Source organism: Nicotiana tabacum, chromosome 22 (genome assembly GCF_000715075.1).
Source record: "Nicotiana tabacum cultivar K326 chromosome 22, ASM71507v2, whole genome shotgun sequence".
Classification (NCBI taxonomy): Eukaryota; Viridiplantae; Streptophyta; class Magnoliopsida; order Solanales; family Solanaceae; genus Nicotiana; species Nicotiana tabacum.
In genome coordinates, this window is record NC_134101.1 from 228,362,938 (window position 1) to 228,435,026 (window position 72,089).

At 37.0% G+C, this 72,089-nt stretch overlaps 2 protein-coding genes across 4 annotated transcripts; both read left to right on the forward strand.

Moving 5' to 3' along the window:
* Nucleotides 1–11,470: 11,470 nt before the first annotated feature.
* On the forward strand, nucleotides 11,471–16,329 carry LOC107807948 (protein FAR1-RELATED SEQUENCE 5-like). The gene is made up of 5 exons (XM_075244452.1): nucleotides 11,471–11,586; nucleotides 13,879–14,083; nucleotides 14,233–14,783; nucleotides 14,959–15,569; nucleotides 15,773–16,329. Exons 3-5 carry the CDS (start codon nucleotides 14,303–14,305, stop codon nucleotides 16,214–16,216), a joined length of 1,536 nt encoding a protein of 511 aa, XP_075100553.1. The 5' UTR covers nucleotides 11,471–11,586; nucleotides 13,879–14,083; nucleotides 14,233–14,302; the 3' UTR covers nucleotides 16,217–16,329.
* Nucleotides 16,330–25,044: 8,715 nt separating this feature from the next.
* On the forward strand, nucleotides 25,045–39,238 carry LOC107830832 (replication factor C subunit 3). 3 transcript variants are annotated; one of them, XM_016658494.2, is made up of 12 exons: nucleotides 25,045–25,169; nucleotides 25,972–26,103; nucleotides 26,193–26,303; nucleotides 26,424–26,456; nucleotides 31,964–32,132; nucleotides 32,801–32,982; nucleotides 33,940–34,076; nucleotides 34,225–34,323; nucleotides 34,847–34,916; nucleotides 34,992–35,066; nucleotides 35,904–35,949; nucleotides 38,948–39,238. In XM_016658494.2, the coding sequence occupies exons 2-12, from the start codon at nucleotides 26,020–26,022 to the stop codon at nucleotides 39,004–39,006; spliced, it is 1,065 nt and encodes a 354-aa protein (XP_016513980.2). In that variant the 5' UTR covers nucleotides 25,045–25,169; nucleotides 25,972–26,019; the 3' UTR covers nucleotides 39,007–39,238. The 3 variants fall into 3 exon arrangements, with proteins under 3 accessions (XP_016513980.2, XP_075100502.1, XP_016513981.2); XM_016658495.2 differs by lacking the exon at nucleotides 25,045–25,169 and adding an exon at nucleotides 25,182–25,320; XM_075244401.1 differs by lacking the exon at nucleotides 35,904–35,949 and having other exon boundaries at nucleotides 38,948–39,172.
* The last annotated feature ends 32,851 nt before the right edge of the window (nucleotides 39,239–72,089 follow it).

Here is a 72,089-nt window from a genome sequence, read left to right on the forward strand (position 1 = left end):
ATCTGGTTATGCCTAGTGATTCATTGAGCATTCCCGTTTATGTGTCTACACCAGTGGGTGATTCTATTATGGTAGATCGAGTCCATCGCTCTTGTGTAGTTGTGATTGGGGGTCTTGAGACTCGAGTAGATTTGTTGCTTCTGGACATGGTCGATTTCGATGTTATATTGGGGATGGACTGGTTATCACCTTACCACGTTATCTTGTACTGTCATGCCAAGATTGTGACCTTAGCTTTACCGGGTATGCCTCGTTTAGAGTGGAAAGGGACTCCTGGTCATTCTACCCGTAGTGTTATCTCTTATGTGAAGGTTCAGCGCATGGTCGCGAAGAGGTGTTTGGCCTATTTGGCGTATGTTCATGATTCCAGTGCTGAGGTTCTATCTATTGATTTTGTGCCCGTTGTTCGTGAGTTCCCTGAGGTATTCCCTTCAGACTTGCCTGGTATGTCACCCGATAGGGATATTGACTTTTGCATTGATTTGGCTCCTGGCACTCCGCCCATTTCTATCCCGCCGTATCGTATGGCCCCACCGAAGTTGAAGGAGTTGAAGGAGCAGTTGCAAGACTTGCTAGAGAAAGGTTTCATTAGACCCAGTGATTTGCCTTGGGGTGCACCGGTGTTGTTTGTTAAGAAGAAGGATGGGTTGATAAGAATGTGTATTGATTACCAACAGTTGAACAAGGTTACAATCAAGAATAAGTATCCATTGCCGAGGATTGATGATTTGTTTGATCAACTTCAGGGTGCCAAGGTATTCTCAAAGATTGATTTGAGATCTGGCTACCATCAGTTGAGGATTAGGGCATTCGATGTCCCTAAGACAGTTTTCCGCACTCAGTACGGGCATTATGAGTTCTTGGTTATGTCATTTGGGTTGACCAATGCCCCAACAGCTTTTATGGATTTGATGAACCAAGTGTTCAGGCCTTATTTGGACTCGTTCGTGATAGTCTTCATTGATGATATTTTGATATATTATTTTGATATATTCCCGCAGCCAGGAGGAGCACGAGCAACATTTCAGAGTGGTTCTTCAGACTCTGAGGGATAGTCAGTTATATGCTAAGTTCTTGAAGTGTTAGTTCTGGTTGAGTTCAATTGCATTCCTGGGTCATGTTGTATCAGCAGAGGGTATTCAGGTTATCCAAAGAAGATTGAGGCAGTCAAGAACTGGCCTAGCCCAGCATTAGCTACAGAAATTCGGAGTTTCTCGGGATTGGCAGGCTACTATCATCGGTTCGTGGAGGGGTTTTCATCCATTGCAGCCCCGATGACCAGGTTGACCCAAAAGGGTGCCCAATTCAGATGGTCGGATGAGTGTGAGGTGAGCTTTCGGAAGCTCAAGACAGCTTCGACTACGGCATCTTTGTTGGTTTTGCCCTCAGGTTCAGGGCCTTATACAGTTTATTATGATACATCTCGCATTGGGCCTGGCGCAGTGTTGATACAGGATGACAAGGTCATTGCCTATGCTTCGCGGCAGTTGAAGATTCATGAGAAGAACTATCCGGTTCATGATTTAGAGTTGGCAGCCATTGTTCACGCATTGAAGATTTGGAAGCATTATCTGTATGGCGTGACATGTGAGGTGTTCATGGATCATAAGAGTCTTCAGTATTTGTTAGAGAAAATTAAAAGGAGTTGAATTTGAGGCAGAGGAGGTGGTTGGAGTTGTTGAAGAATTATGATATCACTATCTTATATCATCCGGGAAAGGCCAATGTGGTGGCCGATGCTTTGAGTAGGAAGTCAGCCAGTATAGGCAGTCTTGCTTATATTCCGGTTGGTGAGAGACCGCTTGCTTTGGACGTTCAGTCTTTGGCCAATCAGTTTGTGAGGTTGGATGTTTCTGAGCCTAGTCGTGTGTTAGCTTGCACGGTCGCTCGTTCTTCTTTATTAGAGTATATCCGTGATCGGCAGTATGATGATCCCCATTTGTGTGTCTTTAGAGACACTATGCAGCGCGGACATACCAAGCAGGTTACCTTAGATGATTATGGAGTTTTGAGATTGTAGGGTCGAGTATGTGTGCCTAATGTGGATGGGCTTTGGGAGCTAATTTTAGAGGAGGCCCATAGCTCCCGGTACTCTATTCATCCGGGCACCGCAAAGATGTATCAGGATTTGTGGTAGCATTATTGGTGGCAGAGAATGAAGAAGGATATCGTTGCATATGTGGCTCGGTGTTTGAATTGTCAGCAGGTTAAGTATGAGCATTAGAGACCTGGTGGATTGTTTCAGAGGATTGAGCTTCCCGAGTGGAAGTGGGAGCGGATCACCATGGATTTCGTTGTTGGACTCCCGCAAACTCGGAGGAAGTTCGACGCAGTATGGGTCATTGTTGATAGGCTGATCAAGTCAGCGCATTTCATTCCTGTGGCAGTCTCCTATTCATCCGAGAGGTTAGCTGAGATCTATATCTGGGAGATTGTTCGTCTTCATGGTGTGGCTGTGTCTATCATTTCGGACCGAGGTACGCAGTTTACCTCACGTTTCTGGAGAGAAGTTCAATGAAAGTTGGGCACTCGGGTTGAGTTGAGCACATCATTTCATCCTCAAACGGACGGGCAATCTGAGGGGACTATTCAGATTTTGGAGGATATGCTCTGAGCTTGTGTCATCGACTATGGAGACTCGTGGGATCAGTTTTTGCCTTTAGCAGAGTTTGCCTACAACAACAGCTACCGGTCGAGTATCTAGATGGCTCCTTATGAGGCTTTATATTATAGGCGGTGTCGGTCTCTGATTGGATGGTTTGGGCCGGGAGAGGCTCGGTAGTTTGGTATGAATCTGGTTCAGGAGGCCTTGGACAAGGTCAGGATTATTCAGGATAGGCTTCGTACATCTCAGTCTAGGCAAAAGGGTTACGCAGACAGCAAGGTTCGTGATTTGGCATTCATGGTCGGTGAGCGGGTATTGCTTCGAGTGTCGCCTATGAAGGGCGTGATGAGATTTGGGAAGAAGGGCAAGTTTAGCCCTAGGTTCATTGGTCCGTTTGAGATTCTTGATCGAGTGGGAGAGGTGACTTATAGACTTGCATTGCCGCCGAGCTTATCAACCGTGTATCCAGTGTTTCATGTGTCCATGCTTCGGAAGTATCACGGCGATCCATCCCACGTGTTAGATTTCAGCATTTTCCAGTTGGACAAGGACTTGTCTTACGAAGAGGAGCCGGTAGTTATTCTAGACCGGCAGGTTCGTCAATTGAGATCGAAGAGTTTTCCTTTGTTCGTGTTCAGTGGAGAGGTCAGCCTCCTGAGGCATCGACCTGGGAGTCCGAGTCCGATATGCAGAGCCGTTATCTCCATCTTTTCCCCGACTCAGGTACTTCCTTCTTCTGTCCGTTCGAGGACGAACAGTTGTTTTAGAGGTGGAGAATGTGATGACCCAAAAGGTCATCACTTACTTTTAAATTAAATTCTATCTTTCCGAGGCCTTGAAAACCTCATTTAGAGTCACCTCGATTTGCGTGCGTAGTCCGGGCACATAACCGGGAAGCTTAAATATGAAAATCTGTGAAAAATGATAAAATTTGGCTATAAAGTGAGTTAATTTGACTTCGGTCAATGTTTTGGGTAAACAGACCCGGACCCGTAATTTGACGGTCCCGGAGGGTCCGTAGGAAAATATGGGACTTGGGCGTATGCCCGGAATCGAATTCCGAGGTCCCAAGCCCAAGAAATGAATTTTTTAAAGAAAATTATTTTCTGAAATTGTTTAAAGGAGTTTGAAATGAAATTTGATTAGAACATGATGGTATCGGGCATGTATTTTGGTTCCGGCGCCCGGTACAAGTCTTATATATGATTTAAGACGTTTTTGTGGAATTTGGTGAAAAACGGATGTCATTTGACGTGATTCGGACCTAAATTGCTAAAATTGATGTTTTAAGAAGTTTGAGAAAATTCTTTGATTTTGAGGTTTAATTCATTGTTAATGATGTTATTTTGGCAATTTGATCGCACGGATAAGTTCGTATAATGTTGTCGAGTTAGTACATATGTTTGGTTAGAAGCCCCGAGGGCTCAGATGTGTTTCAGAAGGATTTGGACTTAGGAAAAGTTTCAGGTTTTTGTTGTTTAGTGCCCAGGGATTTTACCCTTTGCGTTCGCGTGGTCCCACTCACGAATGCGTAAGGCAAATATCCTAGGTGCCCAATTTCTTCTTCGCGAACGCGAAACTCGAGATGCGAATGCCAAGCTGAGGGGGGAGACCCTTCGCGAACGCGTCCTTGCACTCGCGAATGCGTAAGGTCCTGGGGAGGGGTCACCAATTTGTTCATCGCGAAAGCGGCCACTGGCCCGCGAACGCGTAGGCTTGAGGAGCCAAAGCTCCGCGGATGCGAGCCTTATTCCGCGAATGCGAAGGTCTGTCAGACCTAACCCATAGCGAACGCGATGAGCCTATCGCGAATGCGATGGGTAAATTAGGCCAGTTATTTTGAAAGACCAAAACAGTAACCATTACAGAATTACACCAAAATTTCATAACTTCTTCATTTCAACTCCAAATTGGGCGATTTTTAAAAGGGAATTTCACCACCAATTCATAGGTATGTAATCTTATATTCATTTTCTTCAATTTCCATCAACACCCATTAGATTTCTAGGCTTAAACCATGTGATTAAGGATGGAAAATTAGGGATTTGGGTAGAGTTAGGGCTTTTTAATTATTTGTGATTTAGACCTCGTTTTGGGGTCAAATTCTGGAACTAACTATATATTCGGGCTCGTGGATGAATGAGTGATCGGGTTTTGGTCCGAACATCGTGTTTTGACCAAGCGGGCCCGGGGTCAATTTTTGGATTTTTGGGAAGAATGACTAGAAAGGTATGATTAAGTATTGGAATTGGATTGTTTAGAATTTATTGATGTTATTAAATCGATTATGTATAGATACAATTGATTTGGAGCTGAATTCGAAAGGAAAGGCGGTATTTGAGGATTGAGTTGGTCGTGGAAGTTTGAGGTAAGTGTTCGGTCTAACCTTAGCTTGAAGGATTAGGAGTTGAGTCCAATTTTCTATTTGCTTCTTGTTGAGTACGACGTATAGGCATGGTGACGAGTATCTATACGTTGGTGTCGAGCATGACCGTGAGTCTTAAATTGATAGTTGTTGTGTTCTTAAATGATACTATAGATGCTTTAGTAGGTAAATTCTTGACATTGAGCAAAGACTTAGTTTATTTTCGTGGAATCTACTTAAGATTGAGTAATGGTGATAACTGAGATGAGTAGGAGTTGAGTTAAGATTGGTTATAGCTGATTCTCCCTTGCCGGGACGTATATACTTGTACTGTTGAATTCCCTTGCCGGGATAGTGTAGTTTATTGTTGATCCCTTGCCAGGACGGTTATTATGATTATTGTTGACTGTATATTTGGAATGGGTTGCGTGCCGCAATATTTTTATTATATATGGATCGGATTGCACGCCACAACATTATTATATATGGATTGGGTTGCACGCTGCAACAATGTTATGTTGGATCGGGTTGCACGCCGCAACAAATATTATATTGGATCGGGTTGCACACCGCAACAGTTATATAGATAGATCGGGTTGCACACCACAACAACGTTAAATGATAAGGGATCGGGTTGCGTGCTGCAACAATAGTATTACTGTATTGTTGTAGATATTGTACTGTCCTTTCATATTTCTATTTAGTTTCTGCTAGATTTTATATGTTCCCCGAAGCATGTACCCCCTCCCATTTAAACTGCTTATTCCTGTTTATTTTTCATCGTATGTTATATAACTGCATAGGTTTATCTGGAATCTGGTCCTAGCCTCGTCACTACCTCGTCGGGGTTAGGCCAGACACTTACCAGCACATAGGGTCGGTTGTGTTAATGCTACACTCTGCACTCTGTATAGATGCCGGAGCATCATTGGGACAGTAGCTTGGGAGCCAGCCTTTAGTCCACCGAGATTCCGAGGTAGTCCTGCAGGCGTCCACAGGCCCGACGTCTCTTCTATCTGTTATTATGTTCTGTTATCACTTGTATCCGAGACAGACTATGTGTTTTTCTTTCAAACATTTGTATGTAGTAATCGTAGACAGTCCGTGAATGTTGTGACACCGGTTTCTGGGTAGAGACATATGTTGGGTTTTTTTTTGTATTTATATTGGTATTATATTCGTCTAAGTCTTTCGCTTAATTTTCATCTTCCGCTATTATTTAAATGTTTATCACCGGTTAATACAATTTGTTAAAAGAATTAAAATGAAAGAGTTAAAGATTTCTAAACTTCGTGGCTTGCCTAACTTCTACGAGTAGACACCATCACGACTCCCGAAGGTGGAAAATCCGGGTCGTGACATCCAAGTACCTCTACACACTCTGTTGTCCAACTTTGAGAAGGCCGACAAGTTGAAGCAGTCCTTCCTCCAGGTTTGAGCGTGCAAGATCTTTGAAGATGGAAGGACTATTTGGCTACAAGGCGGAAATTAGGGTTTGTTGTTGAGCAAAGACGACGGAGTTTGGGGCTGAGCAACTTGATTTTCTGTTAATATATTTCAATGTATTTTCAACGTATCACGCTGTATTTTCATGTATTTCATTGTATTCATTGTCTTTTTTTTATTTTAATTCAATGTATCTCGCTGTATTCCGTGTATTTCATTGTATTCACTGTCTTTTTTTTCATTGCATTTCAATGTATCCCGCTGTATTATATGTATTCATATGTTTTTTCAATTAATATAATTTATGTATTCAGATGTATTATATAATTTCTCTGAAGATTGCTATATTTTTGGGGTTTTTTCCAGTTGAGAATCTTTTTTATAACCGGAAATACAAATATTGTGTGTTATAATTGAGTTTGTTGAGTTATATTAGTAGTCTATTATGTTAATTGATACACTTTCCGTTTAAAAATAGTATAATCCCCTGTTTCACGTCGTGAATACAATCGAACACAGTAATCTGTCCAGCTACAATCCCATGTTTCACGCCATGAATACAGTCGAATACACTCGAATACAACAACTGATTAGCTGGACTTTCCTGATTCACGCCTATTTTTGCTACTGTATTCATGAATACAATAGCTTAAATACATCAAATACATCTTATAACCACAGAAAATGTATCTATAATCCGTAATATAGCAAATGGTATCTATAGATGGCTAATTACTACTAAAAGATAGTGCTTTATGAAAATTTTCCTTCTTTTTATAAAATAATATGAGTTTGGGCCTGGGCTCAGCACATGCCATTTTACACTAGTACTATATATGTATAAGGAATTTTTACATTCCTATGTCATATAGGAAACTATATTACCCTCAATGTTTAAGGTTTGATATAATTACATTTAGTATACCTAATTACTAATTATATACCATTAGTGGTTTTTAAGGGTATTAATTACACTCTTAATTTAATGGTACCGTATATTCCTTCTAATACCACTCCCCCACGTTTCTCTCTCCAATTCCCACACCTTCACCCACGTTTCCCTCCCACACCCATGATTTTTGTATCAAAATTCCATTATTTCTTCCACAGCCAAAGCACTGTCGGCACCTCTGCAATCTTGTCCCAATGTTTTTGTGCCCGGGGAAGATGAGCACAAGCCTGGTCGATTTGATGGTTATGATTTCGGGTTCCTTCAGTAATATAAGAGGAAAGGAAAAGAGAGCAACAATTTCACCATTGACAACCATTAAAAAGCTTTGAAACTTTGAATTCAAATTTGGGTTTTCAAAAATTATTATTTTTGGATTGGGTGTTGTTGTAAATAATTGGGAATATGGTTTGGAGTTTATATCTCAATTTTGAGGGGTTTTGGTGAAGATTAGACTTGGTTTTGGCTGAATTTCAGATTGAAAATCGAAGAAGAAGAAGACAAGACATACATTATATTGCAGCAATTGTAGATAAATTGTAGACTGTTATTTATTTATTTTTGAGCTTTTTTATTTTTCTGTTAAAAGTTTTGATGGGAGCTTGTTATTCCACTTCGTCTGTTTTGGAGCTAACTTGTGCAGAGGAGAAGATGTTTTTAAGTTATATATATTGCTATACCTTTAAATTCAAGAAAGTATGGTTGTATTGTATTTAAAGAGGCGTGAATTTGTAGAATAGGTTGAATGTGAGGAATGAGTCAAATAAGACTCACAATGGCTTGTTTTCTACATTTAATCTACAACAAAACTACATATCATTTGAAAAATTAATATGAAAATACAGAATTTCAATGTTTCTACAAATTATCTACAAATTTTCTACAAACTGTTCATAACAAAATTTATCTTTATTTTCATGCATGTTCGTCTGGAACACTAAAGTTACTTGATATGCCAACATCTCCCGTTGTAGAGGAATACAACTTATCTACAATTTTCTACAACTTTCACACATTATTTCCACCCAGTTAAATATAACTACAATAACATAAAATTTGAGCTTTGTGTTTTTGTTTTAAAAGTTTTGATGGGAGCTTGTTATTCCACTTCGTCTGTTTTGGAGCTAACTTGTGCAGAGGAGGAGAAGATGTTTTTTAAGTAATATATATATATTGCTATACCTTTAAATTCAAGAAAGTATGGTTGTATTGTATTTAAAGAGGCGTGAATTTGTAGAATAGGTTGAATGTGAGGAATGAGTCAAATAAGACTCACAATGGCTTGTTTTCTACATTTAATCTACAACAAAACTACATATCATTTGAAAAATTAATATGAAAATACAGAATTTCAGTGTTTCTACAAATTATCTACAAATTTTCTACAAACTGTTCATAACAAAATTTATCTTTATTTTCATGCATGTTCGTCTGGAACACTAAAGTTACTTGATATGCCAACATCTCCCGTTGTAGAGGAATACAACTTATCTACAATTTTCTACAACTTTCACACATTATTTCCACCCAGTTAAATATAACTACAATAACATAAAATTTGAGCTTTGTGTTTTTGTTTTAAAAGTTTTGATGGGAGCTTGTTATTCCACTTCGTCTGTTTTGGAGCTAACTTGTGCAGAGGAGGAGAAGATGTTTTTTAAGTAATATATATATATTGCTATACCTTTAAATTCAAGAAAGTATGGTTGTATTGTATTTAAAGAGGCGTGAATTTGTAGAATATGTTGAATGTGAGGAATGAGTCAAATAAGACTCACAATGGCTTGTTTTCTACATTTATTCTACAATAAACTGCATATCATTTGAAAAATTAATATGAAAATACAGAATTTTAATGTTTCTACAAATTATCTACAAATTTTCCACAAACTGTTCATAACAGAATTTATCTTTATTTTCATGCATGTTTGTCTGGAACACTAAAGTTACTTGATATGCCAACATCTCCCATTATAGAGGAATACAACTTATCTACAATTTTCTACAACTTTCACACATTATTTTCATCCAGTGAAATACAATTACAATAACATAAAACTTACATACAAATTTTATACAATATGTCTTTTTTTTGTATCTGATTTATACATAGTAAAAATAATTTTCATACAACTAATTATATATTATACAACTTATCTACAAATTATCTACAATTTTCGTACAATATTTCTACTAAGTTATATACAACTATAATATAATACCACTTAGATATAATTTTTATACAATGTTGTTCAACTTTCATACAATAGTTAAATGAATAAAAGAAAAATAAATAAACAACATAATACAATTTTTATAATTTCTGCAATATAATGTATGTAATGTCTTCTTCTTCTTCGAGTTTCAATCCGAAATTCAAGCAAAACCAAGTCTAATCTTCACCAAAACCTCTCAAAATTGAGATATAAACTCCAAACCATATTCTCAATTATTTGCAACAACACCCAATCCAAACAAATAATGCTTTTTGAAAACCCAAATTTGAATTCAAGATTCAAAGCTTTTTAATGGCTGTCAATGGTGGATTTGCTGCTCTCTTTTCCTTTGCTTTGTATTACTGAAATTTGGACATAATTGCATTTGATGTAGAAGAATTGTAGAAGATTTAGTCGTTTTTGATTTGTGAAATCAGAAAAAAGTTTGAAACACAGTGTATCGAAAAAGCAGAGACGCTAAATTTAAAACGAAACTGACGAAGAAGATTAATGTGCGTGATTTGCGTTGTGGAAGATCTGGAAGAATATTTAATCCCCTAATTTTAGCGCGCCTAAATAAGGAATCCTATAACTACAATGATTCCTTATTTAATGCATTGTCTATATTTTGTAGAAATACTATTAACATGAAGGGCAATATACAAATTATGAACATATTTGGTAATATAGTTTCTTATATCGTATAGCAACGAAAATTTCCCTATGTATAAAGACGTATACGCACTACAGCGAAAAAAAGTATTGACTATACGGGTGAAATCTGAAAAATACGGTTAAGCAAGGGCAGTACCGCGTATTGGGCTGCATATTTGTACAAATATCCCCAAAGTTCATTAGTTCCTATCTAATTTCAGCTTAATCATGATAAGTAACATTTCAAAAAGGAAAAAAAAGAATTCGGCTGAAAAAGATAATCAATAAACGTAATGCAGAATTTAGAATGCTCGAATAAAGAATTCATATCTCCTCGTCTCTAATTTTGGTACTTTTGAATTATTCATTTTTAAATTAAACTTTATTCATTCAAAAATCACACAAAATATGTCATCAATTTCATTTTTTTCTCGTATCAAAATGGTGCAACGATATATATGTTATAAAAGGTGTAAAAGCATCTATATTAGTAAATAAAAATTTTGATAATAAAATAAACGTATCATATTACTAACATATGTCTTAAATCCTATTAACTTAAAATTACTCTTACCGGTATAAACAAATGATTGTAATAGACGTTCACTATGAAACTAAAAAATTCAACCCTATGTATTGTGCAAGAGTAAGTAAGCTAATGTACATGGGATGACAAGATTATTATTTGACAATCGGGTGCATACTATTTTTTCTTATATAGTATTTATGTACCCATTAAACCCATAGTTTATCTTTCTATTTATATAAATTTCACAATAACTAACTAATTGTAACTTTATTCCATGCTTCTATATGTTTGGCCTTTTTGAAAAGATATGTATTAAAAAATTTGGAAAAAATAGATATTGAAGACTAATACAAGTGAACAAATGTGGATTACTATGCATTGAATTTAGGTTTTGTTTTTACATTTTTAGGATTAATTAGTTCATTATTTATTTTATTAAAAAACGAAAATCACAAAAATGACTCATTGTTACATTTTACCTTTTAATTTTTAGATTAGTGATTTTTCTCTTTTAATTTAGGATTAAATAATTTTATAATTATTGTAATTAGATAATTAGTTTAATTTTATAATTTAGATTAATTTAGTAATTTGATTTAGGTTTTTTTCTTAATTAAAAAAAAAAGAGAAAAGGAAATAAGAAAAAGAAATTGAAGGAAAGTTTTAATTGGATATTGGGCTAGTTCTTGTACCCAAATCAGGCCCAAATTTTCCTACCCAACCCAAAAACCAAACCGATCCGTTTTCCCCTCACACTAAATAAACCCTACACATAGAACAAAAGAAATCAGACTCTATCCCAAGAGAACAACGCTATTTTAGGTATGTCTAAATGTCTCTGCTATTTTAAATTGAAATTGTGAATGAGATTCAAGTTGCTATTGCTCTGAATAATTGTTCCATGGGTCTAGAAGTTGATTTCATACATGTTCAACAGCTTCTTATATTTTCATTTTCTATTTCATGGAAATTGAAACTCTAGCTTTCTCGTTCATAGTAGAATCGCAAGGCTATAAAACTCTGTTTATTTGTCATAAGTGAAAGTGTTCTGGAACCATTAGTGAATAACCATCAGTTTATGAAACGGTGGTTTAGTTATATGAAAACAATTGTTTAAGAATTGGTGTTTGTGTTTTATGAAACGTTTGGAGTAGTAATTAAAGCTTCATGTATATGTAGTGTTTAATTTTCAATATATATTAATTAAATTTTTCTTATTTTATTGTCAACTGCCCTGTACATATGGCGTTTGAATTTCCCCAATGATCCAAAACTTTGAAGTAATTAATTCATTAAATAGCCGTAGTCTACTTTAGGTGCTCCCGTGACGTGGTTGTGATACTTATTTTTTAGCTGTGTTTCCTAATTAGTGCTGCTGTCTCTTACTGTGTTGCTTTCATTCTAAGGTAAGGAGATTCATTCATGTTACAAACACTACTTCTCCTGCTTCTTTTATTTTTTCATTTTTTTATTAAGATATATGGATAAACTAATAATGTCAACAGTTGACATGTAATCTCCTCCTTTCTTTCACTTTAAGCTCTATTTTGTTTAGATCATTTGATCATTTGATTTTTTTTTCCTTTTCTAAATTTCCGGTGAAAAGAAGGGGCTCTACTTTTTCTGCTTTGTCAGTTGGATCTACTTTGGTTTCAGACCATTCAACTCACTAGCAATTTGGCATATGAAAGCTTAATGACCCGACATTAATTAAATAAACTAGAATTTGTGACAAGTGTATTCTAGTGTAAAGTTTATGATAAGAAATTTTTATTTATTAATATTAGATACTCGGTCCTATTTGACATTACAAAAATTATTACAGTACTTGAAAAATAACACTTTTTACTACGAAAATTTTCAACTTATTATAAATATTTATATCATTTTATAAAAAATGAGAATAACCGCACAGATTTTAAATATATAAAATTTATTCTAAAAATATTAAACAAGTAGAGTTTTGTGCAAAAAAAATAAATTGTGTAAAATTTAATCCTCAAAATCTTTAATCAAAAGAAAATCCTCAAAACTCCATTCTTTTAGTCTGAATATAAATATAATCCTTTTCAGAAAACTCCAAAGAAAAAGTTGCACGGTGGGTGGGATTAAGAAATATTGTTAATTAATGCCAAAAGATGAATTTCTTAAGGGATTTTTACCTATCTATACCATATATCAAATCTTATTACCAAAAATATTCATAATTTGTTATTTACCCATGTAGTCCACACTTTTACTACAAATTATATACCAATCCAAAAATAGGTAGATTTTGCCATTAAAAAAGCCCTAAAATGAAGGCACCAGATCTGATGTGATTCTGTCAAGGATTTTATTCGAATTTTGAAACTGAAGGAGATCTCTCTTCCTGATGAAGGCACCAGTTGCGTAATTCTCTCCTTCCTCAACAGAAAGAGATCTCTGTTGATATCAGCTACAACAAAAAACGCAATCAAATTGTACAATTACTGAAGAGAGACTATATCTGTTCTTCGTCTCAAATTGTACAAAATTGCTCTTCGTCGATATCAGTACTCAAATTGTAGAAACTATATCTGTTCTTCGTCTTTTTTCCTATCAACTACACGAAATCATGTCAAAAATCCCAATAATGCTGAAATCGAATGGTAATTGGGATAACTATGGCAGATTTAGAGATTTTGAAGTTGATGCCATTGTGGTAGATGATAATGCAAACTACGGAATTCTCAGTTCTACAATTGCAGAACAATTATCGATTGATACATCGGATAAAATTATAGAAATCAAATACATTGTGAACGAGAATTGTCCTCCAATGGAGATTAGGAATGATATGGGGGTTCGTGCTTACATGGAAACCAAAAAGGAGAATAAAAACTTAGGTTCGTATCCTTTATGTATAAGCGTAAGAGATTTTAATATGGAATTGACAATCAACAATGAAAGCACCAGTGCAGGTATGTTTGATTCGACATTGCAGAGAGTTATGGTGTTACTATGTTATCTACAATATTACTACAATTACCTACAATTAAACTACAAAGCTCACATAGTACTGAAAAGGATAAAGCAATGTTGCTTTCAAAATTATCTACATAGAAACTACATTTATGAATTTATTGTTTGCAGGTTCGTCTGGATCCCTAAACTTACTTGAATTTCCATCCTCACCAGCTATAGAGGAATATCAAAGTGAAATAATAACTGAATCTACGCAAACATATATTGAAGAAGGACAAGTTTATCAGGACAAGCAAACAGTAGCTGCTGCAATGAAGAATTATTCAGTGATGCACAAGTTCTAGTTCAAAGTAAAAATATCTAGTCATAGAAGGTATGTAGTTATTTGTGGATAATATATCAGCAAAATTAGTGTATGATTGAAGATAGGTGGGTTTTATAAATTGTAGTTAAATTGTAGTCAGTTTGTAGTTAATTGTAGTTTTTTCATAAATTTGTGTAAATATTGTATTTCTTTTGTAGCTACTAGCTTATATGTGTTGCTGAAAGCTGTAAATGGCATTTCAAGGCAACGTCAATTAATGATTCGGCAATGTTCAAGATAAGAAGTTTCAGCCGTCAACACACATGCTGCCTAATGGACGAAACATTCATACAGCGCAAACGTACTGCAGCAGTACTTGGTAGCATGGTCGTTCCAAAGTATTGTGATCCTAAGACTGTTTACACACCAAAGGACATACAAACTGACATGTTATCCGAACATGGATTGAACCTAAGCTACATGCAAGCATGGAGAGCAAAGGAAAAAGCTTTACAGTTTTTGAGAGGGAATCCGTGTGACTCCTACAACAAATTACCCAAATATTTTTATATTCTTGAGAAGAATTATCCTTGTTCTGTTGTTAAATTGAAGAAGGCAGCAGATGATTGCTTCTTATACGCATTTGTTGCTCTCTGTACATCAATAAATGGTTGGCAACATTGTAGGCCGGTAGTAGTGGTTGATGGGACATTCTTAAAGTCAGCCTACAAGGGGATTATGCTGACAGCAAGCACCATGGATGCAGCAGGTAAATAATGGAATGATTTTGTACTTATTTTGTAGACAGTCTTTAAAATGCAGTTAAATTGTAGTTATGTTGTAGTTATTTTGTAGTTATATAAAAGAATGTAGTTAACATGTCTATATTTCTCAATGTATATTGTAGTTGTTATTTAATCATATTTTATGTCTTAAAAATGTAGGTACTATTTTTCCCTTGGCATATGCTGTGGTTGATTCTGAAAACGACGCGTCTTGGAAGTGGTTCTTTGAGCAATTCAAGGAGGCATATGGTGAAAGGCCTTCAATGTGTGTTGTTTCAGATAGGCATGAGAGTATACTGAAGGCAACATCAGTTGTCTATCCGGGATTGGCACACTACTCTTGCATGTGGCATATATGGACAAATATAAGGTCAAAATTCAAGAAGGGACATCTACAATTACATGAATTGTACTTTGCTACAGCACGGTCATACACTATGGATGAATTTAATGAAAGGATGTTGAAGATTGAAGAGGTAGACCTGTGTGTAAAGTCTTACCTATATGATATTGGCTATCATAGATGGTCAAGAGTACATGCAACGGTGAATAGAACTTTTACTATGACGTCAAACATTGCCGAGTCGTTGAATGCTGTAACAAAAGATGCAAGAGAGCTTCCAATATTTGATCTATTTGAGTATATGAGGACTCTTCTTGAACGTTGGACAAAAGAAAAGTTATCGAAGGCAAAGGGTACTTTCACATACCTTGGTCACAAATACAACAAAGAATTGGAAGACAACAGTACATTATCTCAGAAACTAAGGGTAAGATATTTTTTTTTGTGCAGTAGAATCAAAAAAGTACTAGCTGCAGTTTTTCCAGATTGTAGTTAAACTGTAGTCAAATTGTTGGTAATAATAGTTTGTAGATGAGCTGTAATATATTTGTTGCTGATTTGTAGGTAAATTGTTGATAATCCATTTTAATGATTGATGTATTATTATTTCTGTTTGGTCTTCAATTGTAGGTGAGGGCTTCAACAGATCATATACATACTGTGTTAGATGGTGTGAAGCGGTACATTGTGTGTCTAGAAAACAAGAAATGTAGCTGTGGACAATTCCAACTTGATGAACTTCCATGTGCGCATGCTTTGGCAGCATTAAGGCATAGGAATGAAACATACGAAAACTATTGCTCTCCGTATTACACAAGGAAGAGCCTTCTGCTTACCTATGAAATGCCAATAAATCCTCTTCCCGATGAAGGCAAATGGGATGTGCCACAACATATTTTGGATGAGGTAGTAAAGCCACCGGCGGGAGATAAAAGGCAGCCAGGGAGACCTCACAAGGAAAGATATAAAACATTTGATGAAATAAAGTCAAAGAAATACAAGGTGTTATGTGGCAATTGTGGAGGTGAAGGGCATAACAAAAGAACTTGCAAGAATGCGCCGAAAAAGAAATGAATATCATGTAGTTAGAATAGTTATTCAAAATAAATGTTAGTGAGCTCAAATTATCGGATTTTCTTGTGTAATTGTTTAAGTTTTTGAAGATGAATACGAAGTATAAACATCAATTTGTGTATCTGCACTATTTATGTTTTTATGTATTCTGTCAAGCATCTAAAGTTGTCTTTTTTATATAGAATAGTTAAACTTTAATATTTACTGTATACAAAAAACTGATATTAATAAAGAATGCATTCAACGTAAATTGTATCCAGATTGTAGTGAATATGTAGTTTAACTGTGTTAGAACTGTAGTCCTGTTATTCATATGTAGAGGAGTTGTAGTTAAAATGTAGTTTGACGTAGTTTAAATGTAGATAAATTGAATTTTTTTTGATAAACCTTGTTGATAAAAGATGACTAAATTATTTATATGATTCCTGTATTTATTTTATCTTTCTGCTGTGTAACAAATGACAGTTATATACAGATATTACTTGGCACTTGAAGGTATTTATAAAAATAACTTGAAGATTAAAGTCAAATTGTAAGACAAAGCTGTTGCTGTAAAAATGTAATCAGAGTACTCGAGTATAATGTAATTAATAAAAAGTGTTGTAGAAAACCAAAACGACATATTTCCTACATTGTTTTCCAATTCAACTACCAAATTTCACAGACCAAACTAGGAACACAATAGTCTATTTCTTCTTTCATTGCACTCTAGTCCTCTCGTTTTTTGCCGGAGCACCCTTCCTCATTGCTAGCCTGCCAGTAACCTCACTCTCACTGATTGACCCATCTTCTTGCTTCTTTGTTGCATAGTCCCACAGTAGAGCTCCATAGCGTCTACGGTGTTGGTCAATATCAGAAAGATCTTCCTTTGGGATTGCCAAATCTCCAAGGCTAACATACTCCGCAAATGCAGCCACAAATACACCACAATCGCTGCATAAGATGAGAATTTTTCATTATATAACAAATGATTAAAATAAAAAAATTAAACATATAGAAAGGGAGATTATTTTTTTACACTGAGCCTTCCTTTTGTTGTGGAATATCAGCAACCATCCATTGTATGTCGAGAGGGTCCGTAACTGGTTTCTCAATGTATGCCTTTGTGCTCTTGAAGTTAATGTCTTTACGTTTACCATAGAAACCAGTGCATGACAAATACAGAGGGATAATGATTGAAAACTTGTCAACCAATGTCTCAACTGTTTTATGACGGTTTGCTCTCACCATGGAATCATAAACATAAAGTTGTCTGTCCTTTATGTCAAAAACTAGCAACAACCAATGAAAGTTCTCTACAAGGTTCACAGGTATGAGCACATAGTCAACAAGATCCCAGGCAACATTAGCAAGAATTCTGTACCCAAGAATATATTCTCCAACATCATCCTCGGGTTTAACAACCGAATACCTTTGTTCCGGTGGAGAACTTATGAACTTATCATAGATTCTTTCAATCTTTGTCTTGAACAAGCAATCCGTGGTTGTGAACCTAGTATTATTGTTGGGGCCATATTTGCCTCTTTTTCGGAGATAATACATAATAACATCAATGTGCTGCCAAAATATAATAAACATATACAATAAGGTACGGTGTAACCACACTTGTCTACAAGACAACTACAGATTAACTACAATTTGAATTTATTAAAAACTCTAACAAATTGCTGCAAATTAGCTACACTATAACTACAGAAATATAACAGTTAGTCCAAGTACCTCACAAAATGTAATTTAATTGTAGTTTGTATGAACCATAGTGAACAAGTACTATATGTACAATTGACCCATCAGACTACAAAACAACTACACATTAACTATATTTATGCACTGTCTACATTTATTCACTATACAGAGGAACAAATGAAACATACCACCTAACTTAAGGTCCCAATAATCAGCAAGTTCAACCTACAGTTAATATTAATAGGCACAATCACAAGCTCTACAATATTACTACAAGGTAACTACAGTTGTGGTACACAGAGATTCCAAGTCAGTCAAAAGTACCAAAATTCCAGTTTGTACATACAATCATCATCACATATGATACATAAGGTCCATAAAAAGCAAAATTTCACAGCTGAGACATAAATATAGTAACATATATATGTTGTCTACAATATTACTACAATTACACATCATAGCTGAAAAATAAACTACAATTACACTACACAGCTGAAGACAAAACAGATATTGTGAATGATTATGTTCTTTATACTTACTGTGTTATTGATGACTTGTCCGGGGTGAGCAAGGTCATAAAACCAGTCCTTCTTATCAATCTTTTCACAACCAAAATCCAACCAAGGCTTGATTTGGTTATCCTTCTTGGAAAAGTAATATTTCCTCCTGTAATAACAAAAAAAAAGATGATCAAATACAAAAAATTGACAAAATGAATTACAATTTTAAAGTATAAAAATGGTGAACAGACAGTGTAAAATGAAGTATTCATATCTCCTAGATACTTTATCACTACGAATGTATAACCAGTTGGTGAACCTTTCTGTCAATTCAGGATCTACATTTTCACCTATGACACTTGTGAAGGGGTGCTTGAGGTAAATTTTTTTAGGTCCAACAGATGTGCTACCTCCAGAACTATACAAAGATGTGAAAGGTGATCGTGTATGTTTTCCCGGTTGCCTGGTTCTACCGGGATGAACAGGGGTTGATTCATCTCGTATGGTCTCGCCATACATGACCAACTGTGATAAGTTTTCTGGCAGCTCAAAGTCATCCAATGTCAAACCTTTGTTTTCAATGCCTTCAGGAACAACTTTTTTATCAATGCCTTCAGGAACAACTTCAGTCACAGTCACACCGTGAATTGGCGACTGTGGAACTTCACCTTCTGTAGATAAGTGTAGATCTATGTAGATATGAACAGTATTATGGAGTTATAGAGAATATAGAGAATATATTACCTGCTTGTTGTGCCTCAGCTACTTCATCAATTACTGGTTCTTCCTCGATATTTCCTTGTAGATGTTCTGCTGAAACTTCAGCTTGAATGAATAATTGGGAATGAGAAATGTAGATATATGTAGGAATATGTAGTTAAGGTGTAAATTATTAAAATTTTGCATAAAAACCTTATTGTAATGAAGGAATGGTTCTGTACCTACTTTATATGCCTCAGCTGCTTCTTGGAAGTCAGGATATAAGTCAACTTGTGGTTGAAAATGTTCTGGAGAAATTGTAGTTGCAACACATAGTAAAAAAATTATTAGTATAATTAAATAATGCTGTCTTGAAATTTGTAGATATGTATGTAGGAATTTTGTAGATACCTGTATTGCTTGTGCTTCCATGCAGTTGATCACCATCATTGAACTGGAATTGCTGGTTGTTCTCTCCTTGATGTTGGTAATAATTTTTTGTTGAACTACCAGCAAACTACAATTTTGGGGAATATTTGAGACTATTTTATTCATATGTCTTAATTAGTCTTAGTACAAAATTATATGTAAATTCTTACCTTTGACTCGTCCAAATCAAACCTCTTGTTTATCACATTCATAACACCCTTCAAAGATTAATCTATGAACTCTCGAAGGCTTGAGAGTTCCTCAAAAACAGCCTTCCTATAGGCATCTAACTTTCCATCAACCTAAAAATTAAATATATAATTAGTTGGTAATCTTATTCTAACTGCTACAGTTACACTACAATTCAACAAACTATAATTGTTATAGATTTATACCACAAATTAACTACAATGTATAACATACTATAATTGTTATGTAATGAAGTCAAAATGTAGCAGATTATGTCAATATGTTGTAGTTATTCATAATACCTGCACAATCCCCTTTTCCAACTTCATGAGCTTGCTACTGACAGATTCAATGTCCTCTTGACAATCTGTATATTTGGGTTCAAATGATGGAGAAGCAGCAGTTGAAACATGTGATGGTTGAGCACCATGTTCATCTTCATATTGAATCTTGTCTGGCAGATTAAGCACTCCAAGCTCTTCTCCAGATTCAATCATGTTTGTGAACTGAATGATGAAAATAACAGTTAATTCAAGTGACAAAAAAATGTAGATTCAATGTAGTTATTATGAATGTAATTGTAGCATCATACAAAAGTGGAAAAAAATACCTTGATCCACTCAGGCTTGATCATCTTCTCTTCAATTGCAGTTAACCAAATCTGCCCCTTTGTAGCTGACCATCTTAAAATGCGAGGTATAGATTCAGAACATCTCGTAGCAAGCTCGGTGCTGACGGACGAGCAACACTCATATAGCCACACTTGCAAGGCTAATGAGCATCCCCGTATCAGATAAGAATGTACATGGGGATTAAGACGATGTCGGACAGATTCAATAACCTGCTTGGAGGATTTGATACCCCATGGGTATGACTCAAAATTACCAGACCCTATTAGAAAGAACATAAACTTGTCTATGAAAGTCACATGGTCTTTATCAGAAGGACAAACAAAAAATTCCAACATATAAAGAATGCACAACTTCACCACATCCACATCGTTTGCCCATGCTTTATTAGTCACTACATTTTTCAAATGCCATTTCTCAACCCTTTCTTTGTTCGAAAAATATGTATTCATTAAAGGGCTAACATAGGTGGAAGTGTAACCATAGTCTGAAAACTTATTCACACAATTAAGACCAGTTATCAACCCAAATTCTCTCAAGGAAAAATTCAATTTTTCACCCTTAAATAGTACTGAAAAATATGAGTCAGTAGACTTTGTCAATTCATACTTCATCAGAAGATGAAGTGATTGGTTTTGCATACAGATTGTGGGGAGACCTAATAAGTAACCAAAACAAGTTTTTTTGAAAACCCTTAAAGCATTCGGAGAGAGTAAAGCTTGTATCTGACTAGGTATGCTAGGATCACACAAACTGTGGAATCTAAGCACACCATAATCAACATTTTGTTATGCAAAGTAAGGTCCATTCTGTAGAAAATATAAAATTAATGAACATTAGTAGTTTGCATAAAAAGGAAACAGTAATCTACATATAACTACATGACAAATACAAAATATAACTAGAAGAAGAATAGCCTACCCACACCTATAACTACAAAACAATAACAGAAGAACAATGCACGTGTAAATATTATCTACGGGATGTAACAATTACTTCAAGTATGTCACATAAATGTAGATTAACTGTAGTTAGAATGAAGTTAAATATATGAGCTATACATGCTACAATAAAAAATAACATATCTACAATTTAACCATCAGACTACACATCAACTACAAACTAACTACATTTATACACTGTCTAAGAGTCACAGTTCCAATTAAACTACAAAATTGAGACAAAGAATCTACAAAACAGTTACTTCAAGTATCTCACATAAATGTAGATTAACTGTAGTTAGAATGAAGTTAAATATATGAGTTATACAAGCTACAATAAAAATATCATATCTACAATTTAACCATCAGACTACACATCAACTACAAACTAACTACATTTATACACTGTCTAAGAGTCACAATTCCAATTAAACTACAAAATTGAGACAAAGAATCTACAAAATTAGGACAACACCACATTTTACCAAAATACACTTGAACAATCAAAGAAGAACAATGCACGTGTAAACATTATCTACAGAATGTAACAGTTACTTCAAGTAACTCACAACATGTAGATTAATTGTATTTAGAATGAAGTTAAATGTAGCAGCAATACAGGTTGCAATGAAAAATACCATCTCTACAATTTAACGATCAGACTACAAATCAACTACAAACTAACTACAGTTACTGTCTAATAATCACAGTTCCATTAAACCTACAAAATTGCGAAAAATAATCTACAAAATTAGGACAATACCACATTTGGCCAAAAAACACTTGAACACTAAATTAACACTTGAACAACAGATTTTTACAACCAAAATCAAACTACAAAACAGTGAGGAAACATAAATAGTGTTTACCTTTATTGAAATTTTTTCCTTAACCAATTTTGGTACTTTTTTTGAGGGTTTCTTCTTCTTTGGTTTTGATGAAGAAGGAGAGACCTTGTGTTTTTTCACAGATGGAACTTTGGGAGAATCATCTACAAAATCGTCATCTACACTCAACTCTTTCCCCTTGCGTTTCAGTTGATTCTCGACTAGTTTATCAACTCCACCAACATCAACATCGTGCAAATGCTTGCTTCTCATTTCCGCACGAATTTGTCTAGGAGATGAAATACCAGTAGTTTGTTCACTTGCATGCGTCGATTGTGGGTTTTTTGGTGGTGATTTTGGTGTTAAAACACCCAAATCAAAGGTTGGAATATCAGCTAATATAGCTTTTGATGATTTTTTTGGGGAGTGTTGGTTTTTTTCATGATTTAGGAGTTGAAGACAAAGATGGAAGTGAATTCAAATTGTGGGGGATACTATCAACTGAAGGTAATTAAGTGGAGGAGAAAGTGATGGTAATTATGGGTGAGAAGAGATTGTACGAGAATGGAGGAAAAACTGAAGGTAAATCGTGGGGGTGAGGTGGGGGGAATTAACTGAAGGTAAATCGTAGGGGGTATGGGGGGTGGGAGGAGAGAGAGGCGGGTAAACCAAATAACGTGAAAATACAGTCATAAAATCATGCCTAAAATAAATGAAGGAATAATTATACCCTTAATTTGAATTATGGTATATAAAAGGTAATTTGGTATGCTTAAATGTAATTAACACAATCCTTAAACAATGAAGGTAATACTGTTTGATATATGGTATAGATAGGTAAAAATCCCTTAGAAAAACGACATGAGCACAAACCTTGGTATTTGGTACCTATTACTTGCCTACGCCGATGTATTAATATTTTTCAAACATCATAAGTTCATCGAATTTTAATAAACATTAAACTCATAATTACAAAATAAGTGATTTTTTGACCCTTTTTTATGGTCCAAAATAAGTGATTTTTGTAGATTTCAAGAATGAATTAATTATTTTTTACCTAAATTGCCCTTGAAGTAAATAGCGTTGGAGTATGTGTCAGGAGTGTTTATGTGAGATACTAAAGGCTAGTATGGTCAATTTCATTGCTAATTAATGTTAAAAGGTGAATTCCTTAATCTGTATGAAAATAGCCAAAAAATAACTTATTTTAGACTGGATGAATTAACAAATTAATGGTGAGAATATAAATATGAATATTAAATTCATTAAATATAAATGCAGGATCCACAGTGGCTAGTAGGCTGTTAGTCAGGGGCCACTTTCTCCTCATTACGGTTGGCAACTTACATATTACATATTAAAGGGAAGCAAATCTCATTTTGAATGTCCAAATTACCCTTTCAATATTTTTAAATAATTATTGCAGCAGTCAAAGAAATTCAACATAAAGTTTGTTGTGGGAGTAGGTGATCTGTCCCTACTCTCGAGATCCATACTAAAGAATAGCGGAGTCGGGACTTTGTATATAAATTTTTATATTAGGAATCACATTGTGCTGAAGTTGTGGTTGCCGCCATCCACCAAAGTCAGATATTTTTGGTAGCTATAAACAGCGATAACAAAATGGTTTTAAAAAAATAGTTAACCATCCATATTATTCACTAGAAAAAGGGTTGGATTATGAACTTTTTAAAAACATATCAAATATGGATAAGAACGATATTATCCATTTAGAAAATGGACGACCAATGAGTTTTACTTTTATATTTATAAAGTCGACTAGGAATTCTTCCAAATGTGATCATATTCAAGAAGTTATAAATACTATGATTACCCATATTATTCGCCAGTTAACCCGTTTTTTATTTGTATTAAATATGGGTCGGTCGGATAATTTATTAGTGTTTCACTACCGTTTTCGACCTGAGCCATATCCGACCTGACCCACCCGGTTGCCACTCCTAGGTACAAATAAAAAAAATTCACTATCGGGATAGTTTATTTTGAAGTATAAAAAATTAATTTCACTATATTTTTTCCTTATCACTTATAGATCATTTGGTTTCAATATAATATTTTGCATGACTAGCCTAACTTTAGACCGTTATGTTTGATTACTCATATTGTTAGATTGCAAGCCAAGTTTGCAGCTGCATGACAAAACTAACAACAATAACAATAACAACACAGCAAAATCTCATAAGTAGAGTCTGCGAGGGCGAATGTAGCGCATTGTCGACGAGTTCAATTGAACCCATAATTTTTGATGCGGAGTAAAATTTATATGTAAAAATTTATTAAAATTATAAAAATAGTAGATATGAACCCATAACTTTAAAAATATAACGAGTTCAATGCTAAAAACTTTAAAAGTTGAACCCATTGAATTTAAATCCTGAATTCGCCCCTGAGAGTCTGGGGCGGGTAGAGTGTACGTAAATCTTATTCCTATCCCGAGGGGGTTGAGAGACTATTTCCGGTAGACCCTCGACTCAAAAAGACAAAAAGAGAGACAATAAAGAATCAAATGAAACTCTCCGGTAACAACATAAGTCATTGATCAATATGCTTATTTTTCTAATAATTTTACCAATTTATACCTCGATCCACTAATATTCATATCCTACAGAAAAACAGTCATTTCATTCGGCACAATACTCAAACATACATCATATTAATTAATAAATGGTGTTTTTATTGTAAATCATTATAAAATCAATTATACAATATGCTACGTTAAGTTGTGGACGGTCTTGAGTGCTTAAAGTTGATTAAATGTCACATAATTTTTAAAAATTGGATACATTTTACATAGGGGTGCTCAAAGTGGATATCTAATGCCATTTTTGCTGCTTTATAGCTGGATGGGCCCAATAGCCCAACCCTAGTAAGTAGCCCATCTAGCACAACATCCAAGTTAGGGCGAAAACGACATCGTTCGCATTTGGCGGGGAATTGATCTTTCACACATTCCGCTACACTTGCCTCTTTTTAGTCTGCTCATTCACTGACAGCCTTCCCAAGCACCCCAAGGCAAATTGGTTGCGAATCAGGTCAAAATTTCTTCACTTTTCTTTGTTTCCGAATCTTGAAAGTCACAAAAAATCTGATGAATTCATTGGAAAAAATTGTTGTTGAAGATTTCTAGAGTTGGATTTGCGAACCATTGTAAACCCTCAACTTTAAATTAAATTGAAGAAGCAGGTTGTAAGCATTTCTTTGGTCGAAAATGTACCTAAGGCCTGTGTTATTTCGTGCTTATTTTTCTTCGAAGAAGTAATTTTGCATACAACTTGATTGCCTATATGCATGGCCATTGTGCATAGAGCATTTCTCGTTTTTTTTAGCGGAAGTATTTACTATGAAATGCTTGGCTTTATACTACTTTACTCCTCACCTGAGCCTTTCTTTGCCTCTGATAATAGCTACTTACTTCATGATCTTTCTATTTGCTCTTTATTTTATGCTATTTTAAATTTTTTGAGTTTTTTGACAGTGAAATTCTGCATACTACTTTATTTAGTGGTTTCAATCAGACTTATATAGTTGGTCTAGCTTTTTATTCCATAATGTCTTAACTTCTTTTTTAATTATTTTATAAAGATGTGGATGGTTTCTTTCTCTGTGCTATGAAGAACTCTGTGAATGGAATGTTCCCCTTTTCGTCATTAACAAGATAATTTGTAAAAACTCGGTAGTTTTGCTTGGGGATTGTTTAATATGTAATTGGAAAAATAAACTTCAAAAATTACAGTGCTTTCCATTTTTGTCTAGCATAAGAATTATAAAAATAAAAATTGTTTAACAAAAAAAAAAAAGAATTATAAAAATTTGTCGCCTAATATCTACTCTCAGGCTCCTGTTTTCCACATTCTCTTAGAGTAGTTTGGCTCAAATTTGAAGATGTTGTGGGTCGACAAATACCGCCCCAAAACCCTAGACAAAGTTATTGTCCACGAGGATGTTGCTCAAAATCTTCAAAAGCTGGTAAAACTTCTTTTTATTTGTAGTATACACCTTTGTGAATTCTCGAATTATTCACTATTTGTGACCCTTTTCTTTATGCTTACTATTAGGTGTCAGCGGGAGATTGTCCTCATCTTCTCTTTTATGGCCCTTCCGGATCAGGGAAGAAAACTCTGATTATGGCACTTCTGAGGCAGATTTTTGGTCCAAGTGCCGATAAGGTAACTCCGTCTCTTTTCAATTGATTTCTTTTTATGTGTTTTCTTCGCTAAAATATGAAATTTGCTGCTTAATTGATCTCTAAAGTAATATGATTTCCATTGGTTGGACAACTGATGCAGGTTAAGGTTGAGAACAAGATTTGGAAAGTTGATGTAAGCTTTTCCTTGAATTTCTTTTTTCAGGGTGCAAGTATGTTAATGTGAATTCGGTGTATAGCTGTATTATTCTTAGTTCTGTACATATATCAAAATATTTAGATCAGTAGGTTCCTATTTTTTTCAAGGCAAGGCGCTGTTCAAGTCAACAATATAAGGAAAAACATTAAGAAGAAATCTTGGTACTTGAAGTGTCTAGAGAATATTTCAATGCCTTTTTTATTTAAAAGTAAGACATGGAAAAAACAACTGAAGAATCCAACAATTGACAAAGTTACTTAATAATTACAACTCAATCTGGTGCCTTAACGAGTAGTCAGGAAGTTTGTCTCATGCATTACAAGCACTACCGTAATCAGAGCATAACGATAATACAAACTAAAGTAGAAAAATGAATCCCATCGTCCTCCCAATCCAACTTGGCAAATATCTTGCAAGCTTCCAACACTGGTTGTCGAGGTGTTTGCTTTTGAGGGAAATAAAGTTGGAAGATCTATTCCATCCAATAATTGTTCTTCATATTGCATAAACATGGAATATTTAGATGACACAATGGATAGCCCATTGAGTTAGCGTTCCGGTCTATTTCTTTATGTTTTTTAGTGGCTGCTTCTTTTTCAATCCTGCTTAGAAATGCTTTTCTTGAGTCGGGGGTCTATCGAAAACAACCTCTTACCTCCACATGGCCCCAGTTCACGAACCTGACTCTGATACCAATTGTTACAGGGCCAATTTTAGCACAATTGACACTGCACGACAGTAGCCAAATTCTCAGCCACTCAACCTTACTTTTTCGCACACAGTTTGACACTTAGAATTATTTCTGACTTGTAAGACGTAGCAGCACACAGTAGTACGGGTAAAATCCAACCTTATTCAATTCTCGCAGAAATGTACAAAAGCATCTTGTTGGAAGGCTCACATATGCTACTTGCCTTAGCCAACGAAATACAACATATAAAAGGGGGCTGCCAATGGCAGATTACAAAGGGGCAGTTACACTGGGGCAGTTATACAATGTGCCTTGCACATGACTAGCCTAAAAACAAGAATAACTACTTAGTTATATTTTGAATTCAAACTTTCCCACGAAATTGAATCCATCTTCAGCATTTTGGCCAACTGCAACATATGTATTGCACATGGCTAAACTTCCACAACACATGCGCATCACACTTCTTCAGTCACATGACTTGCACACTTATTCTACAGCTTTTGCCCACACTTTGTCTTCCTGCCTTGCCTCGTCTTTGGACCATGCCTCGCCCATAAGCTCATGACAATGTCTTGTCACAACCTTTGTCGTCCCACTGATCCGTACGCATGCCTTAGCCAAGTGCTATGCGCCTTCGTTTGCCATAGCCGTCGCCCACAATCAAGGATGCCTTGCCAACACCAAAGACACCTTGCCTAGCTGACTTGCCTAAGTCCATGCACTAACTTAGACACATTTCCAGCTCCGCACATTGATTGCCAACACCCGCACAAACCTATGCCAAGGGGCAACGTACAACCCCTTGACATAGATTCTGCCCGACATCCGTCATGTCTCAATATTAGGGGCTAACAAACCACCCCCACTAGTTGAACTCGATGCCTTCGTGGAAGCTGATTTCAAGTAGTCCTCTATTCGCTGTTCATATTGCCACAATGAAGCACCCTTTTCTCAAGTCGCATCTGCCTCGGGCTTTCCTTTCCACAGAATCAGAAATTCTGTCCGCCCGTTTTTCTTATGCATCCCAAGAACCTGGTGGTCAAGAATCTTCTCAATTTCTTCCTCAAGCTGAGTGCGCATTTTAGGAGGAGCTCTCTTTGTTCTGTCAAAGGAGCAGCTTTCTTTGAACAGCATATCAAACGTACCACTGCTTTCTTTGAGTTATCTAAGGCCTTATGTTGAAGATCCGGACAGGCACAAAACAAAGAGAGCTCCTCCTGAGGTGCGCACTCAGCTTGAGGAAGAAATTGAGAAGATTCTTGACCATCAGGTTCTTAGGATGCATAAGAAAAACAAGCAGACATAATTTCTGATTCTGTGGAAAGGAAAGCCCGAGGCAGATGCGACTTGGGAAAAGGGTGCTTCATTGTGGCAATATGAACAACAAATAGAGGACTACTTGAAATCAGCCTCCACGAGGGCATCGAGTTCAACTAGTGGGGGTGGTTTGTTAGCCCCTAATATTGAGACATGACGGATGTCGGGCAGAATCTATGTCAAAGGCTTGTACATTGCCCCTTGGCATAGGTTTGTGCGGGTGTTGGCAAGCAATGTGCGGAGCTGAAGGTGCGTCTAAGTTAGTGCATGGACTTAGACAAGTCAGCTAGACAAGGTGCCTTGGGTGATGACATGGCAACCTTGATTGTGGGCAACGGCTATAGCAAATGAAGGCGCATGACACTTGACTAAGGCATGCGTGCGGATCAGTGGGACGTCTAAGTTTGTGACAAGACATGGTCATGAGCTTATGGGCGAGGCATGTTCCAAAGACAAGGCAAGGCAGTGTGGGCAAAAGTTGTAGAACAAGTGTGCAAGTCATGTGCTGTTGAAGTTTAGCCATGTGCAATGCACATGTTGTAGTTGGCCAAAATGCTAAAGAGGGATTCAATTTCGTGGGAAAGTTTGAAATCAAAATATAACTATGTAGTTATGCTTGTTTTTAGCCTGGTCATGTGAAAGACACATTGTATAATTGCCCTTTTGTAATGTGCCATATGCAGCCCCTTTTATATGTTGTAATTTCGTTGGTTCAAAGGCAAGTAGCATGTGTGACCCTTCTAACTGAGTTTCTTTGTAAATTCTGCGAGAATTGAATAAAGGTTGGGTTTTACCCATACTACTGTGTGTTGCTACGTTTTGCTAAGTTTGAAATAATCAAGTTCTAAACTGTGTGCGAAAAAAGTAAGGCTGAGTGGTTGAGAGTTTGGCTTCTGCCGTGCAGTGTCAATTGTGCTAAAATTGGCCTTGTAACAACGCTACCCTCCCAGGCCCCACTTGTGGAGTACACTAGATATGTTGTTTTTTAGTGGCCATACATATACTTTAGTCTAGCTATACTCGTAAAAAAAAGATACTTTAGTCTAGCTAAAAGAGGCAAGAGGAAAGTGGGATTTAAGAATGACCTTAATCTTTTTTTTATAAGATAAGTAAATATTATTAAGGCAAGGACCAAGATGGTACTGCAAAATACAAAACTACATTAGTACAGAGGTCATCATATAGCAATTAAGCACACTCATCTCAATGAATCTAAAAAGTATAAAACATCCCCTTACACCAATGCAACAGATTTTCTAAACAATTATACTTTACAACTGCTATCTGTTTCTTGTCTTTATCAGAACACCTCCTATTCCTTTCTAACCATATACTCCATAAGATGTATAGAGGAGCTGTTCTCCAAATTTTCTTTCTGTTTCCTCCAATCTTCTGTGCTTTCCAGCTTGACAAACTCTGCACATCTCTAGGCATCACCCAGTGCACTCCAAATAATCATAACACAACAGACCTTGCCCGGCAAAAACACAGTGGTATGTGATTTCTTGATACTACTTCCTTCTCACATAGATAGCACCTGCTACACATTATAAATCCTCTCCTCTGGAGCAGATCTTGAGTTAGACAGGCATTTTTAGTAGCAACCCACCCAAAACATGCCACTTTTGATGGTGCTTTAGTCTTCCATATCATCTTCCAAGGCCATGCCTCCTTCCAATTATTCAAATATTCTTGAAACATATTATAGCAGCTACTTTCTGTAAAAATTCCTTCATTGTCCGTCAGCCACACCAGTGAGTCATTCTTTGAACTCTCCAGTTTGAAGGCTTCTAAAACAGCCAACAGCTGACTGATTTCATCTATTTCCCTTAATCGTTCCTGCTATGATGTGAGCACCAGCCCTACCAGCCCTGTTCTCATCTATCTCTTTCTCTTCTTGCATTTCTAGAGTTCAATATTTTCTGCCCTCGTGTTTGACTTGTAGTTGTCATTCCTACATTGTTCAGAAAGTGGAGGGCGCTGAACAGAAAATAAGTTGTCTTTAATGAGCAACAACTTTAGTTTTTGCATTATTTGTGTTTTTGCATTTTTTTTGGTGAAGTTGAAGAAGAAGGAATAGGGAATTTTTGAAGCGTTTTGAGAGCCTTGTCTGAAGAGTGAAAAGTTCTATTTTGATCCTCTTATACTTTTGGTGCACAGCGGCCGTACCTACTTATAGATAGTTGGTTAGAGTTTTGGGAGATTTAATGTACAGTGCAGCTGAACTTCTTTTGTGAAGTTATCATGATCTTGATGTACTTTTAATAAATTCTTTTGATTTGTAAAAGAAAAGAAAGAGGGTCAGTAGCTTGGATAGAAAATCCCATTCCTTTGCTGTAGTTTTTTGTGGCAAGAATTTATGATTGATATTGTGTCAGCTTGAATGATGCACATGTAGTTGTAGAGATTCCTTTTTAATGTGTTTTTGCTTTAAATATAAAATACATGACTCATCATCAGACATTGATGCTAGAGGGAAAGGATGTATTCACACAATTTGTATGGATGAAAAAAGTATAATTGGTTTTATATTTTTTTTTTAACAAAACTTAGGGTGCAATCAATAGAGATCTACTTTTGGTAAAAGCGACAACAACCAGTGACTTCCATGGTTAGGGATCAATTGCAACTGATATCCTTCTTTCTTTCTATATTCTTTAATTCTTTTAGAAGTTTTAGTTTTACTTTACCCATGTGTGTGTATTTTTTTCTCTTTGTTTTAGTAACATAGTATGTGGATTTCAAGTTTAAAGAATATAAAGGATAGGCAACATGTGAATGCACAAGTTCCATAAATTTTAACTTCAGGAGAAGTATTGCTAGTTAAATTGAAATAAACAGAAGTGTCAAAATCATGATAATCCTTTTGATTCCTCATAATGCTTTTTCCATTTAAAGAGGCAGAAAATTTAGGCAACCACAAAATAAAATGAAATGTGTTACTATCAGTTACGAAAGCTACTTTGATCCAGTTGATGTCTGGAACTGATTAATTCAAGTATTTATTCATAAAAATTCTTATAAAAAGGTACTTATTCATAAACTTACTTTGATACATTCTTTACATATTAACAACATTTAATTATTTATTGCATTTGAGAAAACATATTGGACTGTGATGACCTTAAATGGAGTGACATGGATAGTCAGGAACTGAGAATACATATAGCCGACCCCAACTTGCTTGGGATTGAGGGTGTTGTTGCGTTTGAGAAAACAGATCCCTCTTTTTGTGCAAGTATGCCTCTAATCTATTTGTCAACACTGAGAAATTTGATATTCAAGAGCAGATGGAAATGGATCTTTGAGGTGAGAGACATTTTGCTAGAGAGGAAAACATTAGTTAGAAAAGGAAATAACGAGGAGCATTACTTCTTGCATTGGCGGGGATTCACCCATACCCGTTTTCTGGGAATTGAAAACAAGCATGGTGATTCGCCGATGTTAATTTGATTTATGCTTTTCTTCTCAGGCTGGTCCGAGGACAATTGATGTGGAGCTCACAACATTATCAAGCACCAACCATGTGGAATTGAGTCCAAGTGATGCTGGATTTCAGGATAGATACGTTGTTCAAGAGATAATCAAAGAAATGGCCAAGAATAGACCAATTGACACTAAAGGAAAGAAGGGGTTTAAAGGTGATTCAACAACTTTATCTTTTGATTCTAATCCAGGGAGAAGTTGTAGAAGTTCTGAGTTCTGACTCACCTTTTGTGTTTTATTTTCATCTGTGTTCTCGTGCTTTTATTTTACAAACTCCTAATACTTTTCATTTGTATTTACATAATATTGGCATGTGATTAGCCTAAATGGAGTAGCACGGTCAGCTAGCATTCATATAGCCTACCCAACTTGTTTGGGATTGAGGCGTGTTTTTTTGTTCACGTGGTTTTATATGGAGTAGGGTCCTAAGACCTTACCATGTCAAGGATGCAATGAAAAAGGCTGACAGCACTAATGTCTGCTGCATTTTTAGACTAAACAGAGGCCAACACGGGAAAGGAAAGAGTAATGGGAAAAGGTTTAAGATATGTAATGATTTTCTTATTTGCCTAAGTAACGAATTATTTGCCCAGTTTGGGTTCATGCCGGGCCGCTCCACTACGGAAGCTATCCACCTTATAGGAGGTTTATTGACTTGGAGAAAGCATATGATAAGGTTCCTAGGGAGGTGCTCTGGAGATGTCTTTTCTCTAGTTTGAGTTGTTTACCAGCAGCATTATGTAGATAAGCCGTATTACTTGTAATTTGTGGATTACTTATATAAGCTATCTAGCTGATAATATTTCATTTTGGTAAATGTTAGTATTAGTGCTAAATGAAGTTGACAAGCTCTCAAGAGAAGCACAACATTCACTTCGAAGAACAATGGAGAAGTACAGTGCGTCGTGCCGCCTAATTCTATGCTCTAACAGTTCTTCAAAGGTTACAGAAGCAGTCCGCTCACGATGCCTTAATGTGAGAATAAATGCGCCAATGGAGGAAGAGGTCAGTGAAATTCAGTTGTCCCACAGTTGATATGACTACTATGTCTTCTTCTCTTTTCCCTTTTTTTCCTGCATTCTTACTACAAAGTGAGGAGTGGAAGTGTGTTCTGTATAACAATTGCCTGCATCTTCTAGGCTCAGGCTTGCTTTAGACTAGTGTGTTTGTCTGGTCTTTCCTCCAGGACCCATTTAATGGTGGAGAGTTTTTCAGTAATGACATACATTGACTCACCAAAATGGGTTCCAAGTGAAGTGGCCTGCTGCACTTGTTTAGACGAGGTGGACTATAAATGCCCATATTCAGTTGTGTTGGTTAATTGTGTGACACAGAAAGTGCTCTTTTTGAGGAAAGGGTGTTTGTTCATCGTTGAAATAGTTTGAGCAGTCTTTACTCTTATATACCAATTTGTGCCTTAGATAATAGATGTAAGCTCATTAAGGAGAACATTTACCTAGTCAACACATTAAACAGTTGTAGGATACAAGTGTAGCATACTTGTAAAACTTATCGTCACATGAGTTTGTTTAATTTTTCCTACAATTTGAACTCTTTCGTTATATTTGGATAAAGTTTAAGAACAATTGATCATTTTCTTGATCCTACTTCAGTTTTTGTTTAATCATGGATAGGCACCGCATGATTCAGTGATATTCCACTAACATGTTGTAGTGTCCAGGAAAAGATGTGTCTAAGATTAATATTTGACTTTAGAAATCACCTCAACTGAAGGGCTATACAACATGTGGTTTTGAGGACCCTGTAACTCTAGTTGACCTAATGCGTAATTTACGTTGGTGTGTGTCCGTCAGGAAGTTCTCTGAGTCTTGTAAATCATTTAAACTTTCTAAATCGGAGTACATATACAGCCTGGTTAGTCATGTAGCAAATGTTGTTGACATGTTCTTTGATTATTTGGTGCATTCCTGAAATTCTCTTACAATATCTCTTGTTCGGCAGATTGTTAATGTTTTGGATTTTATTGCCAAAAAGGAAGGACTTCAACTTCCACAAGGATTTGCTGCTCGCATTGCGGAAAAGTCCAATAGGAATCTGAGGAGGGCAGTCTTGACCTTTGAGACTTGTCGTGTTCAACAGTTGAGCTCGTAACACCTTGGCTGGACTGATTTGTCTTAGCTTCTTGCTAGCTTGAGCTGCTAAATCCAAGCTTTTCACATATTATTTGAACTATTTGCACCAGAGTTTCCTTATGCATGTGTTGACCCCTTGTACTATTTGCCTAAGGTATCCCTTCACAAACAACCAAGCTATACCTCCAATGGACTGGGAGCAATATCTTTCAGAAATTGCATCAGACATAATGAAAGAGCAGAGCCCTAAAAGGTACAGCTGCAGTCCATCTAAATAGGGTATTCAATGTTCAGCAAGTGATTTCAGAAGCTTATGCTTTATGATGACAAAGATGATTGTTTTCTTTTTCAGCTCTGAAGTATTATATCAATGTGCTCTGGATAACTGTGTTTTAATTGTCTAACTTTGGAACTAGAGGTTGACACTAGAGATACAAGGCAACTGAAGGTTTAACTTTGAGAAAAGGGAAACTGTATAGTGGAGGAGTCTAGGCTTTTGAGTGCAAAGAGAAGAGTATGTTATTGCTAAGAAAATAGACCTTAGGCCTAACTCAAACTCAAAAGGTAGCTCATGAGGTGAACGATTGCTTAAGACTATATAAGGAGACAACAATTAATTCTCTCAACGAACGTGGGACACTTAAAACCCCTGGTACACTAGGGCTGAACGTCTAGAGCATGGACAACATAACTTGTCTCCTTTTTGTACTAATGACAGCACCTCAAAACTATAATACATTTGCCTCTTTATCTAAACTGCAATGCATTTGTTTCAGGTTGTTTGAGGTTAGGGGAAAGTTATATGAGCTACTAACAAATTGTATTCCACCTGAAATTATTTTGAAGGTAAGGTCTTTCCCCCTCTCTTATAAGGTGTTAGAAATTCTTTGTTTTTTTTATTGATTCTACCTTTGACTGCAGAGGCTGCTTTTCGAACTATTGAAGAAATTGGATTCAGAGTTGAAGCATGAGGTGTCCCACTGGGCTGCTTATTACGTAAGTTGTTGAGCAGGAACTTATAGCACGTTGGATATTTAAGGGAATCAAAGGAACTTATAGATGTCTTGACTACCCCAACCATGGCCTTACGGGTTTGGATTGGATGACCAAATTCCTTCGCGTAGTACTAGAATCAACCTTTAGTAATTTATTCTCGCACTTGTAAGTTGGATTCAGGTCCATGTGTGAACTTAGAGGGTGTTTGGATTGGCTTTTAAAAAATAGTTTATAAGTTAAAAGCCAAAAATCATAAGTTGGTAATACCCAAGTTTTTGCTTTTGGCTTATTTTTGTACTTTTCATGCCTAAAAGTAAGTGCTTTTAAGCACTTTTTATCATTGCCAAACACCACAAAAACTAAAGATGTGCTTAAAATTCAATAAGCACTTAAAATAAGCCAATCCTAACACCCTCTTAGAATTGGTTAAACATGCTGGAAGGTAAGGGTGTTTGTGGTTTGATTTGAGTTGGTTTTTACCTAAAAGAAGACCAACATCACTACTATGATATGCAGAAGAAAATTGCTTAATATCCAGGTAGGCGCAAATATTGAAGCAATCCGTAACTAGAAAGGATTAATTGTTTCTTTAAGCGATAGTAACTAAAGAGTCAGCTGTGTTTCCTTATGTTGTTGTGTGTGTGTGTGTGTGGGTGGGTGGGGTGGGGGGGGCGAACAGATGCTTTATATGCAATGTCATGTGATTCATTAGGTTATATTGCTCTTCTGCTTTATAGATTCTTCTGGAATTTTTCCTGTGCATGGATGAATTATGCAGATTAATAAAAAGAAAATTAAAACATTCCATAATTTAGAAAATTTCTCACTGTCTTTCAGGAGCATAGGATGCGCCTGGGACAGAAGGCTATATTTCATCTTGAAGGTATTGTATAACCTTTCAATCAAAAGTACTTTGAGCATAATGTGAAAATGGCTTAGACTGGCTGTGTTGAAGTGGAAACTTGTTACCTCTAGAAAAAACAGAAAATCTAAAGCATTTTCCATTCAGAGCAGTGTAAACATGTCACCTCTAGATAAGGAAAACTTTCCTTCACTTTCTGTTTTGCTTGCCAAATAGGAAAAAGGGACATTATGAGAGGCTTTTGCTTCCATCCTATTCTCTTCTATTGAACCATCCCAATATGCGAGCATTTCTCTCTAGTTTTCATCTTGAATTGAACTATATTGGAAGTTTAACATTGCTGAATCTTTTCCAAGTATTATGATGTAGATAGCCTATTAGAATTCCTCAGTCTATTAAATCTCTAGTTTTCATCTCGAATCAAACTATATAGGATAAATGAGGTCCTTACATACATGAATGTCAGGTGTTTTAGGTGTATCTCATAGGTCACAACTGAATGTTAGGCACTAGAAATCAATTTTAAGAAAAAAGGTTGATATGATGTGGAAAAATTAATTAGATATGTCTAGATATAGCTGCCTGGGGCTTTCTATTTGTAAGAAAGCAGCATGATGTTTGAGTTAAGCACATGTCACGGTTTCGAACCTTGCCATAGTCAAAGCCTGGGTATTAAGTGGAGTAGGGTAGAGGGGGTGCCCATTATCCACAGAGTATCAAACTGTGTGCCACAGACCCTGAGGGATTTATCAGTTACAAAAAATATATTAGATGAATAAATAAATAATAGGGCTAGATATAGCTTAACGTCGGACCTCTGAAATAGAATATACATTGACTTGAGAAAAGGATACATGAAGGACTTGTAGAAATAAAATAAACCCGAGTTAAATTGAGAGAATAAGCACTTCTATGAGATGCACACTTACTTTCAGGTTTCTTTATTAGATGCAAGCTTCGTGATAAGCTAATGTCAAGGACATGTAATCACTACTCAGAACAACAAAACAACAACGACCCAGTATAATCCCACAAGTGGGGTCTGGGGAGGGTAATATGTACGCAGACCTTACCCCTACCCCGAAGGGTAGAGAGGCTGTAATCACTACTCAGAATGTAACATAAATTACCTGATCTGCCTTTAATTTTCACTGTACATGGATTTCCCGTGTACCAACCTGTTCTTTTGTTGTAGAAAAGACATCAAAAAGTTGAGTACTTGATTGGCTCACCCATTATATTGTTAGAAGTAACATTTCAGCATTCTGACGTTCCGGCCGATTACCACCTTTCTGCCTGAGTGCTTTATCTCTTCTCCTCAAATATTAGATTCTCAAGATTCTGTTTATGGTTTGCTCAGAAATGTCTTATTAATACAACAAGACATGGATACCTGGGATTTGTCAATAACAGACAATACTAGAAGCTATGGTAGTAGGAAGGAATTTTTTAGCTTTCTGCTTGTTGGATTGACTCGACAACATTGTCCATATAGTTGAATACATAATTTCATCAGCTGCGTGTGTAATATACTTAAATCCCTGTCTAGCATCATAGCGAGCATATCGACAAAGGGTTAGGATATAGACATAATTCATTATTGGGTAAAGATCACTTTAGCCCGCGGCCGAAACTATTTACATCTGGTAGCCGCAAAAGTGTATAAAATAATTTTTTGTATATAACATACAAATATATATATATATATATATATATATATATATATATATATATATATATATATTGTTTTGAGAGCGTCATTTTTCCTTCATTATTTATAAGTGACTATGAGTGCATGATAGTGTGTGAAGAGTGTTGATGGACAACTTGAATAGAATGATTGAAGCTAAGGAGTAATACTTCAATTGTTATGGGGTGCCTGTGTCACGGGCTTAACTCAAGTAAGCTACGTGCGGACAACTGGACAGCCTATATGCTGCTCCAAGCTTCAGTCCTAACCTAGAAACAAGCACAAACTCGTGCTCAAGCTAAGGCAAACACACACACACACAAGTGCTGGAAAAACAGTGAAGTAAAAGGCACCAACGCCAATATTCTGGATTTACTTGATACAAAGGGAAATTACAAAGTGTATGAGATGCCTTTGACAAAGGGCTTATACATGTATATATTCTAATCAGCCACTACTTGGCTTGCATAAGCTTTAACCATATGAAACGGGGCATTTGAAATCACATGTATAAGCCCTTTGTCAAAGGCATCTCATACACTTTGTAATTTCCCTTTGTATCAAGTAAATCCAGAAAATTGGCGTTGGTGCCTTTTACTTCACTGTTTTTCCACCACTTGTGTGTGTGTGTTTGCCTTAGCTTGAGTACGAGTTTGTGCTTCTTTCTTGGTTAGGACTGAAGCTTGGAGCAGCATATAGGCTGTCCAGTTGTCCGCACGTAGCTTACTTGAGTTAAGCCCGTGACAGCCTGTTTCGTAGGAAATAAGTTTTTGAACAGTAGGAAATAAGAACATTAGCTTTTTTTGTTTTCCTAATTAGTCTTCCTACTTTTAGTCTGATATCTTGGTAACTTGGAGCTGAGAAACTTGAGGGATTTAACGCAAATTGACTACTGATGAGAATTGGCTCAATATGAATTGGAAATATATTTACTTTACACCATTAAACAACCCAATTAAGAGCCATCAAAATCAATTAGATTCTATCATCTTCCCACCCATGGTGACGGGATGATCCCACCCCAGGTGATACTGCAAAATACTATCAATAAACGATGGTAGTGCTTTCATTACAATCTGGAAAATAATCAATGGAAGCAAGAGGATTGCTTAACTCTATTCATCAGCATTTATCTTCAGGTCTATGACTGTATACTCTCTGTTGTTTGGCGGAGACAAACATACCTAATTCGATAAGCGTCATTGATGTTTATAGTTATGCTACATTGCATACATACTGTGGGTAACCGCGAATTCTTGGTGTCATGTATAGATGTTATTTCATATTAGGAGCTCATTTTCGTACGTTCATCTTTGATTTGTTTTGCAGCATTTGTGGCCAAATTCATGAGCATCTACAAGAGTTTTCTCATTTCAACATTTGGCTAGAATAGGTGTGAAGTACTATGGAACTATTCGGCAGGAGGAAGAACTTTTTTTGTTCCATTGTACCAATCTCCTATGTGTTTTAATTTTCTTGGGGCGTGTAGTCGTGATTAGGTATTATTGTACCTGAATTATATGCCAATTTGATCAAGTATCTTATTTCTCTTTACCTTGATATTCTATCAGAAGAGGGCTTCACAGCTTCTACCTTTGAAGTTGGAAGTGTAAGGCAAAAGGGTGTCCATCATGTCTTGGTCGGTACAACAGAAAATGGACGTGCTAATGCATATATAGTGAAGGTTGGCCTGAAGCTTGGTCGGCCTTGGTCCTTCCATATTTTGCTTCTCAAGTAGTGTCAAAAACTCTTTTAAGCCATTTTTACATGCTCAATTATTCATTGCGTCTGCATTCATTTTGCTTAATTTCGGTTCTCTTATTTCTCTTTACCTCTTTTAAGCCATTTTTACATCCTCCCTATTCCACCCTCCATTTTAAATACAATACTATTTCCACAAGCTGAAGCCCATCTAACTCAGTTCTCGTGTTCGATTCAAATCCAATCTCCTTGCTTGCTTCACGACCAGAGGAAAATTTAAGAGGTAAAATCTGAAAGAGGAAATGAGCACCAAAAAGGATTAAACTTCGTGGTTTACTTGATAAACGCCATTATTTGGTCGCATATTCCTCATAAAAAGGTCTAAACATCATGCTGCAATGGAAACATATCCTCAATACGCTATCCATGCTAGTAGCAATTGCTTTATCCAGTAAAAGCCAGATATATAAATCGTGAATAAGAAAATCATTTTTTTTTGGAAAAGAATAGAGGATTGCAGTTGCCTCTATTGCAATTTGAATCATATGGAGAAATTTCTCGAATATGCTAGCTTAGTACTTATATGCCTTAGTTTTTTTTTTTGTGTGCGCGCGCACGCATAGAGCACTATAATTAATTATTACTATAAAGATTAGAAGATTACTCAAACGGTAAGCACCCTTCACCTCCAACTCCAAGCTTAGTACCTTAGTTTTTTTTTGTGTGTGTGCGCGCGCATAGAGCACTATAATTAATTATTACTATAGAGATTAGAGGATTACTCAAACGGTAAGCACCCTTCACCTCCAACTCCAAGCTTAGTACTTATATGGGATAATTTTTGTTAAAGGGTTAGAACTAATTCGGTTTTCTATCTTAATTAGTACTCCCTCCGTTTCAATTTATGTGAACCCATTTGACTGGGCACAAAGTTTAAGAAAAGAGAGAAGACTTTTGAACTTGTGGTGTAAAATGAAGCACATATATTTTGTGTGGCTATAAATCATTGCATAAAAGTAAATTGTTTCCAAATAGGGAAAGAGGTCATTCTTTTTGGCACGGACTAAAAAGGAAATAGGTTTACATAAATTGAAACGGAGGGAGTACTATAAAGACTAGAAGATTACTCAAACGGTAAGCATCCTTCACCTCTAACTCCTGCAGGTTCAATCATCAAGGGAGCAAATTGGGAAGCTCTTATGCAGGTTAAAAAATAAAAAATATTACCACAAGAATGGAAGCATAAACGTACCACAAACTCAAGCTATATATGCATCATTATCTTCTCTATGCAATCTTTTTCCGTTGTAATTGTGTCATAAAATTCGATTGTAATCTTTTTTCTATTAGTTATTACATTTTACACAATCTACTTTCGGATTTGTTATGTACACCTTGTTCATAGTTATCCAGATACTACAACAAAAAAATAATATATGTAGTCTCAAAATTGTACGTCATACTTATGAAAGTTATTTGGAAAACAATGTAATTATGACAATAAATTTGCGTCAAGAAAATAAAATCAAGATCGAAAAATATTGCAACGATCGTAGTATTTTATTTCAAATAATATGAGTGTACAATCTCTATGAATCCTCTGATTCTTCTTTCCAATTGTAAATAAATTCAAGGGCCTTTGAGTTTGATCTTAAATATGCAGTTGTTGCCACGAACGGTGATCTTGTTCTGGAGCTTGAGCTTGATTGCTTGAACTTGACTTTGATTTGTTCTTCGTTCTTGAGCTTGAACTTGATTGCTTGAAGCTTGAAACTTGTGGAGGATTTTGCAGCGTTTGATCCACGGGCTCTTTCTTGCTTCTTGTTATAATTTCTGTTGTCTTTTCTAAGTTATGCAGGCCCCTATTTATAGTTGTGGAAGGGAGGAGTTGTGAAAAGAATAAACTCTTTTCGACCAATCGAATTGAAGTGTGACAAGGCCGCATTTGATTGGCCAGAACATGTCACTTGCACACATGGCGCGGTTTCATTGGCCTTTAAATGTGACTCGGCATGCCTTGTCATTTTGACACGTGTCATGATCCTATTGGATCTTCAGTTTGAATGCTCTCCAAGGCATTTTTATATGCTTAGTCCCATTTGAAAAAGATACCTTTCTTCATAAGGCGACTGAAAGGTTGGCACCTCCCAAATAGGTTTGAGATGAATCTCCTAAGGTACGCTAACTTTCCTTGCAGACTTTTCAATCCGTGAATATCCCGAGACTCAGGCATTTCCAAATTGGCATCTAATTTGGCTTTCAATTTTGATCCCTCTATGTCGGACAATGAAACCAAGGAACTTTCCAGAAGTAACTCCAAAGGCACATTTCAATGGATTCATCCTAAGTTGGTACCTCCGGAGCAACACGAATGCCATTCTCAAGTCTTTCAAGTGGTCGCTCTTCTCTCTTGATTTTACCACCAAGTCGTCAACATAACATTCGACATTCTTGTGGAGAAAATCATCAAAAATATTCTGCATATCCCTTTGGTAAGTAGCACAAACGTTCTTCAAGCCAAAAGGCATTACCTTGTAGCAATAAATGCCCTTGGGGGTACAGAATGCAGTAAGCTCTTCATCTTATGGCGCCATGCGAATTTGGTTATAGCCCGATGAACCGTCCATAAATGACATTGCCTCGTACCCAATAGTAGCATTGATCATCAGCTCTATAATAGGAAGGGGAAATTCATATTTTTAAGCACACATTGTTGAGATCCCTGAAGTCAACACACACTCGAATTTGGTCATTTTTCTTCCTTACAGGGACAATACTTGAAACCCATGTTGGGTATTTAACTTCACCAATAAAGGTAGCTTCGATGAGTTTGTTAACTTCGGTTTCAATCAAGGGAACCAAGTCCGGCCTAAAGCGCATTTGGGCTTATTTAATAGGGCAAGCACCGTTCTTGATGGCAAAGTGATGGACTGCTACTTTCGGGTCCAAGCCAGGCATCTCTTTGTAGCTCCAAGCAAAGACATCCCTGTACTCCTTGAGTAACTCAATATAAGTTCTTTCTTCATCAACTTCTAATAATGCACTTAGGTAGGTGGGTCTTGATTCCTCATCGGTGCTAAGGTTAACTTCTTTTAAGGCATCAACTATAGTCTTCACTCCTTCTTCAAGTTCAGGTGGAGCGTCTTCCGCATCTTCATTTTCTTGAGAGTCTCCATCGTTGAAGGATATGTGATAACATGGTGAAACATCGTCCAATTTCTCGTCATCCTCCATTAGAGATAAAACATCATGCTCGTTTTGTGTAGTAACATGATACGAAGAACCCACACTTTCTTCGTCTTCATCACGTTCTTTAGTGTAGACCATAGTGTATGGCTTCACCTTCAGTACTTCATCACACGAAACCATGACTTTTATTTGCCGCTTCATTCTAGAAGGAACCAAACTTTGGAAATCTTTAGAGATCTTTTGAATTTTGGGCGAAGCGGGTGTTCTTGTATTTCGATAATTTCTCTGGAACTTATTCCCCTTCTTTAATGGACCCAATATCTTCAATACGGAAGTTCACACAGTTGATTTTCCAAGTCGATCAAAGACATAAGGCCTGTTAGAAGCGGCAAATTCGTCTTCTATAGTGATATAATTGCTACTCGCCCTTCTTATTGAGGTGCGCATTGATGATGTTTTCTTGTATCCCAAACCTTCACGTGGTTGTCTCGTTGCAGCTTCTGCTGGGAGTTTCCCTAACTTTGACGGCTCATTGGGATTGTATCCAGCTTTTGCAAATAGCTTGTAAGCATTAGGGTCAAAACCTGTTAGTTTATATGAGTCCACCAAACTATAGAGTACCTGGTCCTCTATGAGTTTTAACTGAGAATGCTAATGAAACAGAAAGTAAATAAGACACAAGATTTTTACGTGGAAAATCCCAACTCAAGGGGACAAAAAACTATGACCTACACTTGTAGGTTTTCAACTTCACTAACTTGTAAACACCTATTACAAGCCACTTTGTAATGACTCCACTACAAAGACTTCAACTCAACTAACTTGTGATATTCTTACCACAAGCTACTTTGTAACTCTCTAGTTACAAAAGGCTTTAACTTATGACTAACTCTAGTCACAACACAAACTCAGAGAGTTTATGGTTCTTACAAGAGGGTTCCTAATCAACGCTTCTAGCAAAGCAATTTATGAATTACAATAAGAACAATCACAAAGTTACAACTCAACTAAGGACAACAAAATACTAGATTTAGGAAATGGTCCGTAGTAGCGTTTAACTTTGTTCTTCAAGCTCTTGAGAATGAAGTTTACTATTTTGCAGAAGGCTTGAAAGCGTGAATCTAATTCTCAAGTGATGTTTTGATATAATCTCCTTGTTGATCCACCTTGATGACATCACTTGAATGATGTAAGCACTTTGGTTGGTCAAGGGATAAGCGGCCACATGAAACAGTGCAGTGCAGGCAGAAATATTCCAGGCAGTCACATCGCTTCCAACTGTGTCCAATTGACTTCGTACTGCTATGAGGGAACCACAAGGGTATCAGGTCCTTGTTTGGTTCTCTATCTCCTAACGCTATAGTAGTTCACATTTAGCTAGAATCTATTAAATTGCAATGTAGCCCAAGTTTGCCAGGTTCCCTATCTGGTCCTTGACAGTAAGTTTGTTAGATCATCAAAACATAAGGCAAAGACATTGAAAATCCATCAATTTCCCCCTTTTTGATGATGACAAACTTACACATTGATAACATGTATTTAGAGCAGAAATATCCAGATTAAGTAACAAGAGCTCACAAGTTCCCCTTGACTTTATGCCTTCCCCCTGAATCAGATCCTTGATTCAAATTATACTCTCAAACTTTATCATCTAACTTATTCCCCTTTTTGGCATCATTAAAAATACACAAGCAGTTAAATAACATAAAGAAGTCTAGCCGAGCTAACTCATGTCACATATGTACACACAACAAGATATAGAAGAGAATCATAAAATAAAAGCAATGAGACAATAAGAGAGGATAGATTTTATATAGATAAAAATATATGCCTTTGCTTAAAAAGCAAATGCAAAATTGGACTGTTAAAGACGTGAGCAGTACTGTTACATCCCAACCACATCAAAAAAAGAAACAAAACATATGCCATAAAAAAAAATTAAAAGAACATTCTAAAAACTGGTCACTGAAGGGGTACTTAGGGGGCACTAGGAGTAGAGGGCTTGGAGGCTGCAACAAGAGTTTGGAGAACTAGGTCTATTCAGGCATTGACTGACTTTTGGTCATTGAGCAGTTCTGCTTTCAGGTTCTCCACTTGCGCCCTGAGATCAACATTCTCTTTAGTCAAACGAGCTACTTCATCATTTGATGCTGGAACCCCTTGGGCTTGCTGACATTCCAGGATAGCATTCCTAGCCTTAAACCAACGAATCTCCTCAGTTGCACTATTTTGAGCATTAATGAGCTGTGAGATGGTCGATGTACTGCCTACCCCCATTCTTTTCTATGCACTCGCATTCTTCCAATGTTGTTTGTGAGAAAGTCTGCTTCTTAGTTCCTACCTTGTCTTGCCCCAGTAGCACCTCGAAGAACTTAAACACTTGCGTAAGCAGATTCCTGTATGGAAGGCCATAATTACCATCCTTGAAGGTTGCTACTTTTTGCATGCGTTCGATCATAATAGCAGGCAGGCTGGCAGGAGTAAAGCTATCCAGTTGCTCCCTCAAAAATAGGTCAGACTTAGAAGTCATGGACCTCCTCTCAACACGAGGCAATAGAACTTTGTTTACCAATTCGAAGAGCAGTTGATAAATAGGGAGTAATGCCTTCTTGTGGATTTGGTCCCCCTTTTGGTTCACATTGTCCTTTACCACAACATTCCGGAAATTAGACTGACACGCATCCTTCACACTAGACATACCAACTGTAGGGACTTTAAGAATGTCCCCAAGCAAACCTACGTCGAACACGATATCTACTCCATTCACCAAAGCACAAACATGGTCTGTCTCAACGGGAAAGATGATAGCAAAGAAACTTTAAACCTCATCCTCATACACCTTAGGTGCATCTATTTGGAATAGATGCCCCATCGTTGAAACTCAACCATCTCAAGAACTTGTCGCATACCAGCCGTCTCAGATATTGCTGGGTCAAACGTATGACCCAGCAGAACCTTTTGGTGCCTTAGGTGTTCTAAAACAGAACTGCCTTCACTCCTGAGCATTTTCACAAAACTAGGTCCCTGAACAGTTTCAGCCTTTCATTTGCCAGACTTCCCACCACTTGATTGCTCTTTTCCCTTAGACTTGACTAACACATCCTCATCAGAAATTGAGGACTCACTCACAACATCCTTTAATTTGAAACTGGTGGTCAAAACTCTCTCTACTGAAGCAGGCTGCTTCTTTTTCTGAAACCGTCTCACCAAGGAACCAGATTTCTCTGGTGTTTCCTCTTCCACTTCTACCACAAGGACATATTTATCACATACTGGCATATTATCTTTCACCAACCTCCTCATTTACTTTTTATTGCTTTTTCTATTTTTCTGAAAGGCAGAGTCGTAAGCCACCTTAGGTTGCAACCTGGTCGTAGGTCGCTTGGTGGAAGACTCAGGAGTGGACACCACTCTTCGCTTGACTATGAACGCATCAAGAACCAAGTTGTCTAAATCCTCCTCATCGCTGGACCTCATCTCAAGTGGTTGAATGTCCAAAGGCGCAACAGTAAATCCAGGAGCAGAACTGTCCTGGGAATGAGAACCCTGACCTGGGTCCTCCGGAGAGGGGTCAGGTTCCTCATGTGAGGGTCCAGTAGTTTCTGCTAGTGCAGAGCCCTCAACAGTCACTATGGCTCCTTCTTCCCCCATACCATGTACCTCGTTTCTCTGAGAAATTATCTCATGCAGGAGACTATCAGCAGACACCACAAAGATGGTTACAACATTTTCTTCCTCAATCAGCACCGCTGCCACCACGGAATCTGCAGCAACAATGGCAGAATCCTATGCGACCTTAGGGCTTTGACCTTGTTCTCCACTTGTTCTTTGATTAGTGGGAACCTCAGAAGATGGACATGACGGATCAACAATTTTAGGGGTTTCTGAAATAGAGAAAGACGAGGAATCTAGGTGAGGTGTGATTTCAGCGGGGAGAGTAAGAGTGGTTATAGAAGACTCAGTAGGGACAGAGGATTCCATAGGTTTTTCAATATCAGGGATGACTGAGGCAGGGAGGTCGGAGTTTGTATCAGCCATTGAAAAGATGGAGTGAAGGTACTTTGAGAAGTTCTAATGGAGGACTTATGGTTTGTAGAGAACGGAAGAGGGTTTTATTAAGAACGAATAATTATGAAGAGAGAGATAGGGGCCTGTTTTGAAATAGCGATTGTGCGTGGAGAAGTGCAATGTTTCAGAGGGAGATGGAACGATTTGAAGTGAAGAGACGTGACAACATGGTCTGAAAAGGTGGATGACATGGCAGTTGAGTTTTGTACCCTTTTAAGACGTGTATTAAAGAATGCACAGAACTACTAACCTTTGGTACAAGAACCAGGTCCTTGACCTATTATTTGAAAGTATTAATCCTCTTTTATCGTCCATGCACTACATCTATAGCTTCTATACTCATCTAAAAGATTCTATGATCAGTGCTAGTTTACATTAGTGGAGATTTACAAACATGGCAAGCCTATGGTCATTCAATATACACTATTTATGATTATCGTAAACAAAGTTGATTGATGAATATTTTTGTATGTAAAAGTTGATCTTTTGCAGGATGATAAACACATGACCAAGAGGGGGAAATTAATTCTAGAAAATTTATTAAAATAGCAAGTGATATCAAATTTTTTGTAAAAAAATAAAATAAAAATTATTAAAAAAAAAGAGAAAAAAAATCTTCTACTAACAACTGGCTTGATTTGTTTTCTTGAAAAGAAGAATGATTCAGAAATTTCCTCGAGGACGAAGAAAATGCTAAGTGTGGGGGAGTTTGATAAGATAAAAATACTATGCATAATATGAATTGTTATTGAATCCTTAATACTAATATTGTTATTCTCTTATAGGTAATATCAAAATATAAATAAAGGAATAAATAAGAAGGAAGAAGGAAGTTGAAAGTGGAAAAGGAAGAAGCTAGCATCAGCAAAAGTCACGTGTACACTTGGTGTACACCATTCTCTTATCAAAATTTATTTCAACATTGACAAGTTGGCAAGATGAAAGACAAAGTTTACTGAAACTTTGTGATACACGACAAAAGCAATGAAAATATCTATAAATACCGTCATTTTACAAAGCTGCGGGACACAATTCTCGGGGAGGAAAAATCGAGACAAAAAATTGAAATATTCTTTTTCTTTCTTCTACTTCTTCCGTTATCCGGTGTAGGAAATTATTCTAATTCCTATTTTTAATTAAATAGGGGAATTATTCTTTTGAATATTTCTTTCTATTTTCTTAGTTAATGGACAAGAATATTTTCGTTATCAGTACTAACTCCATTATGAAGTAACTTTTCTTGTGTTGGGAGAATGACAGATCTTAATATTTTTATATAATAATAGCTATTATTCCTCAATTTCACATGCTTGAGTCGAAGCTTTTTATTTAAATTTTATATGCTTTATAGTTGGGTGTTATTTAAATTGTCAACATCTATCTATTTCGTACTACATTTTAACTTCGTACTAATTCTGTAATCGAAAGAGGCGGAAGAAGTAATTTAGTTAAATTTGGTATTGATAAATGTTAAATTTATTTAGTGACATCTAGCTCTTATATGTTAAAATTGATTCTACAACTATTTATAATCGAAAGAGGTGAATATTGTAATAGTCAGTTATAACAAGTAGGGTAACCGAAAAGAACTTACTAAAAAAGAGCATGTTTCAGTTTAAGTATATATTTCTGACTCTTTAATATTACTGTTTTGACGCTTAATTTGTATAACCGAGAAGAGTGCAATTAATTGTTTAACTTAAGTAATAATATATAAATGTAATCGTGAGAGGCATTTATAACATTTACGAGAAATAGAAATTGCAGAATAAATATATCTACTATTTAATAAAAGTATTAAGTGAAATCGGGATCCCAACACCTTTTTATTATATTTGTGAAAAACAAAATATTTTCTACCGATTGTATTCATGCATTTTTAGTTAGTTAATTTACAACTCAACTCTTTCTGATTTTCTCAAATAGTAATTAAAATAAGAAACGTCTGTAGAATAGATAAACCAATCTCTGTGGGTTCGACATCTTTCTATACTATAATTTGACAGAGTACGAGTTTAATTTATACACATGCCAGACACTCATCATGCACCGGTAAAAAGTTTGTTGCAACATATTCTCCGTCATATCATTATTAGGGCATTCCTTCACCATGGTTCTATATCTCTCCCAAATCTCATGCAATGGTTCGGTGGGCTCGTGCTTGAAAGCTAAGATCTCATCCCACAAAGATGCCATATGTCCCGGTGAGAAAAACTTTGCAATGAACTTGTCCGCCAACTCATCCCAAGTCGTGATGGAATGGTTGGGAAGTCGCTCAAGCCAATCTAAAGCATTCCCTCTAAGTGAGAATGAGAAGAGTCTCAACCGGAGTGCATCCTCGGACACGTTAGTTTACTTGCTCCCTCAACAGGTATCCACGAATCCCTTGAGATGTTTGTAAGCATTTTGAGTGGCAGCGCCCGTGAAATACCCATGTTGCTCTAGCAATGTCAGCATCATATTAGTAATTTAGAAATTGCCTGCCCGGATCCGGGGTGGGACAAATGCACTTGCATAGCCTTGGTTCGGGAGCACTCGAGGGACCGCTCTTAGAGGTGCCAGAGGAGGGTCTGGAATATTTTCATTAACATTGGCCTGGCGGCTTCTTCGTTGTCCTGGAGGTACAAGAAGCACCTCATCCTCTCCAACATCATCAACCTCCTCCCCCGCAAGCACGTTTCCAAGAGGGTCATTAGAATTTAATTCCATTGTGCACCTGAAGTTGTGACACACAAATTAGTAACAAAGAAGGAAAGAAGAACAATACACAAAACTACTTAGGTAGATAGCCAAAATCGTTAGCTCCCCGGCAACGACGCCAAAAAGTGATCAAGGTCTACCCTGCACTACTATTGAGTAGCGAGAGATGGTCGAAGCAGCTTTTACCCGATTTAGGGTCGGGATCAATTTTCACAGAGAGCTAGAAGTTGGAGTTGGGTATCTATCTAATTTAGAATCGTGTATGTGTTCCAAATTGCACTTCTAATATTTTTGGGTTTTTGTTTTACTTCTAATTTTATCAACTACAATATGCTAAATTAAAACTAGAATAAGCTAAGAGTAAGATATTACTAGTTGTTCAAATGGTTAAAAGGCACTAGGGTAGTGACTTTCGCCTAGGTGGTCAATTGACGGATACTTGAGTCTAAGGCATGATTGACTTATTTGGGGAGTATGATATAACCGTTGCTCGATTCTACTCACTCTATACCTCTCGATAGTTTGAGTGATTTTGCTCGAATTGAAATTTCAAGACTAATTGCGTATGCACATTTGCACAAGCAATCAGGGTTCAAGTCGGGTATTACTATCTCTAGGTTTAACCCTTTAATTGGGGCTATCAATCTCTTGAGTACGCCCCAATTCCTTGTTGGACCAATTTCAGAGACTTAGGCTCTCTTTCTCAAGAAGAGCCAAAATCAACTAAACACAAACTAGTGTTTGCAACCACTAATTCAGCAATCAAACATGAAATTAGTCCAAATATCAAACACCCATGGTCAATCAAGCCCTAAAACACAAGACCCATCAATTACACACACTAGGGTTGAGCCACAACCCTAGCTTATGGATCTAGCTACTCATAATTAGAGAAGAAAACAAAGAAATAGATGAAGAAAAGCCCATAATAATTAATTACTAGATAAAATTTGAAGATTCAATGATGAAACTAAGCTAAAATTACTCAAAATGGTAAATAACAACTGTTCACGAGCGCAACTTCGGTCCAAAATATAACTGATGACCTAAAAATGGGAAAAGAAACTATTTATACTATGTCGAAAATTCTGGACAAAAATACCCCAGCGGGGTTAGTGCGGATCGCACAAAATCGAGTGCGGCCGCACTAGGGCTCTTGACATAAAATTCCAGCTCTCTGAACTCAGGCAATGCGGACCGCACAGAATGGACTGCGGCCGCGATGGCTTCTAGTGCGGTCCGCATGAAATGGAGCGCGGACCGCATTGGCTTCAATCTCCAAAAATACCAACTCTCTGATCCTTGGTTGTGCGGACCGCACTAAATCGAGTGCGGCTGCAGTAACTTCAGTGTGGACCGCATTAAATCCCATGCGGCCGCATTGCCTGATTTACCTGAGTTGCATACTCTCTGAACCTCACTTATGCGGACCGCACAGAATGGTGTGCTTTGCCTGAGCTTTGTCTTGCCTTGATACTTATGCAAGTTTCACTCCTTTTGAGCTGATCTTTGACACCTTGTCACCTTGTTGATCAAACCTGCAATCAAGCACAACTTGTGAGCCTTTTGGGACTATTTTGTGCAAATTTCTGATCAAAACATAAGCAAGAAGTAGTACAAAATGTATCAGAATCACTAGTTATCAATACCCAACGTAAGTTCGATTCGATATGGGTGATTGTTGATAAGCTTACAAAGTCAGCCTATTTTCTGCCCTTTAAGACTACATATTCCTCAGAGGATTATGCGAGGATTTATATCAAGGAGATAGTACGACTGCATGGTGTCCCTGTATCTATTATCTCGGACAGAATGAGCTCAATTTACAGCTAGCTTCTGGAGGTCTTTCCAAAAAGGATTGGGGACTCAAGTAAGTCTTACTACAACATTTCTTCCCCCAGACAGACGGACATGCTAGGCGTACTATTCAAACACTGGATAATATGTTACGAGCTTGTGTAATAGACTTCAAAGGTAGCTGGGATGATCATCTGCCACTTATTGAGTTCGCATATATTAATAGTTACCATTCCAGTATTCAGATGGCTCCATACGAAGCTCTTTATGGACGACAGTGTAGGTCGCCTATATGGTGATTTGATGTTGGAGAATCTGGATTACACGGGCTAGACCTGGTTCAGCAAGCCATAGAAAAAGTAAAGTTGATTCGGGATCGACTGTTGACAGCTCAGAGTCATTAGAAGTCATATTTTGACGTGCGGCAACGAGACTTAGAGTTTGGGGTTGATGACTGGGTATTCTTAAAGGTATCACCTATGAAGGGTGTGATGAGGTTTGGCAAGAAAGGCAAACTTAGCCCATGGTATATTAGGCCTTATAGGATCATTCGGAGAGTGAGCCAAGTAGCTTATGAGTTAGAATTGCCCTCGGAATTGGAGTCTGTCCATACGGTTTTTCACGTATCTATGTTACGAAAGTGCATTGACGATCTTACCCGAGTTGTGCTCACGAATGATGTACAGATTACAAAAGACTTATCATACGAGGAAGTTCTAGTTTCCATCCTAGACCGACAAATCTGCAAGCTGCAGAATAAGGAGGTAACCTCCGTAAAAGTACTTTGGAGAAACAACAATATGAAAGAAATGACTTGGGAGGCCGAGAAAAACCTGAAGTCTAGATATACCTACTTATTTCCTCCTCTAGAGATGGGTCCGACTGAGACATCATAACTATAAGGTACATGTATAAATTCTTGTGTCGGTTATTGTCGTTGGTCATGTGAGACCATTGTCGTTATTCATAATTATGGTCATGTGTGTCATTAGATTATTAAGCTTCTACGGGAAGAGTTGGTAGTGGTGTTATTAAAGAGGCGACCCTGCCAAAAGTTACATAGATCACGGGAAGTTGAACATTAGAGGACAAATGTTTCTAAGGGGGGAAAGATGTTACATCTCGCGTTTTCGTACATGAAAAGTTTCATCTTCGGTTAATTGACGTAGACTCGGGGATGAGATCATCTTGACATTGATGTGCTTACGCTATCTATAACAAGCGATAAATAAGTATTTTGAAGGAAAAAGGGGTACGCGGATTAAAGAAAATGAGTTTCGTTGAAAGTGACCAATTTGGAATAAAATACGGGTTGAGCGATAATACTCGATAATTATGAACTAGTACCATGCAAGGTACCATATGATAGTGTATAATATATAAAGTATATATGAAGTATTTTAAAAATAAATAAAATTTTAAGTAATTTATGGTAATTTTTAAATTATGTGGCTAATTGATTAATTACCGGGTAACAAAATATTATCCAGTTAACTAATAAGCGGACAAAATTTAATCAATTACAAAAGGAAACGTGGCACAAGGCCACTAATTGGTAAGAATGACTCACTAATACATGTATATGTATCTTAAGTTTAAAGAGTCTTAAACTTAAAGTCTTGGTAAGACTTATCCCATGACATTTAGAAGGAATACTGTGTAAAGTTTCAAAGCCACAATCTGCCGAGGACGCATTTCAAACAAGTTTCAATTCATTCTTTAGTTTGAAATCAAACACTTGGAAACACAAGGCCACTAATTGGGTTTGAAACCAAGAACGTTGAATAGGAAACAAATTCGTCCAAAATTTCAAAACCAAGCCAAGTTCGTTCCAATTTCAAGGAAATCCAGTGTAAATTTTGCAGAAGCAGATTCGTTCAAATAATTTCAGAAACGGGTATGTTAAGGTCATCTCTTCTTTATTTTGGCATGGTTAAAATTATACTGAAGAAACGAGCAAAAATACAGTTTCCATAAATTACTCTATTTATAGAATTATTAGGGGTGTCTATATTCTTGATTTCCCATGAACATTATTATTATTTTTTGTTCACGGGTCTCAAAATAATACGTAGTTGAAAAAAATTTATCCGGAAGGAATATAGAGATTATTGCGTATTTTTCATGCATTTCTCTCATTTATACGTGTGCATTAACACATGACCAAATGGTGTTATATACGCGTAATATGTAAATATATGTATATGGGATATGAAAAAAGGTTACGGCGTTATATACGCATCACCACCTGATCAGCTGGTATATGTTAATGATGTTGCCCACAGTGGCCGAGATGATATGATGGGATGCCCTCAGTGGCTTGATGATATTATGTACACCCATACCTATGCATGGCACGCCATTTATACGCGCGTGCATGATATTATAAACGTTTCAGAATTTATAAAGTTATTCAGATTTAAAGATGTATTTCTGTATTCCATGTTTCATCTCTATCTTTTACGTACTAATTTTCATGCCTTACATACTTAGTACATTTTTTCGTATTGACGCCCTATTTCACGAGGCCTGCGTTTCATGCCCGCATGTGTAGGTAGGCAAGCTGACGGTCCCGCTTCTTAAAATTCCTGATCAGCGAGAGTTGGCGTGCTTTATTTGATCCAGAGCTGCTTTTGATTTTGGTACGATACATTTGTGTATATATTTTGGTACAATATGTTTGTATATATATATATATATGGGTATGACGTGGCTCAATCCCGTCTTTGTACAGTTATATTTCTATTAGAGGTCTGTGGACAGTATGTCTAGTTGGGTTGTATGTGGCCTTGTCGGCTTTCAGTTTTGAATGTATAGTTGTCTATAGCAACCTTGCCGGCTCGCCCACTGTATTCTGCATGTATACACACATATGCCTTGAGGGCAGGTTTCCCTCACGTATGTTAATTTCGTAATGCAGCAGATGTTAATCAGGTTCATATCTTAGACGCATGCTTAGGGGTGTTTGACAGGTAGGACTCAGACACCCATCGCGGCCCATCGGTTTGGGTCGTGACATTTTGTATTTCCAATTAGGAATTTGAGGATCATTTGTAGAGGATCTAGGTATGTTCGACTGGTTCTCCTGTGTTCTTATCTCAAGTACTGGTGGAGTACCCTGTACAACATCAACCACTCTTTCTTCGGCTTCAGTGGTGGTAATTGAGATACCTGGTTCCATTAAGGAAGATACAATGTTGTCTCCATTAAGCTCATTCACTTAGCTCATCATATCTGCCTTTCTATTTGTCATGTCAATGACTTCACCAGGGACGAGTAAGGGTTCTTCATCTTGATCCTCTTCAGCACTCTTCTCGCAGGATGGATAAGACTCATAAAAAATAATATGAACACTTTCCTCAACACATTGAGTCCGCTTGTTGTATATCTTGTATGCTTTGCTTTGATAAGAGTAGCTTAGAAATATTCCTTCATCACTCTTGGAATCAAATTTACCAAGTTGATACTTTCCATTGTTGATAACATATCATTTACACCCAAATGTTCTTAGGTGAGTCAGCTTGGGTTTCCTTCCATTCAGCAACTCACATGGGGTTTTGTTTAGGAGTGATCTGATCATGCACCTGTTCACCAAGTAGTAGGCAGTATTGACCGCTTCAGCCTAGAAGTTCTTTGCAATTCCACTGTCGATCAACATTGTTCTTGCCATTTATTCAAGAGTTCTATTCTTCCTTTCCACTACTCCATTTTGTTGGGGGTTCTAGGAGCTGAAAAGTTGTGAGTGATGCCATTTGCATTGCAGAACTCATCAAATTTGGCATTGTCAAATTCTGTTCCATGATCTGATCTAATGCATGCAACTCTAGACTCCATCTTCACTTGGATTTTCTTCACAAAAGCTATAAACACATCAAATGTTTCATCTTTAGTTCTAAGAAACAGAGTCCATGTGAATCTGCATCCACTATCACAAAAATGTATCTTTTTCCCCTCTGCTTAGCACTCTCATAGGGCCACATAGGTCCATATGCAGAAGCTCGAGTGGCTTTGAGGTGCTTACATCATTTTTAGACTTAAAAGAGGACTTCACATGCTTTCCTCTAGAACAGGTGTCACACCTCCTTTTTGCACACCCAAAAGGTATATATATAGGGAGTTTTTTCACTTTAAATGACATTATTTATTCATTGTTTTGTTCAGAGTCGCCACTTGGAATAGTTTATTTTGGGTGTCCCAAGTCACCGGTTTATTTTAAAATCCCAAATCGAGGAAAATTTTGACTTTCCTTTTGAAGTCTACAAACCAGAAATTCTGAATAAGGAATTTTGTTAACCCAACCCTCAGATTTTGTGGTTTTAGCACGGTTGTTTAAGTCAACTAAATATGATTTTCTAAACTAACACAAGCGAAGTTTGCAAGTAGAATAAAAACAAGTAAGAAAGGAACTCAGTGTGAATACTTAAAGTAAACCGGATTTTTCAACAATTAGCTCAAGTATGCGCTCGTCACTTCACGTACAAGGCATTTCAATTATAAAAAATCATATCCTAAAGGGAAGGTTCCCCACATAAGGTTAGACAAGCCACTTACATCGAGCAAGCTCAAACTCAACCCGAAACCACGTTTTGCCATGAGTATATTCAATTCAATTGCATATTGTAAATAACACCTCAAGTAACTGATTCTACGATTTAATTCAAAGCTAATACGCGAAATTAGGTAAAATGACCAAAATGCCCCTCCGGCCCACTTCTCGGAATCGGGTGAAATTTACATTTTCAGAAACCTCGTATCCTCACGAGTCTATACATAACAAGAACACTGAAATCAGAGTCCAAATAGCCCCTCAAATCCTCATTTAAAGGCCTCTTAAACTTAAGCCCTAATTACCCATTTTTCCCGAATTTCTCACCATTATTTAGGTCTTTAATCATATGAAAACGAGTTATAAAGTCAAGGACGTTACCTCCAAGTGATTCCCTTTTGTTTTCCTTAAAAATCTCTCTTATAAGCTTCAAACCCGGATGAAAATGGTGAAAGAATCCCTCAAATTCGCAAAGGCAACTATTTATATGTTCTGCCCCGCGATTTCTGCATTTGCGGCTCTGGGACCGCATCTACGATCCCGCTTCTGCGGAACTACATCGCATCTGCAACTTTCATTAAAAGGGCCAGGACCGCATCTACGATAACTATTCGCATCTGCGAAACCGCTTCTGCGGTATAACTTCTGCTTCTGCGGAAACTGAAGGGAAGACAAAAATTCGCTTTTGCGGTCTCCATGCCACTTTGTGGTCCCCATGCCACTTCTACGGCTCCACATCTGCGGTCCCCAAACCGCAGATGCAAAAATACCATAAGAACAGCTGCTGCAGCAATCTAAACTCCAAAAATTCCTCCGTCAACCATCCGAATTCACCCCGAGGCCCCTGAGACCTCAACCCAAAGCACCAAAATTACCTAATACCTTATTCAAACTTGTACCAATCCTTAAAACACCAAAAACAACATCAAAACCTTGGATTAATCAAGGATTTAAGCATAAGAACTCCAAATTTCCTCAAAATATGCTTTCGATAAAAAACTCAACTAAACCATCTCCGAATAACCTGAAATTTTGCACACACATCCCAAATGACATAACGATACTACTGCAACTCTCGGAATTCCATTCCGACCCTCGGATCAAAATATCACTATCGAACCGGAAACTTTTATTGATACCCAATTTTTCCCGATGTATTTTTAATATGCAAAATACTTTCAAAATAGCATGTGCATGCATATATAAGTATGTCCAAATGTTTTACTATTTTTCTTTAATTTGTTTAAAGACTTTTTAATCAATTTATTGCCCTATTTTTATCCATAAAAACCCAATAATTATTTTCAAAATTATCATTTTTGGCGATTCATTTATTGGATTTTCATATTCATACTAAAATATGGCTAATATAATTTTTGGATATTTTTTACATGGCAATTTAGTATTTTTAAAGTTAAATTGTATGTAATTACAATATTAGCCTCTTTTAGGATTAATTATGTTTATATTCATAAAACTTAGGTCTGGTATTTTTAAATAGTTAATTATGTATTATAAATCATTTGTGTACCTTTAATTTATTTCCAGAAATCAATTCATTATTTTTATAAATCAAATAGGAAAAATTGGCTATTTAAGTGCTAGCCCAATTTTATTTCAATTATAGCCCAATTCTGACCCCAGTTGGAAACCTTTTAACCCCCGACCCAATTTCAATTTAATCCAACCCAAACCCATCTTCAAACCCGGAACCCACCTACCCATTTAATCATGACCGTTGATCTTCCAAATCAACGGTCCAAATAATTCTTTTCCTTTTTAATTTCCATATGACCCTTAAACCTAATTCATTTCCCCCAATCCGCCGCCTTCAGATGCTCTCTCATCTCCACTCTTCTCTCAAACCTAACCCTAGACTCTTCCACTCCCCTCCGTCTCCGGTCATCTCCGGTGACTATCCCTTTCAACCCAAGCTTCCAATAGGTCTCTCATCACCCTGCTCATCATCTCTAAGGCCTTCAAGGATCCTGGGCCATGTTGATTTGGACCTAGGGTTCTGTTTCTATTACTTATGGTTTCTCTGGTGTGATTTTGGGCAAAATCATACCTCATATGTCACGATCGGTGAAGTTTCAATAGGTTCTTCCGATTTCTACTTGGGTTTCCTTTTGAAAACTTGACTCCCTCCTGAATCTCTCAGATCTATGTTATTTTTATGCTTAAAGATTATTTCCTTCTATGATTTGCTTATTCTCGAGCTTTCTTCTGAAAGATCTTCTACTCTAAACCGTTTTTATCCCTTTGAAAAACTAGGGTTTTCGGAGTTCTTTCTACACCTGTCCCGACTGATTTCTTCGTGATTAAACTTTTTCCCTTGTTTATTTTGACCGATTCTATGTTCTTACTATTTTTCAACTCAACTCTGTAAAAAACCCTAATTTCTTAAATATGTTCTTTAGTTGTTTTTGTGTGTTAGCCTGGTTTTCTTTATTTGTTTCTGTGTGTTAGCCTGATTTTCTTTATTTGTTTCTGTATGTTAGCATGATTTCTTCGTTTTGGTTATATGTGTTAGCCTGATTTTCTTTGTCTTGGTTCTGTGTGTTAGCATGACTTTCTTTGCCTGGGTTCTGTGTGTTAGCATGACTTTCTTTGGCTTGATTCTTGTTAGTGTCTCGTGGCCACCAGGCTTCGAATATATTCTGCTGAATCTTAGCCTACTTATACCACCTCTGAATGATTGTGTTTGTTCATATCTTGTTTCTTTCTGTCTATATGACTGACTTTGTTTGCTACTCTTGTTCATTCGCCTCTATTTATATGTTGAGAATACAAAATCATGACTTCCCATGATTGATTCTAATTTTCCTTGATTGTTGGTAATTGAAAGATTTTCTTTCAAAGCCCTAGAATTCTACTCGCCTGTTTAAATTAACTGATTTTGTTACCTTATTTTCTATACTGAGCCTTTCCTTAATTGAATTTTTCTGAATTTGGTCCTAATTGACTACTCTATGCCAACTGAACCTTGACTCCTTCCTTATTTAATCATGCACTGATTTTTCTTCTTGCCTTATATGGTACTGAATCTTTCCGTTTGATCTTGATTCCCTTAACTTAGTTGAGTATTTCCTTGATTCTCTAATTGATTGATTCTGAGTTCTTAAGTTAATATAGTACTATGATTTGTACCTTATTTCATTACCTACTTTCAACTATAAATACCCTAAGTTTTTCACAAATAAGACACGAACACTTTTAGTTTGAACTCACACTTACACTCAAAACACTCTCTCTTGCTTTACTACTTGTACTGTGGCCTGTTTAGCTGGCTGAAAGCCAAAGCTATATTTCGAAGTCCTGCTACCTTTCTTTACTGCATTTTTCTTCTTTGACTGGTATGTTCTAATTAAGTTTTCAATACCAACAACAACATGGTTACTTAATGTTCTTGCATTCTTGTCTGTCTATTTCTTGTATCTATTTCAGTACTTTATTTAGCATGCTGTAATTTCTTTTCTCCTGTTCTGAATCAATGTATTATGAATCCTAAATCCCTACCCCAATGTGTTTGATACTTATGGTTTGTTTGGGGCATGACAACATCGAATATTGCTGAACATGACTCAAACTTGGTCCTCATAGGATCATAAATTTCATGTTACCCTTATAAGTTGTGTGTTTTGGTTGATTTACAAGCATGACATCACCCCTATTGTTGTGCATGCCTAGAATTGACTCATGCCTAAGTATATAGGCCCTTGCAATGGATTCCCAATCCCCTGCCCCTTTGGTGTGAATTTATCAACTCTTTAAAGTATTAATGGCTGTCTCCCATCACCTTTCCCTTTTCTTTGTTCCCTCAGCTTTTAAAACTCAGTTTCTGCACTTCCACTCTCTCTTATACTTATGTTCTGTCCCCCTCATGTGAGCCTTGAATTGGGACCCATGAGCTCCCTATGAACTTGGACACATAAGGGCTGGTATTTCCACACTATACTTGTCCCTTTTCTGGTGATGTAATTTGGGTGTAAGCACTGTCCGGTGTCCTATTGAGGCTCTTAGGGAACTATGACACACTCAAGTTGGAAAAAGGCTTTGAAGCAATGGCATCCTAAGGCAGTTATTCCATAGCTCAAAGAGGAACCAAGAATCGGGCCTCCTCTAGTTGTATTTTTTTTTAATGTATTGATGTATTTAATATTCCTGGTGTGTAATAATTTGTAATAAACATTTGGGGCTGGCTAGTGAAAAGGGTTGGGTATTTATGCATGTCAAGGGTAGAAACCATGCCTATAGGACTATTTAAAAGTTTTGCATATTCAAACTGTATTTAGAAACCATGCCTATAGGAGTATTTTTAAATTTCTGCATATTCAAAAACCATGCCTATATGGTATTTTAATTTTATAAACTGCATTTAGAAACTATGTCTATAGGACTTCTTGTTCAACTTCACATCTAGATAACCTGCCTATAGGGATCATCTAAAATTCTGCACATTTGTCACCATTTAGATATCATGTTTTAGGGCCCAAGTGGTTATAATCTAGTAACGCGTTAAAATCAGTAACATATAGAAATCATGCCTATAGGGGTTCATAAGTAAAATCCTCTTCGTTTCTACTCACATGCAATGTTAGGTATCGTGTCTATAAGGACCTAAAATCAGTAACGCATAGAAATCATGCCTATAGGTATTCTTAAATAATTCTGACTCGTTTCATTCCCACTCAATGTTAGATATCATGTTCATAGGGTTTAAATCAGCAATAATAAATGCCATCACTCGCAAAATCTGAAACTGGTTCTTTTTAAAATCAGTCTATTCGGAATCAGTAATAAATATCATGTTTCTAAGGTCTCACCTAAACATTTAGGCAAGCCTTAGGCAATATAAATAAAACCGAACTCGCCTCTGTTATTTGTTTGAGTGTTACAATCAGTAGGTAGGCCCGATTCTGTTTCCTAACTAAGTCAGGTAATAAGCCAGGCCTGCTGCAATACAACAATCTCCTCTTCCCTCAAGTATATTTTTTAGAATCAGACCTTACTCATTTGTTTAAGTCGTGCTATTGGATTGTTTTGTTTAGAGGAGGTATACTTGAGCCTTATATGTTTATGTGTTTCCCCTTTAATGTGCAGTCTTTATATGTTTTGTATGTCGCCTTAGAATTTTTACACTTGAAACTTCAAATGAGCCTAATATCCCTCCCTTTTAGGATTAGTAGTCCTAAGTGCCTCCGGGACAGATAGGAACGGGACGGGTAATAGCATGCAATAAGTAATCGAGACCAATCCGTGCTTTAATACCTTAATAGGGTGGGATTGGTAGATATGGATATAATGATCACGTGATAATGTCACGTGTAGCCCCTCATTGAGGAGTGATTACCGGATATTGTGTGGGGTGATCCATATTTTTAATAAACCTAGGACCCCCTTCCTTTATTCTTTATTCTCTTTTAGCATTGTAATTCCTTATTAAAAAATCAGCTCTTTTAATTGTTCTTTCAAACTTTGTCTACTTTCAAACCATTATGTATTGAAATCCCCTCTTATTTGAGCCTTATCTACTTATATGTTAATTGTACCCCAATTCACAATAACTGTATGGCCGGGAACCACACTAGTGGATCCTAAGGGGTGCCTAACACCTTCCTCTTAGGATAATTTCAAGCCTTTACCCAATCTCTGGTTATTCAAACAAACTTAGAGTTGAATCTCTATTGGTGTCCTAATGCACCTTAATCATTAGGTGGTGACTCTTCAAACGCAAACCCAGTTCTCAAAAGGAATGAGTTGTCCCTCCAAATGTCATAAACCCGATTTCGCGAGAAAAAGGTGACGCGATAGCATGGCGACTCTGCTGGGGACTTTAGGCTTTTACCATTTCAGACTACTATTGTGAATTTACACCTCTTTATGTGCAATTACTTATTTAATTCCTTTAAGCATTCAATTCCCTTTTCAATTGCGCAACTGACTTGTCTTTTGTTTCTTTCCTTTACTATTGCTTTAAATTATGAAAACTGTTGTATTTATTGCCTTCTTAACGTGCAAATACGTGACAACATGCTTTTAATTATTCAATAATCATGCTCAACATCATATTCCACTCGTGCCAAACAAATACCATAGCAACTCTTATAATGAGTGGTTGCGCTCTTCCAATATTATCACCCCTTAAATCCGAAAAAGACATATTTGCGGTAAAACCTATCGATAAACGGTGTAGTCGACGGTTCCGTCATCCGTGCCTTTCCCCCTTGAGTTGTCCGCTCAAGGGTACCAGTGTAAAATCCCATAGAAACCTTACTCTATTTAACTGTGCATGCATCATGGTCAAACCTAGTCGAGTCAGTTATGTTGTTTGCATAATGACTATTTAAGATGGCCTTGTCCAAAGTCCACTGGGTTTCCCTAAACCCAAATGGACACTACCACGTTCTGTGCATTTATTTAGAGAACTAAATGCATTATGCCAATTGTTGATATTAAGTAGCCGAGTCTGGTGGGGGTAAGAGCCTAACCTTATTTGTCTTGCAGAAATACGAGGCACGAACTCTCCAGATTCGGCATGGTCACCAACATCCACCCAAAATTGCTAAGCTGGTGGGAGGACCTTCACTCCAGTGATCAGACCCTTGTCTGGAAATATTTGGACAACCTACATTCCCTCTTGGAAATCCAACCCAACAACAAAATCATAGAAGCTGCTACTTTATTTTGGGATTGTGAGATGTCCGTATTTCGCTTCGGGGAAATTGAAATGACACCCTTGCTAGAAGAAATAGGAGGATTGGTCGGTATAGCATGGGAAACTCTGGGTCTGTTAATACTTGAAAACCGCAAGGGCATGGGCTTCCTCAAAATGATGGGTTTAAAGAAGAATCCAGATCTGACGTGTTTGAAAGAATCCTACATCCCTTTTGATTATTTGTACGAGAGGTACGGTCACAACAAATTCTACCGTACCTATCCTGACGAGTTTGCCATTAATAATTGGGGCATATTCACCAAATGGTCTTCGTCTTCATGTTTTGTTTCCTGGGGATGATAGTGTTTCCAATGAAGAAATCAAGGATCCATACCAGGCTGACTATGGTAACTAAAACTCTAATGGAGGGAATTGGTGGGCAACCATTCAATATTGTGCCCATGATCATTCCGTAAATATACTGAGCCCTGGAGAAGTGTCAACAAGGAGCCAAACACTTCGAGGACTGCAATTTGCTACTCCAGCTCTAGCTCATGGAGCATCTCCAAAGAGGTGAATACCGACAAGAGATTCAGCGAAGGGACTGGGATGATCATATAGCCTTCTATCATCCCAGGCGAATGAATTACATGCCCAATATGTTCGCTCAGCCGGAAGACGCCAAGGGATGGGTGGAGCTGTTTGATAATCTAACTGAGGGTCAGGTACAATGGATGTTCGAGTGGTTCCCTACCGAGGAGTTCATCGCCCGATTTAGGGATGCACCATTTCTGATACTGGTCGGTCTAAGAGGAACATACCCTTACGTCCCTCTTCGGGCTATGAGGCAAGCTGGTAGAAAGCAAGTTGTACAAAGGGTGGACAAGATGAGTCATTTCCGGGCCGACTTCCAAGATGATGATAGCCCTTACAAGTGCCAAGCTCAGCATATGTGGCACTGCAAGATCGTCATGGGAAGGGATACCATCGAGCCAGATAGATACCAGGATGGTTGTGCTCCCTACTATTCAAGCTGGTTGAAGGATAATCATAAGGGTCTGGGCCAGCTCGGGTTTGTTCGAGGTCACAGGATCATAGATGAAAAGGCCGAAACACAGGTCAAATACAATCAACTGCGCAAGAGGATCTGGGAATGCGAAAGCGAGCACCGTGAGATACAAGAAGCCAACCAAAAGCTGATTGAGGAGTGGAAAGACATGGTTGTCGGTGCCAATAAGCAATTGGCATACTTGGAGCAGGGCATAGTGGAGCTGGAAAGGAAATCCCTCAAAGGAATCGAGGATTGCCAAAATACTGAAGGAAACGAGGGCGAACATCTAGCCAAAGCTTACCTATTGCTGGGACTTCGCGAGTTGGGGAAGTGTCACACCTCCTTTTTACCTACACGAGGAAGATATAAGGGAGTTTTTCCAATTAAAATGACATTATTCAAAATGGGATTTTTTTAGAGTCGTCACTTGGAATATTTTAATTGGTGTTCCAAGTCACCAATTTATTTTAAAATCCCAAATCAAGGAAAAATCGACTTTCCTTTTGAAGTCTGCAAACCAGAAATTCTGAGTAAGGAATTCTGTTAACCCGGGGGAAGGTGTTAATCATCCCTGGATTCCGTGGTTCTAGCACGGTTTCTTAAACTATTAAAATTGGCCTATTATCTGATTTATTACATTTTTAACTCATTTAAATGCTTTTAATTATTTTTAGGAAAATTCAACGTTATTTAAAACACGCCTTGAACCATGCCACATGAAATGCACTCGTGGTCCATGACACATTTCATTTACTGTTGTTGAGAATTAGAATCGGGTCACATGAAATGCACACCCGTATTTATAACATGTTTATTTCTACTATCATTATTCAAAATTATGGTAGGGTCACATGAAATGCACACCCGAAGTTGGGAATTTGGCATCGTAACTATTCACGGGAAACATACCCATAATAACGATGATTTTTTAATTGCGCCTAAAGCAAGCTACGATATTCATAAGCTGTTCATCAACTACGTTAGAGATTATTGAGAAGCCATGAATTATGGAAGTAATTGTGGATGAAATGTAAACTTAGGCATTGTGATCATTGGAGTGTAATATTAAACAAGTACTTAATACTATAATCCATTAATCCCTCGAAGAGTAACAAAGCACACAAACCTTAATATCCTAAATGAAATACTTCAATCTTGTTGTAGTCTGAATGATAATAGTAAATCACCGCAACAGATTAATCAATATTAAAGGATAAGTATAGCAAAGAGTAAGAGGAAAAAAAAGAGACTAAAGTAAATGAGGTAGACTGTACCAACCAGTTGACACGTGAAGAAGAACTTTTGATTTACTACACCAAAGTCGAGTACATATTTTAATTCATAGTATATATAAACTTAATAAAGAAAATACTACATGGGAATGATATAGCTCCAGGTAATCCATCATGGCACAACAAAAGTACATATCACATAAAAGGTACCCAAGAACATAACCCTTCCTTTTCCTTATTTTACAGAGAGTAAAGATAATAGTCTCAACCTTTTAATTCCTCTACATATCTTCAAACGCATCACAATATTTCAACAACACAAAAATAACAAAAAAAATGGCTACCAATCAAGGAATGAAACAGAGGAAACATAAACAATTCCATACAATTCTTATTCAAGCAAATCTGCAATTTTATATTATTTGACCAAATATAGTACCTAGTTTCAACAGACTAATGGAGAAAAAGGATGGGATGGAGTTCGGCAAACACGAGCAGAAATTAGACTGGAACCTTGAGCAACTACTGGGAACTCGACTCGGCACCATGAATCTCGAATCGAACATGAACTCAAACCCAAATATCAGTCAAATTCAATTTTTTGCGACAAATAAACCCAGTCAAAAATCCTCTCCCTCCGTCCTGATTTTCTGTCCGTTCTCTCTACTGTGTGTGCGTGTGTGTGTTTAGCGACTGCCATAAATTTTTTTGTTGTTTCTTCTATGAAGACCGTTGATCAGGAGGTGGGTCTCCTGTGTATTTTTTTTTTTTGAGAAGATGAAGTTACAAGGGAATAGGGTCTTGTTTTGTCCTCTACGGCGGATTTGTAAAGAGGTCCCCCTATTTCAGTGTATTTCCTTCTCTTTAAATAGGTAGCAGAAATGAATTACCTATTCACAAATACCCTTCCATAATTTTTTATTTGACTCCACTCAAATCCTTTTCTTTACTCTATTCAGTAATGCACTCCCAACCCCACCATTCTAGAAGCTTCCTAATTAGTTAGGCAAGACTACCCAATTTAAACAATTCATAGACTACTCTTAAAACCCCATGTTAATTACTTCAAAAATCAAATGGGTCAAATTGACCCAAGATTCAGCCTACTAAATTAGATTAATTACTCAAAATAATAATTATCCCAACTAATTAAATACCAAATAAAAAAATTGCCAAAATTCGAAAATTAAAGAGTAAAATGCAACATGACTATTTTTTATGATTTTTTCTATTTTTGTCAAACAACAACTTACTTAATTAATCTAAAAATGTAAAATAAAATCCTAAATGCAGAATATTTTTTTATATATTTTTATGATTTGAAATAAATGTCAAAGCTAATCCTAATTAATTAAACTAAACATGAAACTATTTTTGTGTTTTCGAAATTATATAAAGATAAAAAATAAGGTATTATTTTTTGTATTATTTTTTTAAAAAAACTTATGAAAAATACATAAACTAAAATATTTTTTGTAATTTTCATTTTTCTTGTAATAAAATAAAGTAAAAGAGTCAAAATGAGTTGAAATAGCTATATTAGGCCTAAATTAAATATTTACATGCTAAAATATAAAAATATTGGGGAGGGTCAAATATCACATGTCTACAGCTGCCCCTCTTTGACTGGAACGCGAAGAGTTTTCAGACAAAGAATGACTAGATAAGTTTTTTGACCCGACCCTTATTTGGAAGGACTAAAACTAAGAGAAAAGGGGAATGTGACCGAGCCCTGGTATTTGAGCTGCCTACATATCCTTGGCTATAAAGGAATCAGGTCACATGTAGTTCAGAGATGAGTGAGATGATGGAGGATACCGAGGTGGAGAGCCGATCGAGGTGCCGTTCCGTCGAGGTTCCAGTCCGCGGTCTTGTTATTACATCAAAATCAAAAAATGAAAAAGACTAACTAAGTCTGACAACTATGAGTTACAAGATTCCTATCTATAAGTCTTCTGAAGCTTGATCTTGAGTCTTGAATGGTTCTTCATGCATACTTGGGATTTGAACCTTGACGCTTGCTAGTTGCAGATACTAGTTCGTTCTTCTTCAGATTTTCGGATCAAGACCAGACATGTAGTGCTTGTGACCTCAACCATGTCTTGGGCAACCCACATCTTTCATCAACTTCTACATTTGGATTAACTTCTTGCCTTTCTCCTCTCTCTTTTTCTTTATTGTGACTAACTTTTGTTGATCACCTCGGGCTGTTGACTCGCATTCTTGCCGCGAGCTTCTTTTGTTGCTGACTTGAATTACAATCTGAGATGCTTTCCATTTCTCCAGGTGGATGCCTGACTGCTGAACTTGAATTATATTCCCGTGCTCTCCAGGTGGGCTCCTGACTACTGAACTTGAATGTATTCCCGTGCTCTCCAGGTGGGCGCCTGACTGCTGACTTGAATGTATTCCCATGCTCTCCATGTGGGCGCCTGACTGCTGAACTTGAATTGTATTACCTTGCTCTCCAGGTGGGCGCCTGATTGCTGAACTTGAATTGTATTTCCTTGCTCTCCAGGTGGGCGCCTGACTGTTAAACTTGAATTGTATTCCCTTGCTCTCCAGGTGGGCGCCTGATTGCTGAACTTGAATTGTATTACCTTGCTCTCCAGGTGGGCGCCTCATTGCTGAACTTGAATTGTATTCCCTTGCTCTCCAAGTGGGTGCCTGACTGCTGAACTTGAATTGTTTTCCCTTGCTCTCCAGGTGGGTGCCTGATTGCTGAACTTGAATTGTACTCCCTTGCTCTCCAGGTGGGTGCCTGATTGCTGAACTTGAATTGTATTCCCTTGCTCTCCAGGTGGGCACCTGATTGCTGAACTTGAATTGTATTCCCTTGCTCTCCCGGTGGGCGCCTGATTGCTGAACTTGAATTGTATTCCCTTGCTCTCTAGGTGGGCGAATGACTGCTGAACTTGAACTACTTTTCCCTTTTCTCCAAGTGGGTCCCTAATTTCAACAAAAATAGACAAAACAAAGAAAATTTTCAGCCCCAATTTGGTAGCTGGGCACATATGTGAGTGTTAAACTGAACCATATTACTAAGAATTTGAAAGCTAGGTCCCATTATCCAGGGGGGTCCTGACAACTCTTAACTAAACGACAATTTTAAATCTAAGCTATATCTTTTAAAGGTATGACTTCTGCTAAATCTTGTTATCTAAGAGGGTCTTAAACTACTCCCCATTATCTAGGAGGGTCCTGACAACTCTTAACTAAACGACAATTTTAAATCTAAGTTATATCTTCTAAAGGTGTTACTTCCGCTAAATCTTGTTATGCAAGCCAGTTTTAAACTACGTCCCATTATCCAGGAGGGTCCTGACAATCAAAAATCAAGTCTTATCTTAAGAGTGACAATTTTACGACTAAATTATATTACCCTACAACAGAACTTATGCTAAACCTTGTTATCTAATGGAAATCTTAAAGCTAGGTCCCATTATTCATGAGGGTCCTGAAAACTCCTAATTGAATCCTATCTCAAACATGCAAACTTTGAAACCAACTTATATTCCTTGGGGTACATTTATGCTAGATTTTGCTACTTATGATTGTTTCGATTTTTAAACTAGGTCCCATTTTCCAGGAGGGTCCTAAAAACTTCAAATTAAATCCTATCCTAAGAATAAAAGCTTTAAAGCCAACTTATATCCTTTTGGGGCACATTTATACTAGATCTTGCTACTCATGATTGTTTTGAATTTTAAACTAGGTCCCATTTTCCAGGAGGGTCTTGAAAATTTCAAAATAAATCTCACCTTAAGAGTGACAACTTCAAAGCTAAATCCTATTTCCTAAAGGTAAAACTTACGCTAAATCTTATTTTCTATGAAGGTCTTAGAACTAAATCCCATTGTCCAGGAGGGTCCTGAACACTTAAAACTAAATCCCATTATCCAAGAGGGTCCTGAAGAGCCGAGAATGAACTTACCTGAGCCATGCTTTCTTTCTGGAGGATATCTGTAGAACGAACAAAATTCCTTGCCTCTGAACCATGATTTTCCTCATGGAGGGTTCCTACAGATCGAACAAATTTTCATTTTCCCTTCTCAAACCGCCTTTATGCTGACAAAATTTGGGCATGACACCTGGAAAAAAATTCAAACTTCCAAGCTTTGATTTGGACACAATTTTTGTCCCTGTTTCAAACAAAGAAAACTTGTGAGTTTATAAATATGGTGGTTGGTTTGTGGAATGGACTTTGAGGGCGATTTCTCCTTCACTTCCCATGACAAATTTGGTTTCAACTTGAAAGACCTTGCATGTTTATTGACTGACCACTTTCTCCGTCACCCTTATCACAGAAAATACCTCTAATCCGTTCAGACCCAATAACTTCTATATGTTGCATTGCTCATGAACCGACATCTACCAAACCTTTGTGTTTCACATGATCCCCACGGTATATTGATTATTACCAACTTCAATGCACACGTTGTTCTTTCCTGATTTAAATCACTTGCCTTGGTTTTGAGGTCTATTGCTCCGTCACTTGCCATAATAGCTTTGATTTCTGCATAGAAGATCTTGCTTGTCACTTGTTTACCACCTTTTTTGTCCCTTGTATTTCACATGGATCCCAACGCATGTTGATTGTTACCAACTTTGTGTGTATGTTGTTCTTCCTTGACTTAAACCACTAGCCTTGGCCTTGAGGTCTACTACTCCCTCACTTGTCATGATAACTTTGATTTCTGCTTGGAAGACCTCGCTTGCCACTGGTTAACCACTTTTGTGAATCTTACCACAGAAGATACCTTTGATCCGTTCACCTAACACCCTCCATTTGTTGCATTGTCCAGGTATTGATATGTACCAAATCTTTGTAATTCACAAGGATCCCAAAACATGTTGATTGTTACCAGCTCAGTGCCCTTGTTGTTCTTTCCTGACTTATGACACTTTGATGTGCTAGCCAGATCTCATTTTGTGCACTTGGAAAGCTGGTAGCAAATTTTGAAGTCATTTCTCACTTGTTTTGACCAAACAGACTCAGAAAAAGGAAGTAAACACGACAAAAGAAACAAAGTAAAGGACAAGGGAAAAAGATGATTCCTAACAAGAAAACTACAAAAGGGAAACCTATCATATTGGATACCAACTCTAACGATCATGACATGCACCGGTGGCCTATTCTGTCAAGCAAGTCTGATGTTCAACTATTGTTGTACCCTCTAAGCCATAAAACTAGGCTTCAATGCTCCGATTATTCAATCTGATTTACAATCCTTATTTGACTTGTAGTGACCAAAGGGTTTTCACCATCAAACCTCTCTCATTTGATTCTCTCTCAACTTTTGTCGCCTCAAGGTGCCCGTGAAGGTTTTCACCAATAAGACTCTCTCATTTTTATTTTTCTCAACTCCCGTCGTCTTACGGTGCCTGTGAGGGTTTTCACCAATAAGATTCTCTCATTTTCATTACTTTTCTTGCCTGGACCAGAGTGTTACCCTGATATGAATCACCTCTATTTGCTCGACTTGGCATCTCTTGAAGACTGATCGGAAGGTCTTTCTTTGGACCGTAATGTGGGATTTTTGGATTGGGTTAAAAAGAAAGGGTATCAAAGAGCTCAGAACAGTTCGACATGGGTTTAAAATTATTACTTTTGGAATCATATTTCTTACAGCAAACATAACTTCTGCCCCAGTTTCTTTGCTTGGGGACTTTTGGATTTTTATTTTGATGGGACCGAACCATGAGGCTGCCTACGTATCCTTAAAAGGAATCAAGTCGAACATAGTTCATGTCATAGAAATTACTTTGTTGTTGTGATTCTTCTTTCCTTTTTCTTCCTCTTTCTCTTCTTTTCTTTTCTTTATTCTTTTTCTCTTTTTGTTGTTCTTTTTGTTGTTCTTTTTCTTCTCTTTTTCTTTTTTTTTTCCTTTCTTCTTCTTTTTCCTTTACTTATCTTTCATGCTTGCATTTCTGATCTTTGCTACTGATTCCAAAAGAGGGGTATGGAAGAAAATAAATAAGGTTCAAAGGGGTAACGAAGGATAAAGTGTTTAGATAGCAGAACAAAATGTCTTCGTCATTCCAATCTCCAAAACATGCCAAGTGCAAACTACACAATTAAACAAACCAAGGAAAATATTTGTAACGTCTTTTGATTGTACCTGACTTGATAACTATATCCTCACATTCGCCTTCTACATCTGTTAACTACAAAGCACCATTGGACAACACCCTCACTATCATTACCACGAACGACCCCTGTCAATTTGGGTAAACTTTCCATTAGCTTCAACCCGATGCGGCATGATGCATTTCAATTGTGTTTCTTTATGTTCTATCTGCCCCGTTTCACATAACTCAGGCTTGAAGTGATCCCAAAATGTCTTTACTTATTTCCCTCAAATGTCCCTACATCTTCAACATTGTTTCACTAACTTTCAAAACCAGGCTGAAACTTACGCGTGCATGTCATGTCACTAGAGCCAACATAAAAAGAACTATAATAGGAGAAAAGAACTAAACAGAAATAACTAGAAATAGAAAAAAACAAAGAATTGCATTAGACAAATGGTGAAAGATTTTGGACAACAAAACAAGCACAATAAACTGGGGTACAACCCTTAGAACAAACCTAGATAACACTAAATGAGATACTACGACTAAAGGAACTAGACAAAATAAAATGATAGAAGGGCTTAAGTCACAAGACAATATCCGGATTACAATCCTGAAATAACCTAGACTACAGAAATGACAACAAACTAAGCCACCAAAACTCCTCTCCGACTGACCAAGAAATGAAGCGTCTTTCCAATTACCAAGCATGGTATCTTAGCCACTGAATTCTGCATCAACCATAATAGGAACTTCACAAGTCTTCATCACATTGTTCTTAACAAGTTGCTTTTGGGTTCCTTTTACCGGCTTGTTCTTAAGATCAACCTCTGATAGCGCTGAAATCTTAGTAGCACGTGGGCCTCCGAGGCTCCCAGAAGGATTCTCACATTCCTTTTCAAAATAAATCATACCCACCATATGCGTCTCATTATGCATGGTGATGGACTTTGGCTTGTGTCTGCTGTATCTGGACTTTGCACGATAATGTCGCCTGCATCAATAAGCTTCTGAATCGCATTCTTCAGATTCCAACACTTCTCTATGTCATGCCCCGGGGCATCTGAGCAATATGCGCACCTTTGAGAAAAATCAAACTTCTTTGGTAGAGGGTTTGACATTTTTTTCTGGGTCGGCTTCAACATGTCCAATTTCCTTAGCCTTTGGAACAGACTGGCATATGGCTCTCCCAATGGAGTGAAGGTTTTCTTCTTCCGTAACCTCTCATTCTTAAAGACTTGATTGGGTCGGAAACTCGATCCAGGGGGTTTTCGGTAGGCTCGTGGGGGGTAAATAGGCATTTTGTGGAGCTGGGTACTGGAAAAGTGATGTGCGACTTTAGGAGTTCTGTGGATAGAAATGGAATTGGGGAGAATCATCTGGTGCACAAGGATATCCACGAGGATGATGTCAAGGCTGGAAGTGTTGATCTGGAAAGCCCATCGGATAATCTC

Excerpts from the sequence above, each read along its gene's own strand:
- LOC107807948 (XM_075244452.1), top strand. The coding sequence starts at position 14,303 with ATGTTCAAGATAAGAAGTTTCAGCCGTCAACACACATGCTGCCTAATG. Across the intron at positions 14,784-14,958 it reads AAGCACCATGGATGCAGCAG|GTACTATTTTTCCCTTGGCA; the intron begins GTAAATAATGGA and ends TTAAAAATGTAG. Across the intron at positions 15,570-15,772 it reads CATTATCTCAGAAACTAAGG|GTGAGGGCTTCAACAGATCA; the intron begins GTAAGATATTTT and ends CTTCAATTGTAG.
- LOC107830832 (XM_016658494.2), top strand. The coding sequence starts at position 26,020 with ATGTTGTGGGTCGACAAATACCGCCCCAAAACCCTAGACAAAGTTATT. Across the intron at positions 32,133-32,800 it reads AGGAAAGAAGGGGTTTAAAG|TATTAGTGCTAAATGAAGTT; the intron begins GTGATTCAACAA and ends GGTAAATGTTAG. Across the intron at positions 35,950-38,947 it reads GGCTATATTTCATCTTGAAG|CATTTGTGGCCAAATTCATG; the intron begins GTATTGTATAAC and ends TTTGTTTTGCAG.